The sequence below is a fragment of the Gracilinanus agilis genome, chromosome 1, assembly GCF_016433145.1.
Source record: "Gracilinanus agilis isolate LMUSP501 chromosome 1, AgileGrace, whole genome shotgun sequence".
In the NCBI taxonomy this organism is placed as follows: Eukaryota; Metazoa; Chordata; class Mammalia; order Didelphimorphia; family Didelphidae; genus Gracilinanus; species Gracilinanus agilis.
In genome coordinates this window covers 224,259,044-224,331,132 of record NC_058130.1, presented here as the reverse complement: position 1 = coordinate 224,331,132, position 72,089 = coordinate 224,259,044, and the positions used below count along the sequence as shown (strand labels likewise).

The 72,089-nt window shown below is 39.5% G+C and overlaps 2 protein-coding genes across 2 annotated transcripts in view; both read right to left on the bottom strand.

The window, feature by feature from the left end:
• Positions 1-19,581: 19,581 nt before the first annotated feature.
• CLEC19A (C-type lectin domain containing 19A) lies at positions 19,582-45,870 on the bottom strand. The gene is made up of 7 exons (XM_044679077.1): positions 45,736-45,870; positions 45,537-45,589; positions 39,869-39,933; positions 34,990-35,155; positions 25,170-25,263; positions 23,109-23,241; positions 19,582-19,661 (listed from the first exon to the last, which is right to left on the bottom strand). Exons 1-7 carry the CDS (start codon positions 45,868-45,870, stop codon positions 19,582-19,584), a joined length of 726 nt encoding a protein of 241 aa, XP_044535012.1.
• Positions 45,871-59,020: 13,150 nt separating this feature from the next.
• SYT17 (synaptotagmin 17) overlaps positions 59,021-72,089 on the bottom strand; it is an 88,696-nt gene continuing 75,627 nt past the window's right edge. The window contains exon 9 of the mRNA XM_044679071.1: positions 59,021-60,345. Coding sequence (XP_044535006.1) covers positions 60,149-60,345 — 197 coding nt within the window. The 3' untranslated portion in view covers positions 59,021-60,148. The remainder of the gene's footprint in view (positions 60,346-72,089) is intronic.

The window sequence follows — 72,089 nt, the reverse complement described above, 5'->3', positions numbered from 1 at the left end:
AACCGGGTTGAAGGTAGTCAACAAGTCTCAAAGCCATTGGTGAGTTAGTGGGGTATCTACTCCAAGCATATCAAGAGTTTCCCCCGCGGAATGAGTGGATGAGAACAATTTGTTCCAATGACCATGAATCGGGCTGAAGCAGGCACTGAAGAGCACTTAGAGCTTGGTGACACATTAAAGATGTCAAGGTCACCCACTGCATCCTGGGCCATCACCATTTCCCCTGAATTTTGTCTTCCCACTGGGCTTCAATGTCTCTGGAAGAGAAAGTGAAGACATCATTATTAAGATGTCATTAGTCCTTTTTGAAAAATGAAATCAAAACAACTTTGAGATATTATCTCACACCTATCAGACTGGCTAAAATGATAAAAAGGGCAAAATGACAAATGTTGGAGGGAGTGTGGAAAAATAGGGATATGAATACATTATTGGTGGAAATGTGAACTGATCTAACTCTTTTGGAGAGGAATCTGGAATGATATTCATGGAGTTACAAAACTGTATACACTTTTTGACCAAGTAATATTGCTCTTAGGTTTATTTCCTAAGATGATCAAGGAAAAAGGAAAAGAAACCATGTGTTCTAAAATATTTAAAATAGTTTTTTTGTTGTTTTTGTTTGTTTGTTTTGTGTTGGCAAAGACCTGGAAACTGAAGGGATGTCTATCTATTGGGGGAATGTCCAAACAAGTTGTGGTGTATGAATGTAATGAAATACTAAATGACAAACAAGTTGATCATGAAAAACCCTCGAAAGATGTATGAAGTGATGCAAAGTGAAGTGAGCAAAACCAGGAGAATGTTGACAACAACAACAACAATGACAATGACAACGACAACAACACATGAAGATTAGCTGTGAATGACTTAACTATTATCAGCAAGGCAAGCATCCAGGACATCTACAAAGGGACTCATGATGAAAAAGGTTATCTACCTCCACAGAAGGAACAGAAAGAGTTTGAATGAAGATGAAGCATAGCATTCTTCACTTTATTTCCTCCATGAATTTTTCTCTGTTATAAACAATATTTGTCTTATGCATGTTGCACAGGGAAATATGTATTATGTGATAATAATAATATTATAAAATTTAAAATAGGGAAGAAGGAAGGTAAGTTGCAAAAAGATACAGGGTGCAAAGAAAATGGATCTTGAATGAAATGCAAAGAAGAGGGTTCTAAAAGAATGTGAGAAAAGAATAAAGAGAAGATTGAAGCCTGAAGCAGGAAGCTGGCTCCTATTTCCTTCGGAACTTAGAGGGTTAACTGCTTGGGAAGTTAACTGACCTAACCAGAGAGGAGCAGTTGAGATGGGACCAGCTTTCCAGCTTCTGGTCTTATTTCTCCCTCTGTTCCTGCCTTTTGTTCCTGATCTTATTTATAAACTACCTTTGAGTTCCTGAGAAGAAAGCCAGCCTGAACATAGACGTTCATCTGTCTGTATTCCAAGAAACCTACAAGAGGTTGCCTTTGGCCCTGGTGACTCGCTCATCTGGTCACCACCCTTATCCAGCAAACCTGAACTGTTTAGCCTTTCGCAAATACTGTTTTGGAGTGGCCTTAATCAAGGAAGCTAGATATTAGGAATTTGGGGGTATAGTTCAGAGAGGTTAGGGTGACAGCAGCAAGTCAAAGAAGGCAGGTCCATGCAGACCTTGTAGATTGGTGGGAGGAGAATCAGAGCTTTTAGTGCTAGGGAAATTCCTCAGCCCTCCTTCCCATTCCTTTCCTTTGTTTATTATATTAAACCTTTTGTCAACTTAATATAGAAGTCAGATTGCATTCTTAAGATATCCAGATCTGAAGCCAGCCATCTTGACCTATCAGCCTGGGACAGACAGAGACACTGGACTTTAAAACTTACCAACTGTTTAAGTCAGTGATTCCCAAAGTGGGCGCTGCAGCGATCCAGGGAGGTGGTGATGGCCACACTTTTTTTTTATTACATTCTATTCTGAGTTCGATAAATAGTTTCATAATTTCCAGGGGGCGCTAAGTAATATTTTTTTCTGGAAAGGGGGCAGTAGGCCAAAAAAGTTTGTGAACCACTGGTTTAAGTGATAAAACCCACATCTCTCAATATGTACAACGTATATCACATTACCTGCCTTCTTGGGGAGGGAAGAAGGAGGGGAGGAAGGTGGGGGGAAAGGAGACATAGATTTGGACATAGCTAATGGGAGAATTTGTTTCTCTTGGATAAGTATATTTATTATAATTTGTTACATATTTGTAACAAATCAAATTATATTATTGTTATATTACATGTTATGCTATGTTATATATTTTAAAATGGTAACAAAAAAATGAAGGATGACCTGGGGAAATGTTTATAGTTTCCTGTTATTCAGTCTCAACCAACTGTTTATGACCCCATGGACCATAGCATCCGAGGCCCTTCTGTCCTCCACTCTCCTGGATCATGTTCCTTGCTTCCATGAAACCTTCTACTTCATCCTCTGATGTCTCCTTTTCCTCTTGCCTTCAATCTTTCCCCAAATCAATTTCTTTTCTGAAAAGTCCTATCTTCTTATTATGTGGCCAAAGTATCTAAGCAGGAGACAGATGGCAAGGTGAGAAGTAGGGGAAGAAGTAAAGGGGCAAAATATGGGGGAAGGACACTTGGGAGTATATGGATGGAAGACCTACTAGGTGTTGCAGGCTTTTCCTTTGAGGTACAACCAGGCATAGTGGACAGAGTCCTGGATGTAGTCAGAAAACCTGGGTTCAGATTCTGCCTTGTGATATGGAATCAGACTGAGACTTCCAGATTCCTGGCAAGCAATCTTGTAGTAGTTTATAGTTATTAACAAGAATGCTTTATATACTTTTTGGATTATGAATTAATTTAAAGTTCCCTTGAAAAACATTTTTTAGAAAATCCCTTACCTTCCATCTTAGAATCAATATTGGTTCTAAGGTAGAAGAGTGGTAAGGGCTAGGCAATGGGGTTAAGTGACTTGCCCAAGGTCACACAGCTAGTGTGTCACGCAGGTAGTGTCTAAGGCCAGATCTGAAACCAGGATCTCCCATCTCTGGGTCTGGTTTGTTAATGCACTGAGCCACCTAGCTGTCCCTTGCACTGAAAATTAAAAACAAAACTAAAACAACCAAACCTTAGCTGAGAAATGAAGGTGTTATAATGGAAGGCCTTTGATGTCTCAGCTCTTCTAGCTCTCTATCTATGATCCTATAAATTACAGACTGACTGAACAGGAAAATATGCCAGGAGTCTCTGAAGGGGGAATAGTTTACAGCCTTAGGAGGCACTTTATCAGCTTCTTGGGTTGGAACAAGGGATTAATGATGCTAGGCTAGCAGATTCAATCCCTGGATAAATCATGGCTTCGCCTAAGGAAAATGCTATCCTTGGCCAGAAGTCAAATCAGGATGCTTCGTCATCTATCTTACCAAAGCATGCCTTTCTCTCAAAGGAGAATGGGCAATGAAATATAGGCAGCCTGGCACAAAATAATCTTCTTAAATTCCCTACATACCCTCTAGCTCCAGCTACCACTTAAAACTCTCATTGATAGTAATACCTAATTCTTTAAGAGCTTATGGAAAAATCTGCAACTTTGGCAAGGCCTTGGGAATCCCCTTCATGGTTCAAGGAGCATAGAGAGCTTACTTGACTTCAGAGAGTGAATCATGTGGAAGGTCAAGTGATTTCAAACTTTTGGAATGTTATTTTTGCATTGGAATTGTCTGAGGAATTAATGATGTTGAGTGGTCAATGGACTGTTAACTGGAGGCTAGAAGGAGAAAAGATTTTCAAGGCTAAGGTCACATTTCCTCCAACCAGTTAACATCACATACAGAAAAATTCAGTTTCGTGTCTTAATACCACCCCATTAGCCCAGGCCAGCTGGTTGCTTTACCCTCTTCACCCTCAAGCCTGAATGATAGAGAGACCATTGCCTTCATTCCTATTTACAAATGGCAAGATGGTGCTGAAGGAAATCATTAAACTGGACTGATTGGATCTTCTACAAATTCATGCTCTTTGACTAGAACTGGATTCTTAGTATTGCACTGGGATCCTTTTGTATTCAGTGTGGGTGTATCTTCCTGAACCGTGACACCTTGAATAAATAGGAGAAATAAAAAATGTCCACCTGAAGGCATTTATACTCACAAACGACTGGGCTGGTTGATGATAGAGACACGCTAGAGTAGGAGTGTTGGCCAATGATGGGGAAAGGAAGAGGACTCTGGATATTTCTGCATTTATCTTACTGGGGGCAGAGCACCAATAGCCTGGGGAATATTTCAGACTCATTCTTAGTTTCCCTAAGAAACTAATGGACTGGGTGCATGAATATTGGAGTATGTGTAATCGAAATTTTGAGGTCTCTGATCTAAACTTCCTGTGGATATTTAGGGGTCTTTCAAACTACATTTCCCATGATTCCTGGATTACTTGATGATGTGGGCAGTTACATAATGATGTGGTCCAGAGGTTAAAAATGAGTGGCTGGACTTGCACTGTCTTTTCTGGCTGAAGCAGCATGGTGGCAGAGGTAATGGTGGCTCTTTCAAACTGACTCTTAACATGGCACGTGGCTTCATTTTTCTAATGGCTACCAATAAATCTTTTAAGACCCTAATATTTTTAAATCTATCTATCCTTTTATATCCATTTTATTTCTTACCAGTACCAGGCAGAACAGTAGAAAGAGAGAATGTCTCATCTATCCTTCTGGATTGGCAAGAAACAATGGACCGAGACATGCCTGGGGCCTGGGACAGTTTCTTTCTACAACTTTCCCCTGGTGGAATGGGCAGATGAATACAATTTATTTCAATGGCCATGAAGGCTACTGAAGCAGGCTCTGTAGAATGCTTGGAGCTTGGTTAGATGTGGAAGATGGCATGCCACGCATCCATTGCATCCCAGGCCATTGTCAGTTGTCCTGACTTTTGACTTGCTACTAGACTTCCACAACTCTGAAGAGAGAATGAGGCCGATGACTTTGCACAACACTGCCCCATTTAAATCTGAATGACTCAGGTCAAGACATTACCCCTTCAAGTCATAGGTTTTCTTCAAAAAGGAAGGATGAATAACAATTTATTTGGGAACTGGAACAGGAATTTCACAAGCATTGGTGGGAGTAATAGTCCTACTCATTTGAGAATCTTTGTTTTGTTTCTTCCTTTTAATAAAGCTTTCTTTGGCATCAGAGTATAGAGAATTGTCTTCAAATCTAGAAGGATTCAGGTTTTGGTCTGGCCCTTGTCAAGTACTGATTGTTTGACCTACAAGTCACTTAAACTTTCACTGCTCTAGATAACTCTCTAAGGCAGTGATTCCCAAAGTGGGCCCTACTGCCCCCTGGTGGGTGCTGCAGTGATCCAGAAGTGCGGTGATGGCCACATGTGCATTTATCTTTCCTATTCAGTGCTATTAAAATTTTTAAAAAAATTAATTTCCAGGGGGCTAAGTAATATTTTTTCCAGAAGGGGGGGCGGTAGGCCAAAAAAGTTTGGGAACCACTGCCTAAGACAATATATTGGGAAAAGGTGATAACTTATCTTAATGGAAAGACTTTCCTCACCTGGGAGTTTCCTGTACCAGTGAAACCACAGGTTGAATATCTATTCTTATTCTATCCTTATTAGCAGATTACTGAACAGTTGGGGAAGGGAGAAACTATATTGACTTTTCCTATGTTTTATAAGGTCATAGATTTAGAGCTCTAAAGGCTTCAGTGATATTTGTCTTTTATTCTCCAGTCTCTCTCCACAACAAGTATTTAGTAATAAGTATGATGATTAAGTTAATATATTATTCCTCTCTACTTCTTTTACTCATCAGCATATAATATACCATTGTGCTTATTGTTAGGAAAAAGCATCCATCTCTATAGAACAAAATACCACATTCCAGGCTCTTCCTCCTCAACAAGTTGTCTTCCATCTATCTCTATCATTTGGGATTCTATGGAAGAAGTAACATGAGAAATCACCCCCTTGACTGTTCACTGACCTTCTATGATAAATATCAGGCAAAACATAAAACAAGGAGATGTATATTCATCAAAGTATTCATCATGGTGACATTATATTCTCTACATCTTTTAGGCAATTGTAAAATGCTAAAAATGTTGTTTGTTGTTGAACAGAATTTGTGAAAGCCTATTTGTTCTTTACAAATATTCTCCTCACAGCTTCCTTCAATTTTTAGCCCTAATAAAGATTTTGTATAAATTAGAGAACAGTCACAGGTGATGATAATAATTATTATTGTTTACTTATTTCAGACTCTTATTGGTCCCATTTGTGATTTTCTTGGCAAAGATACTGGAGTGGTTTGTCATTTCCTTCTCCAGCTCATTTTACAGGTGAGGAAACTGAGGCAAACAGGGTGAAATGACTTGCCCAGGGTTACACAGCTATTAAGTATCTGAGGTTGGATTTGAACTCAGGTCTTCCTGATTCCAGGCCTGCCACTCTTATCCACTGCACCACCTAGCTGCCCTGATGATAATAATAGCTAGTGTTTATATAGCACTTTCAGTTTTGCAGAACACTTTACAAATATCATCTCATTATGTCCTTTCAACATCCCTAGGAGATAGATACTATTATTATCCCCATTTTACAGAATTGAGGCAGAAAGTGGTTATATGACTTGTCTGGGGTCACATAGTAAGTGCCTCAATTGGGGTTTGAACTCGACTCTTCCTAACTCCAAGACTAGCACCATTTCCACTGGGTCACGTAGTTAGATGATTGGTGATGTTTTCTCAGTCATCCTTTTTTTTTTTTTTGATAGAAGTAAGATTAGAGATTTTCCCATGCCTTCAGTATCTTCCTTTCCTTTAAATAACTTGCATATTGGTCCCTCAATGACTGCATAATTACATAATCTCTAATACAGCTTCTTTCTCTCTTTCTCCTCTTTCTCTCTCCTCCTCTCTGTGTGTCTTTGTCTGTCTCTGTCTTTGTCTGTCTCTGTCTCTATGTCTCTTCCTCTCTCTCTCTAGATATAGATAAAGATATAGATAGATAAATAGATAATCCAAACTGGCTGTTATCCCTTCTTTTTTTCTTTACTCTGCCGTGGGATGGTCCACGTGGGTTAGTCTTATCATCCTTGATGGCAAAAAATAGTTTCTTATAATAGTTTTTTTGCAAACCTTTCCATTTTTCTTTTGTTTATAGTCTTTCTATTTTTGTTCCCGAAGTGAGTTTGTTTAGCAATATCTCGTCAAGCTTACTTAGACTTAATTCACCACTTCTCTCTACAAGAAGATACTGCTCATAATCACCCACTATCTTTCTTTGCACAGCTAAGTTTCTATGCTGATGCAATGTTATTTTCAAAAATCATCTCTCTCTGTTTGGCAAGTAAGTCAAATGTTTGCTGACCAAGGTACTATTTCTAACAATTAATCCTCAAGCTACCAAAACTGGTGCACAAGCTGTGATTATTTTCCAAGTGGTCTTTTTGCAAATATTTATCATTAGTATTACAATACATGGTGTTCAAATACCCCATGATAGATAGGAATTTGGGAAGAAGATGATGAACCAGAGTGGAGATACAGAAGTTGATGGAATGGAGGAAACCAGGAAGTACAGGGGAAGATCTCAGAATCCTGGGTTAGGATTCTGGAGTGGGTAACGGTCATCGGGGAGAGGGTTTTGTACACTGGAGAAGTAAACAGCTCTAAAACTAGGCTCTCTCCTACTATTGATCTTCATCCTGCTCCTGTGAGAAACCTGCCAGTTCTAGATATACACTCTTGATCCCAGACTCTGAAATAATATCTATTGATGTTGCAAGAGGAAATCACCAGCGACAGTGACTTGAACTGCTCAGTTACCTTGGTGGGCTTTGCCTATACCTAGGTGATGCCAGTTCTTGACTCAATAATGATCTGAGGCTTTCACTAAAGACTATAATCTATGTGGGCTTAGTTTAGGATAGCCAGACAGAACTGGGGATTGAGACAGAGAGGAAGTGAGAATAGCCTCCACTTTGTTGAGGACCAAAGTGACCCTTTGCGGGGTCAGTGGGGGGGGAAAGGTAGTAATTGTTATTGATAGGGAATCCCTAGCCCACATACCTTACCTCATCCAAATAAATACTTTATAATAAGCCTGTTACTGTTTTAATTAGAGTCAGAGTGTGTGTTTACTGGCCTTGGACAGAGAGTAGCCATCTTGCTCTGTGGACCTGGAAGAGTCATCACCACCCTAGACAGGGTTCAGTCAAACCCCAGTCACCTGTTTAATTACCCTTTTACATTCATGAAATATTTCTTATAGATTTGGGACATAGGGTAAAGCCCACTCTGCACATTCTTTTCTTTGCCTCTCTGAGGAATACCCAAGTCACCCTTCCTCGAAGCTGCCTCCATAAAAGTTCTAGTCTGATGTCTCATCATGGCATAGATAGGACCCTGGGCTCTTGAAGGCTAACCCAGCCAAGCACTAGTTCTAAGAAATTCTGTCATGCTGGAAGAGCTTCAAATATATGGTTGGGGGATTGATTGAGTCAGTTTTCAGAGAACTAGTTAATCACAACAAGCCTGCTACTTAGTAATAGAAATTTTTTGACCATAGAAAGAAGTGGGGGTGGGGGGGAGAGCTACATTTATGAGAGCCTACCTTGTGCCAAGCACTGTGTGAAGCACTTAATGTAAATATTGTCTCATTTGATCCTCTCAATAACCCTGGAATATAATAGGTGCCATTATAATCCCCATTTTAGAGTTGATGAGATTGAAGCAAATGGAGGTAAAATGACTTGTCTAGGATCACACAGCTGGTGTTTAAGACCAGATCTGAATTCAGGTTTTCCTGACTCCAGGGACCTTATTCTATTCATTTTACCCCCTAATTGTTTCTAATCAACCCATGAAACAAAGAAAAATTTAAAAAATTGCCCTTAATTTTATAAGGCTTCTTGCTGTTTCTTCTTTGACAGTGGTCAAATTACAGAAGGGCAAATGTGACCCAACATTTTCCAAAAAGGGAAGGAAATGGAATCAGCAAAGTCCAGGAAAGAGGACAGAAGGTCAATGAATCACACAGCTTTTAGACCTTCAGTAAACTTAAATTGGACTATTGGTCCTCTAAATGTGGAATCCTTGTCCACTGACAAATGTGTAGACATATTGCTGGAGGAACTGAATCATATTAACCTTGACATTCTTTATGAGATACATAAATATATTATTCATGAAACTGAATAATGATTCTGTTCCTTCTTTATCACAGAGTGTCAGAGTGGAAAGGGCCTCAGGCTATTTAATTTAACCCTCTAAGAAAAAAGAATCTACTCTTAAAGATTCCCAAGAAAGTATACAACCTTTGTGAAAAGACTGCCAATGAGGACAGCTGGGTGGCTCGGTGGATAGAGTGTCAGGCCTGGGTTGGAAGGACCTGGGCTCAAATCTGGCCTCAGACACTTCCTATTTGTCTGATCCTGGGCAAGCCACTTAACTCCATTTGCCTAGCCCTTTCCCTTCTGTTTTAGAGTTATTATTAGGTTAGAAAGTAAGAGTTAAAAATAAATAAATAAATAAAAAGAAAAGACCTCCATTGGAAGGGAACTTCCTACCTCCTAAGGCAAAATATTTCACCTTGATTAATCATTAGGAATTTTTTTCATACATAAGAACTAAATTTTCTTTTCCATGACTACCACACATTTACTACTTGTTTCCTCTGGGACCAATCATAAAAAAAAATTAACTCTTCTTCCATGATGATAGCCCTTCAAATATTTGACAATGACCATCATCTCTCCCCCAAATCTTCTCTTCTCCAGTTTGAAAATTCTTAATTTCTTCAATTGGTATTCATACGGCATGAACTTAAGGCTCTTCCCCATCAGTGGCCTCACTCCTCTCAAGGCTGCTGTCTGGAATTGCTCTCCCAGCCCCTTAGTGTTCCTCTCCGCCATCTCGCCAAAACACACAAAATAGTCAATCTCGTTTTATGTGCTGACTTTAGATGTTAGAATGTAAGCTCATTGAGGTCAAGGACTATCTTTCTTTCTGTTTGTATTTTTTTCCCAGAGCTTGGTAGAGTACCTAAAGTACCTAATAAGTGATAAATGAATGCTTTTTTCACAATTCAAAGATATTTTATTTTCCCAATTACATATAGTAACAATTTTCAACATCCATTTTCCAAAATTATAAGATCCAAATTGTCTCTCTCTCCCCCTCTTCCCTCCCCAATTTTGGAGATGGTAAACAATTTGATCTGAATTATACATGTAAAATGCATACAAAACATACTTCCATATTAATCATTGTTGTAAGAGAAAACTCATATAAAACCTAAATCCCAAAATAAAACCACAAATTAATGTGAAAAATGGTAGGCTTTGATCCGCATCAGACTCCAACAGCAATATGTGTCATATTTCACAACAAGCCAAACAGGGATATATATATCATATGGTTACATATGTACAACCTATATCATATTACTTACTTCTTAGGGATGGGGGAGGGGGAAAAGGACAAAATAAGAAATAGATTTTTGGACATCGCTAACATGAGAATTTGTTTTTCTTGGATAAATATATTTATTATAATTTATTACATATTTGCTATAAACCATATGCTTATATCATTATTCTGCTACATATTACATCATGGTGTACATAAATAGATACAGTCATCCCTCATTATATCACATGACTGTATCAGGGTTTTTAAAATATAAATATCTAATTCTGTATGTGGAGTTACACTTATGATGGGCACACTATTGAATGAAAGGCAACCAACCACAGTGCTGTGTTCTATATCCTGGATGCTGATCGGCTCAGTGACTGTAGATTAATAAGAGTGTGGAAAAGGTTTATAGGAGAGTGGGAAGGGTTTATAAAGCCTTAAAATATATAAATAATAAAATAAATATAATACTGCGACTTCGCAGATTTTCATCTATTGTGGGGGACTCTGGAACATAACTCCTGCGATAGATGTGGGATCACTGTATATATAAATAAAGGATAACTCACGTGGAAATTTAATATTAATCTGCATCTCCCTTTTGTCACCCAAAGTTTTATTATTTAATAAGTAAATATAGAATTTTAATTTAACAAAGAAATTAAATCAATATGTATTCTGAGAAAAAATTAAAAATGAAAAAAAAAAAGAACTGTTGCATAGCTGTGTCTTCCTCATCTTTTCCTTAGTATTTTTAGAACCTAAGTGTAAGATCTTACATTTATCTCTACCCAAGTTAATGTTTCTGGATTGTGTCCAATATTCTCTGAATCCTGACTTTGCGGTTGTTTACCTATCCTGCCAATTGCCCCCGCTTGGTATTATCTTCAGATCTGATGAGCATGACTTTCATACCTTTTTCCAAATCATTGATGAAAATATTAAATAGCACAGGGCCAAGCACTGACCTCTAGAGTGGGGACCTCCATTAGCCACTTCCTTCCCAGTTGATGCTGACCCATTAATAACTACTATTAGAATCCAGCCATTCAGTCAGTTTTGAATGTGTCTAATTGTCCTATTTTTCTAGCCCACAAGTCACCATCTTTTCCATAAGATTAATATGAGAGATTACAAAATGCTTTGCTAAAATCTGGTCAAATGACATATGTTATATTCTTCTGATATATATATATATATAAGGCTAGTAAAAGTGTCGATCATGCCAACAAAATTAGTCTGGTATGAGCTATTTTTTTTTAATGAACTCTTACCTTCCATTCTAAGATGAACCATTTTATATATATATATTGAATGAATGAACCATTATTTGTTCTAAGGCAGAAGAGTGGTAAGGGTTAGGCAATGGGGGCTCCTGCTTATATTGAGTATCAATTTTTTCTGAGACACTTTTACTCTGTCCTTTCCAGGCCAGAGGTCATTATCTTTGACTGAGAGAAATAAAAATGGAAAAGCTTCTCTCCATCAGTCAGTCAATAAGCACTTATTAGATTAGCCCACTGTGTGCCGAGCATTGCGCTCAGTGCTGATAGCACAAAGAAAAGAAAAAGACAGTCTCTGTTCTTGAGAAGTCCACAGTCTAAAGAAGACTGCAAGTTCAATAAGAGTTGTCTGGTCCCTCCTGAGCTTTGGCCCTCACCTATCTTTGGATCTTCTATCTTCTTCAATTACAGTTTTTAAAACTTAAAAAAAAAAAAAGTTGGTTTAATCTTTCCTGTCCAGTCTCATCTGCTTCTCAGCTTTTATATTCTTGATGCTGTTCTTAGAGTACTCACTCACTTTTTATTGATCTATTTAAAAATCACTGATGTTTTTGAGCTTTTTCTGGTAGAAGGGGTGGGTTTCGTTGAGCCATTCATACTCTATTTTAAGTTCCTTTTGTCACCAACCAGGGGTAATGGTTGGGCAGATAACTGACCGTGCTTAGAGGTGCAAATTATGGTCGTGGAATTTAGCAAAGGTCATCATTGGTCCAAATGGCAACTGACCTCGTAACCTTGGCCTCATAAGCAGATCGCACTAACCATTTGAGGGACTCTGTCCTAGTGCCCTCTTCTTCCCATGTGGGACCTGCATTAAGGGCTTGGTGTTTGCCTTCCAAACCACAGAGAAGGTGTCAGCCTTCATTGGTAGGAGCCTTCCTTCATTTGGGAGTGTCTTATTCCAAGGGATGACTCCCATCTCAGTAGGATTATAGACAGAGGGCTGGAAAGTCTTTAAGAGTTCTTGAGGGTTAGGCTAAAGGTCATTCTTTCTCATTTTGTAAGTGAGAAAAGAGAACTAGAGGGAGAAGAGATCTGCCTAAAACGACACAGAGGAAGAACAGGTATAATTTTTATTTCTACAGCCTTTAAGGTTTTCCCATCAGGGCAATACTGTAAATTTGGTGGTCTATGTAGGTCCCTGGGAAAGTAGGGATAGCCACAGTGGGAAGTTTTTCTTAACTATTGATGGGCTCAGGAGCGAATTCATATTTTTTTTGTTGTATTAAATCAAGTGTGTCTTATATCTGATGTTATGCTAGCCTGAGTGCTTGCACGGGAGCCAAGGGTCCCTTTCCTTTTGTGGTGGAGACGAATGTAACCAAAGTGAAATTCCGATGTTCCCAAGTGAAAGCTCAGATGGGAACAGAAGCCAAAGGGTATAATTATAGAGGAGACCCCAAGTGTGAACTCAGATGACCCAAACACATGGTGTTAGGTCTTGTATTAATACAGTAGTAGAAAGGAAATGTATAAATGGAGATTTTGAACCTTGGACTGCATTCCCCATGAGTCCTTAGTATTTCCCAGAATTCCCTTTAATCACTCCTGCGTCTCTACATTTGCGTGGTCACTTTATTGTTTTATAGTTGGCTGTAACTCCTCCCTCTTGCTCTTTGGTTCCTGGGAGCGAGCTGGTTAATACCTTTTAGTTAGTCTCTTTTGATAGTTTATTTTTAATAAAATATTTATAAATAAAATATTTGGTATTTTGCATATTAATTTTAATCTCCACAGAAGGTATCCAGCACCTAGGGAACATGAACCAAATATTCAGAGCCAATAGGCTCATCATTCATTCTCAGATCCCTTCTGTCTGCTCCCTATTTTTGGTGTCTCTGAGGTATTGTCCAAATTCCTCTCTTGCCCTTTGCCCTCTTCTTACCATGTGGGACATGTGTTAAGGGCTTGCTGTTTGTCTTCCAGACTGCCCACCTTATTGACCCAGTCCTGGAAAAATGACCAAGGAGACCAGACCCAGAACAGAAGGTATTTCCATTAGCACAGGGGAAATAGAATGATATCCCTGATAGGTGAAGAGGTTGTCTCCATAGCTCCCGAAGTACTAAGAAATCACCAACCCAGACACACATATTTTTGAGGCTTTCTGGAAGTCCACTGTCATCTATAATTATTAATAATGATGTTGATGATAATAATTGTTGGAATTTATATAGTGCTTTAAGGTTTGCAAAGTGCTTTACAAGTTATGTATTTAATTCTCACCACAATCCTGAGAGGTAGACTCTATTATTATTTTCATTTTACAGATGAGAAAACTGAGACTAGGGGAAGTTAAATGACTTGCCCAAAGTCACAAGAAGGAAGTCCAAAAAGTCTCTTCTTACATCCCTTGGGGAAAAGGAAGACTCACACCTTTCTTGGGGAGTCACTTGAGGGATGCCTCTGTGCTTGACAAGCCAGAACAAGTGCTCAATATTCCCTGGGTTATGGATTTGGAACTGGAAAGGACTTAAGAGATTCCTAGTCCTTCAAGCATCTGAACTTCCTGCCCTCTCTTCCTTCCTATTGTTATGAGTAAGTATTTCCTAATCAATACCTAATCAATACCTAATCTAATCTTACTCATAACACTATAGACCTCTACTCCTGTCTGGAATATACTTTCTCCCTCCATATAGTCTCTGTGACCTAAGGAAAATTACTTTGCCTTTCTGGGCTTCAGCTTCCTCCTCTGTAAAATAAAGGGATTGGACTAGGTTGCCTTCAAGATCTCTTCTAGCTCTAGACCTCGGCTTTTTCAGCAAATATTTATTACTTGCCTATCAAATGCATAATTGTCATTTAGTCATTTTCAGTTGTGTCCAACTCTTCATGGCCCCATTTGGGGTTTTCTTAGCAAAGATACTAGGATGGTTTACCATTTCCCTCTCCATTGAATAGATGAGGAAACAAAGGCAAACAGGATTAAGTGACTTGTTCAGGGACACATAGCTAGTAAGTATCTAAGGCTAGATTTGAACTTAAAAAGATGGGTTTTCCTGACTCCAGGCCCAGCACTCTAACCATTGTACCACCTAGTTACCCCTATCTATCATATATATAGTATGCTACATATATATGTATATATATATATTTTTTTTTTCCTTTTACTTCAATGTCCATTCTAGGTTCCAACTTTTCTGCTTGATTTCTTTGCTTCTTCTAAGGTGAAATTGATTTCTCCCTTCTTGTATTCTTTTTTAAACCCTCACCTTCCATCTTAGAATCAATTCTAGGTATTGGTTCTAAAGCAGTGATTCCCAAAGTGGGCGCTATCGCCCCCTGGTGGGTTGCTGCAGCGATCCAGGGTGGTGGTGATGGCCACAAGTGCATTTATCTTTCCTATTAATTGCAATTAAAATTTTTAAAAAATTAATTTCCAGGGGCTAAGTAATATTTTTCTGGAAAGGGGGCAATAGGCCAAAAAAAATTTGGGAGCCACCGATCTAAGGTAAAAGAACGGTAAGAGCTAGGCAATGGGGTTAAGTGATTTGCTCAGGATCACAGTTAGGAAATGTCTTGAGGCCCAGATTTGAACCCTTTCTTGTACTTCAAATAGCCCTTTGTCTAGACCCCTTATTTGCCTTTTTAGTTCCCCTTCATAGCATATATTTCTTCTATAATACTGAAAGCTCTTTGAAGTGTGGGCCTGGGTTGTCTTCTGTCTTTGTGTCTAAAACAGTACCTAATCAATGTTCATTTCTTTATTATTTAATTTCATTTTTAGATGCTGAACTTCTGTCTTAAAATCAATGCTAAGTATTGGTTCCAAAACAGAGGATTGGTAAGGACTAGGCAGAAGGGATTAAGGGACTTACTCAGGGTTACACAGTGAGGAAGTATCTAAGAGCAGATTCGTATTCAGGATTGAGCCAATTAACTGCCCCATTTAATCAATGCTTGTTGAACTAAACTGAACTTATTTCAAGTTCTAGAGTGTTATATATTAACCCACACTGTTATATATTCTAGCTTTCATCTTTGCTGAGAATATAGTGGTCAGTTCATATATAGTTGTATTATTATTCACCATACTTGAGAATTAATTATCTACAGAGTTTTATATTGCCTGGAAATCAGTCAAGATTAGCAATAATCATGCTCAGGAAGACCTAATTTAGAATATTTTTCCATAGTTACATGAATCATGTTCTTTCCTTCCCCTCCTCCCACCCCCCCCTCCTGTAGCCAATGAGCAATTCCACTGGATTTTACATGTGTCGTTGATCAAGACCTATTTCCATATTATTGATATTTGCAATAGAGTAATGTTCTCCTGGTTCTGCTCCTTTCACTCTGCATCAATTCTTGGAGGTCTTTCCAGTTCACATGGAATTCCTCCAGTTCATTATTCCTTTTAGCACAATAGTATTCTATCACCAAGAGATACCACAATTTGTTCAGCCATTTCCCAATCAAAAGTCATCCCCTCATTTTCCAATTTTTTGCCACCATAAAAAGCATAGCTATAAATATTTTTGTACAAGTCTTTTTCCTTATTATCTTTTTGGGGTATAAACCCAGCAGTGGTATGACTGAATCAAAAGGCAGGCAGTCTTTTAACACCCTTTGGGTATAGTTCCCAATTGCTTTCCAGAATGGTTGGATCAATTCACAACTCTACCAGCAATGCATTAGTTTCTTAATTTTGCCACATCCCCATCAACATTTATTACTTTCCTTTGCTGTCATATTAGTCAATCTGCTAGGTGTGAGGTGGTACCTCAGAGTTGTTTTGATTTGCATTTCTCTGATTATAAGAGATTTAGAACACTTTTTCATGTGTTTATTGATAGTTTTGATTTCTTCATCTGAAAATTGTCTATTCATGTCCCTTGCCCTTTTATCAATTGGGGAATGGCTTGATTTTTTTGTGCAATTGATTTATCTTCTTATAAATTTGAGTAATTAGACATTAGTGTCCCAATTTTGTCATATCCCCTCCAAAATTTATCATTTTTCTTTACTGTCATATTGGTCAATCTGATAGGTATGAAGTGGTATCTCACAGTTGTTTTAATTTGTATTTCTTTAATCAAGAGGAATTTAGAACATTTTTTTCATATAACTATTGATAGCTTTGATTTCTTCATCTGAAAACTGCTTATTTGTATCCTTTGACCATTCATCAATTGGGGGAATAACTTGTGTTCCTATAAATTTGATTTAGTTCTTTATGTATTTGAGAAATGAGATCTTTTATCAGAGAAATTTATTATACATTTTTCTCAGTTGTTTCCCTTCTAATCTTGGTTACATTGTTTTGTTTATATAAAATACAGAATAATAAATGAATAATGAAATTATTCATTTTACATCTTGTAATGTTCTCTATCTCTTGTTTGGTCATAAATTCTTCCCTTCTCCATAGATCTGACAGGTAAACTTTTATATGTTCCCCTAATTTACTTATAATATCACTCTTTATGTCTAAATCATATACCCATTTTGATCTTATTTTGGTATAGGATTTAGATATTGGTCTATTCCTAATTTTTGCCATACGGTTTCCCAATTTTCCCAGCAGTTTTTGCCAAATAGTAAGTTCTTATCCCAAAAGCTGGGATCTTTGAGTTTATCAAACACTAGATTGGTGAAGTCATTTACCCATAATCTATTCCATTGATCCACCCTTCTATTTCTCACATAGTAAGTGTTTAAAGAAATACTTAATCCCTTCCCTTCTTCCCCTTCCCAGTTGTAACTTTAAATTGTTGTGTGGCTTTAGTGAAGTCACAACTTTTTGATGCTCCAGTTCATTCAGCTATAAAAAGAGAATTCCTTCCCAGTCTATCCCAATCTTACAAAAAATTATGAAACTTAAAGCACAAAAATGTGCAGAGCTTGCTGGCACACAGCTGGGATGCCCGCTTCTAGAATTCACATTAGTGGGTTTCTTGAGTTCTGAAGTTTCTGAGCTGTAGTGGGGCAAATAATCAGGTTTCTGAACTAAGTCTGCCATCAATGTGGTAAACCCTGAAGAGCATGGAGCCATCAGGAGAGAGCGAATAGGCTCACGTTGAAAACAGAAGTTCCAAGCTAGTAGGATTGGACCCGTGAGAAGCCACTAAATTTCCAGTTTAGGCAACATGGGAAAGCCAGAGGAGTAGGAGGAGACAGAGAGATAGACAGAAACAGACTGAGCAGGGGAAGGAGGGAAGGAGGAAGAGAGAAAGAAACAGAGAGAAAGAGGTAGAGGCAGAAGGAGAAGGGAAGGAGAGAAAGAGGAAAAGGAAGGGAGGGAAAGAAGAAGGGGGAAATGGAGAGGTTGGAAGGATGTGAAATAGCTTTGATAAGCTAAAAAGTATTATACAAATGGAAGAGATAATTATTAATACTAATAACAGTGTTTTGTGGCAGAAAGAAGCAGCAGTGACTTCAGTTGCCTTTGGATGTGGTCTGGGATTTGGACACTCCAGTTTCATGCTAGAGGAGAAATTGGCAACAATTTTCAAAAGAAATTTAGACCCCCAACCTCAGTAATCTCAGAGAGTACCATAGGTGGCAGCTACTTTGGCTAATACTTCCCTCTTCTCCTTCCTTCAGTGCTCCACAACCCTCACCAAATTACCTAATAGTATTTCCATCAGGGTCGATCCATCTTGTTGAAGGACAACAAAATCATCAGGGAATCACATCACATAGAGCCTTGCTGGACAAAGTAAATGGACCCATGAACCCAAGAGAGTGCATGTTCATTTTATTTATGGGGAGATCATTTAAGCAAGTGTAGGCATTTTATCTGACTTCTCAGAACACTGAAAAGCAAACTCCTAAACCCACCCAGCAGGACCATAAGTGATTTGCAGGCAGCGTTTGTTTCTTCAGAAATGAAGGGTACCTCAGGAATGAAACTAAACTAGAAGTCAAAAGCATTGGGCTGCTATGTCACATTGGGAACATTCCTTTGTAGCTCCCTGCCTCGGTTTCTTCCTCTGTAAAATGAGAAGTTTGGGCTGGATGAGCTTTAAAATCTTTTCCAACCCCGGTGGTATGGTTCTGTTTTCAGCTTTTTTTGAATCTCTCCCTCATGTTCCCAGCCTCTTCCTAACATTAGACACTTTCTCTCCAACCTTCTGCAATTTAGCTTTCTCATTCTCATGGGAAACAAAGCTATGTTCTCTCCACCACATATGCAAATAAGTCTCAGAGTACTGAAACTTGAGCAGTAAACACAACCTTGTTCACTTGAGAAATCACTACCACCTGACACCTCTCTCTGCCAGAAGAAGGTGTTTCAGACTGTCAGTCTTAAACCTTTTGGGCTGTTCCTTTAATTGGACTAAAAGGTTAATGAGTCCCCCTTTTCAACTTTACAAACTCCAGATGGAGACATGGAGTTGTTTTTAGCTAAAGTTCTCCTCTCCCAATTCCTTCCACACTCTTGAACTTTGGCTTAGCTTTCCAGTCAGTATTTGCCACCAGGAGCAACCAATAGCTTGGGAGAAGAGAAATTTGAAGCAAGTTTTTGATGAACAAAGAAAGAGCAAAACAGAAAATTTCAGAGCTGGAAGGTACCTTATCTGGTCCAACCTACACATTTTGCAAAGTAAGGAACTGAAACCCATAGAAAGAAAGTGACTTGCCCAGGGTCCCACACCTAGTTGATCATGGAGGTAAGACTAGACTCCTAGGTCAGGAGTGTGTGTGTGCGTGTGTGTGTGTGTGTGTGTGTGTGTGTGTGTGTGTGTGTGTGTGTTTGCTTGAGGCTGAGGTTTGTTTTTTGTTGTTGGGTTTTGTTTTTTTCCTCCTGTGGTTATTGCCTTTCGCTGTGATCTAACTTGGATGGAGCATCAATTTTTCACCAGCCACTGCTACAAGAAGGGACTAGAGTCTGAGATCATTTTCGAAGGGGAGGATTGGTTAGTTAATTGTTCTCGATGGGATCTTGCACACAAATGGGAATTTCTGGCTGCAGGAATTGTCATTCCATGATCTTAGTGCTGTGGAAAAGGGACAGAACAAGAGAACTGGGTTAAAGTTTGCCCTTTGGAATTAAAGCCCTCCCAACCAAAAGTGAGATAAGAATTGACTTAGGTCTCATGGTTCCACTCTTGACTCTCCAGACTTTTCCATGTTCTCCCCAGTTGCCTTTTCACCCTGGAAATGCCTCTGCCTTTGTGCTCAGCTCCCTCCCAGTCATGAGCTCTGGTTCAGAACCTCCATTTTAGGAAGTGCCCAAATACAAATTATTTCTTGCCTCCACTCCTGGGTCTCTGAATTTTTCCTCTTTGCCCCTTTCTTCCATTAGAATGTAAGTCTCCCAAGGACAAAGACTGAATACTTAATACAGTGCCTGGCACATAAAAAGTCTCTCTCAATCTCTCTCTCTGTCTCTCTCTCTCTCCCTCCCATTCTCTCCCTTCCCCCTCCCTTCTCTCTCACTCTCTTTCTCCCTTTCTTTTTTTTAAATTTAATTTATTAATTTATAACATTTCTCCATGGTTATTAGGATTCATGTTCTATCCCCCCCCCTCCTTCCACCTCGTCCCATAGCCCACACACATCTCTCTCCCTCTTCCTCTCTCTCTCTCTTTCTGTTTCTCTCTCTCTCTCTGTTTCTCTCTCTCTCTCTCACTGTTTGTTATTTTCTTTTTGCCACAGAGGAGGGAACACATTTTAATTGTTAATAATGATATCTTGTATATGTACAATGCTTTTATGACTTTCCAAAGTTCTATTATATCTCTCGTTTGATTCATACAACAACACTGCTGTAGGGTTCAGATGCATGGGTTAAAGATCAGAGTCAAGAAATTAAATGACTTGACCAAAGTCATGAATCAGTTTAGTATATGAATTGGAACTAGCCCAATCCTGTGCTCTTTCCGTTATATCACTTTGCTTTGCCCATCAATGACTTGGCAAAGATTCTCAGCCCATCCTGATTGTTTGGGAACATATTAATTTTCCATTGATTGGTAGATGAGATGACTTTCATACATCCCTAAATCAATGCTATGTGACCTTATACATGTCACTTAACATCTTTGTATCAATGTTTTTAGGGGTCAGTGCAGTCTTGCTCCTCTTTCCCACAATCCTCAACTACTACAACCACCAGTATTGTTTCTTTCCTGTGTGTCCCAATCCAAATCTTCTCCATCATTCATCATGCAGCTAAAGTCCTACCTTCTCCACAAATCCTCCACTGACTTCCCACTTCAAAACTCCACTTCCACTAAACACCCTTTTGTCTAAATTCCAATTTGCATTTATAATCTATGCTACATCTCTTAGGGTTTGTGTGTGTGTGTGTGTGTGTGTGTGTGTGTGTGTGTGTGTGTGTTTTATGCTCTTTTCTGGCTTATTCTTTAGCTTTTTTATGTGTATGTGCATCTCTTTAGTCTTCACGTGGGTTATAAAGTCCTTGAGGATGGGGATCATATATTATTATACTTTAATTTTCCATAGACTTTAGTACATGAGTTCTTAATCGAAGGCCCACATCCAGAGATAGATTTCAGTGGTCTGTGAACTTGGATGCAGGAAGAAAACTGCATCTTTATTTTCATTCCCCTCTAAGGAAAATCTTAGCATTTTCATCAGTTGTGAATGTAGGCAACAGACATTCTTCTGAGAAGGGGTCCATAGGCTTCACTAGGCTTCCAAAGGGATCCACAACCTCCAAAATGGTTAAGACTCCCTGCCCCAGAAGATGTTTAGTAAACGCTGAATGATTAATTAGGGAAAGCTGATACTGCTAATGGCCGTAAAACTGTCTGTAATCAATTTAACCCAAAGGAAATAAATGAGCAGGCTGTTGGGGCATGCCTGCATCAAACGCTAATTTACTGAGACATAACATTTTATTTGCATAGTGTATATCCAGAAGAGGATTACCATATTTTCTTGAACTTTTGAAGATTCTTAGTGCTCACAGATTTTAATTTCTCTGGAACAAGACCTAAATTTCTTTCCCTTGAATTCTCCTTCCTAGTTTCTTTCTCCTTCTCCTACTTCCAATTGCAGTCTATCTCAAAACTCTTTTACTGACATCTTGTCTTCTTTCCATTTTATAAATTATTATTATTATTACTATTATTTAGGTTTTCTACATTATTGACTCACATTTGGTCAGAACCACCAATCTTTCTTTGTTTCTAAAGGGTCAACTCATCCTCTAATTGCTTCTCCACACACACACTTTGTCCCTGTTGGTGACAAGTTTCCTCTCATCCTTGAGGTCTTTATGTGAAAATCCACCAATATGGAGTGAGTGGGAGGGCATCATTGACTCAGAGTATTTCTCCTCACTACTATGTACATAATGAGCATTTTCAACACCAGATAGGGCATCTACAGCCAAAGGAAGGGCTTGGTTATGAATATCCCAGAGCAAAGATTGTCCATCAATCTCTTGTGTCATAGGAAGATGAAAATGGTGTTGATGGACTGTCAGGGTCCTAAGAAATCTGACTGGAAGGGTCATCTGACCTCTGCCATAGGCACACCTGAGAGAATAGGGAAAGATTTAGAAAGGGCTCTCAGAAATGCAACTATTGCTGACCATTTGTCTGGAATGCATTCATCTCTGCCAAACACTTCAATATTCCCTGCTCTGAAGACTTCAGGGAGCTTCCTCACAGCCCAGTCTAGCACTCAACTCATGGACAACACACAGGGACATCTATCTAGGGCAGTGATGGTGAACCTTTTAGAGACCGATTGCCCAAACTACAACCCTCATGCCTCATGTGAGCTCCATACCTTACCCCAGACAGGGGAGGGAGGAAGTGCTCCCATTGGGCTTCTAGGCAGAGGGGTGGGTAATGGGACAAATGTCCTCAGATGCACAGGGAGAGGGGGAAGGGAGCAGCCCCCTCTGGCATTCTTGCCATAGGTTTGCCAACACAGATCTAGGGTATGGCCAGAAACCACAATCTCTTACCCAGTTTACTCTCTCTTATTCCTTCCAAGGCAAACAGCCCTGCAATCACAGGAACCATCCTTATTAACAATAACCCAGACACTGAGCTTCTTCCCACTTTTATCTACTGCCTGAAGGCTTCCCTAATTTGGGAATGCTAGTGTGGCCCTCAGGGTTAGTGGCAGCAATAACTACCTTTCTGGCCTCTCAGTTCAACTCTCTTGGTTTCATTAGAGTAATAATATATTTCAGATCTTGATGAGTAAATATTCTGCTACCATTATGTTCGCATCTACCCACAGACCCTTTTCTAGTTCTTCCTCAGAAAGTGTTTAGTTTTGTTGGGAAGAGAAAGTGACTCTTCCCTCCAATCCCATTTATCTAGTGCTGAGTCTTCTAATCCCTTCAATGCTTCATCCCCAGGCAATGCTAAATCCAGGGCAGCTAATCCCCTTCTCTCACCCAGGTATAACCCTATTCATCATCCAAAGTGACCTAGTGTCTTAGGTTGAGTACCTACCACTATTGTGACGGTACCAGATCTGTACACAGTCCTCTTCCTCAAGGGCAGAGTGGATGCCATCATCTGGCTGGTTTCCATCCCAGAAGTTATAGTCATAGGATGTGCCATCTGTCCATTCAAACTGACCTTCCTGTTGTATACCCCCATTTAGAGGCAAAAGGAAAAAATGGAAAGCAAGAAGAACAACAATTTATTTATGACTCATGGCACAGATCTGAGCATTATTCACATCTCTTCCTACATTTTACTTTTTACTTTTTTAAACCCTTACCATCCATCTTAGAATCAATATTAAGTATTGGTTCCAAGGCAGAAGAGTGGTAAGGACTAGGCAGTTGGGATTAAGTGACTTGCCCAGGGTCACACAGCTTTGAAATCTCTGAAGTCACATTTGAACCCAGGACCTCCTTTCTCCAGGTCTGGCTCTATCCACTAAGCCATTTAGCTGCCATGTGCTTAAATTTTAGCAGGCAAAGGTGATGGTTAAGCAAGGCAGGAGACATATTTAGAATATGGAATTGTGAATGAGGGTTACTGAATTTAACTTGGCTGACTTCAGAAAGTACCAAGAGTTAAAATGAAGCAAATTTCAGTCCATTATTAGGAAGATAAAAACCAATTAGGACTACAAAGAGGGACCAAAAGAAAGGCTACATTGGAGAAAGCTATGATCACAAAATAATATGGACTGGTCATGTAGAGAAAGTGGAATAACCACTGGACAGTCCATGCACTCTGCTGATATCCTAAGATTGTCAAGAGAAATTGAGGAAGATACTCAGCACTTTGGTGGCTCCACTAAAATGGTCAACTTAAGGGTTTCTACCTCTACCTTTGATGGGAACACACAATTAGAAAGCTGGATGGAAAGAGTTCTGGATCTGGGATCAGGAAGATCTGAATTTAAATCATGCTTCCAATACTTGTCAGATGTTTGACCCTTGCTAAGTTACCTTATGTTTGCCTCAGTTTCCTTATCAGTAATGGGGATAATAATAGTGTCTACCCCTCCAGGGTTGTTTTGTTTTTTTTTTAATTAAAAAAATTTAAAAAACCCTTACCTTCTATCTTGGAATCAATATTGTGTATTGGTTCCAAGGCAGAAGAGTGGTAAGGGCAAGGCAGTGGGGGTTAAGTGACTTGCCCAGGGTCACATAGCTAGGAAGCCAAATTTAAACCTAGGATCTTCCGTCTCTAGGCCTGGCTCTCAAGTCACTGAGCCACCCAGCTGCCCCCATCCTCCAGGGTTGTTTTAATGATTTAAATGAGATATTTGTAAAACCCTTTGTAAGCCTTAAATTCTATATAAATGTTAGCTATTATTATAATAATATCATTATAGTAATGAGATATGATAAGATTCATTTGGATTGAGAGTAAGAAAGACAATTTCATGCAGTTAGAGTAGTCTGAAAATGGAATAGGTTGCTTTGGGAAGTCATGCACTCCTTGTCACTGAAAGTCTTTAAGCAGAAAGTGGATGGGAACTTTTCCGGGATACTATACAAGAATTTCAAGGTTTGAGTAGGGGTTGGGCTAAATGATCTCTAAAGATCTCTTTAAAGATCTCTGAGAGTCCCTAAGGATGCTCCCAACCTTAAAGTTTGACATTTCTATGGTTAGAGAAAGGTTTTAAGTCTATGCACTTCAACATAGTGCAACCCCAATCAAAGCGTATTGATATGGGACTCTCTCCTCATTGATGGAACTCTTTCCTCAATGATCTATGTTTGCATGAGGGGCAAAGTGGATTTGGTAGAGCAGCTTCATGAAGTCACAGGGCATTGATCTCTACCAATGAGGAAGGGTCCCATACCAATGGGCTTTGGGACTAGGGTTCCATTAGTAAATCCAAGATTAAGATTTTTCTTAAAAAGAACCATACCATTCCATCCATCCATCCATTCATTCACATCATCATATATATGTATATATACACATATGCATGTATCAATCTCTCTCTCTCTCTCTCTCTCTCTCTATATATATATATATATATACAAAATCAGACTTTCAATGAATATGTAGTTTCAGAAGATGAACTGCAACCCTTCTCACCTGTCTCCGGTCATGAAGTCCCATCCAGATGTCTGTTGGTATTCCTGGCACACAGCTGTTTACGAGATCATGCACAAAAACATTCTCCTCCCAGCTGAAGGAAAGGATAACAGAATTATACTATCGTTTTTCAGTTGATTGATCCATTGATTAACTTTTATTAAGTGCTTACTATGGACCAGGCACTCTGTGAAAGGACTCAAAGAAAAAGTAAAAACAGGTCCTGTCCTCAAGGAGCTTATATTCTAAAAAGAAGAGCAACCTATACAGAAATGGATACATATAGGATAAATACAGAGTAGATGGAATGTGGCCATAGAGGGAAGGCACTAGAAGTAGGGGTGGGGGGTGGGGGAAGAACTTTAGGAAGAGATGATTCTTGACTTAAGTCTTAAAGGAAGCCAGAATTTCTAGGGAATTTGCAACCTTTGAAATACTATATAAATTTGCCAGTTATTAATATTATTGTTATGATGATTATTAATGGTGTCCGTGGATAAGACAGCCTCCTTCCTTCTTCCTCTTATGAAAATAAGTATGCATTTTGTCTTTTCCTTCTATCTCTCACTTGAAAACCTGGCAAAGATCATATTCATTGCACCTTTTGCATAGCTATGATGGAAATAGCGCAGATCTGATTCTGTTGGTGAGATGGAGCTGTCTACTTATCCATAAGGATAAAATGGAAGTCCAAAGGACCAACATGCTTTTAAATAAATGAATAGGATGTGGTTCCTTCTTTGGCAGGGGGATGGTGTTTCAGTTTCACTTCAGAATTTTCCTGGTGCTGATAATATAAAAGGGCAATTGATCTCTAGGTACTGATTGTCATTCCCTGTGACTTGTAGTCTAAGAATGCTTAAGTGGGGGTTTTGGGGAGGGAAGGCACAGGATGTGTCGGGACCTTCATCTTAGGAAGCTCTCAGTGCCCTAAGGTGTAAATGATGAGAACCACTCCACTCCTCCAAGATTAGAGGCAGCTACAGAATTCTGTGTGACAGGAATGAAACCCCTTCACAACAGAGAAATCTGTATCCATTTATCCTAATTCATCAGAAGGAATAAATGTATGATCTTATACTTGGGCTAAAAAAGAAAGTTAAGATACAAGGATGGTTGGGGGGAGGCCTGGTAGAACACACTTTGTTAGAAGCAAAGGTTAGAAGTTGGGTAGTACAATGGATAGAGTACTGGACCCACAATCAGGACAGATCTGAGTTCAAATTTGGCTCAGAGATTTATTAGCTGTGATGTTGGGCATGTGACTTAACCTCTATCTTCCTCAGTTTCCTCAACTGTAAAATGAAGATGATAATAGCACTTGCCTCTCAGGGTTCAGCAAGGCAGGAATGGGATTCTAGAGTAGTGAATAGTATAGAGTTCAATTGATTCATTGAGAAGTCTGGATAGGGAGGGGAGGAGAATGTAACCAATGCAGAAGTGATGGCCTAGGAAAGAACTTGGGGTTGAAGAGAATGTAATTCATAGTGAGGATAAAAAAAATGAGTTGGGATTATAAGGCATAAGGAAACAGAATGATAAAATATTACAATAAAATAAATATATTTGAAGTTGGAATAAGTATAATGGAGTTGGAACATGTGTGTAATAATAAGACTGAGTTTATGATCATCTCTTATGTGACTGAGATGGAATGGAGGAGTATTGTCATAGTAACTGAGTAGATTGAGGAACTGGGAAGTTAAGGTATTTGACTAGCATACATACATACATACATACATATATATATGCATATATATATAGAGAGAGAGCACCTATATATATTTTTATTTACATATATAATATAAATATATAAAGTCTCCTAGCATGGCACTAGGAGTTGCAGTGGAAAGACTATTATTCAAGCACTGAATTTATTGAGGAAGAAAAGACTATATCCTAGGCACCAATAAATAATGGTCATCAGGATCTGGATTGGATGATAAATTTGTAGAGTATGAACCTCAGAAGAGGAGACATCAGTTAATGATGATGGTGAAGGAGAGTCTAGAAGTAGCAATAAAAGAAGCAAGAAATATTCTAACTCAATCACTCTTGATCAGTGACTCAGGGGATATGAAAAGTGTATCCAGCACTGGAAAGGCTATTAAAGAAAGTAGTGTTATTTGGAGGGAGCCAGGACTCAGAGAATGCCAGAAGACGGAAGGAACGAGAGAAGAAGAGGTTTGAAGTGAGAAGAAAGTTAATTTAAATTGTGGGATTTTAAATAAAATTGTAAATTATGGAACAGGCATTCCCTAGGACATAGTAGAAGAGTTGAGTAGATCTGGATTGAGACTTTAGAAAGACTTGAATGAGGGGAGGAGTAAAGGAATAGGTAATAAGGAATGGGAAATGGAGGGGTAGCATTGGCAGTCAAATGTTCAAAATCACTGGAATGGGGCAAATATAAGGGGTTGGTGCTAGTAATCAATGACACCATTGAGGAATGAGTCCATACAGAGCTACAGCCATTGGAGAGATCTATTGAGAAAGCCATGTGATCAGAATGCTTGAACCTTCCCTCAGGATCCAACCTCCGAGTGGGTGATGAGATGTCTTGTAAGATCGAGGAGTCTACTTCTCAACAGTTAAGAACAGGAGAATGTGTAGTCAAGAGGCTGCCATGGTGGCCAGGGATGGGGAGTCCTCATCTGACGAATACCCTGAGGTCTGGGGCGGGGGAAAGTTCTTGTTGTAAGATCAGCCAATCAACCTAGAAGGCTCTCTACTACCTGGATTTAGTGTTGGAGAAGAGCCTGGAAAGGACCAATGGAAGCTGGGTGGTAGTTTCATGTCCCAGGACAACTCCAAGTTGGAGAAAACCCTAAGGAAGGACTAACGGAAACCACAAGGCAGGTGGCAGCATCTTGTCTGTATGACCAGAAAAAAAGAGGTAGGCTACTAATATACAAGAGGAAAGGGTAACAGATAGAAAAAGCAAGTATTGCACCAGTTTTTAAATCAGAATATGTACACCATAAGATTTATTTTTTTTAACTTGGAAAGAACTGTAGAAGATAATCAAGGGTGAAATGAATAGAACCTAGAGAACATTACATACAGCTACAGCTTTAACATTTGAAGAACCTCCAAAGAATGACCTGAAAAGTGGAAACACAAAAGACATAATCTGTTTATTCAAATCTGTTAGCTGGATGATGCCTTCTATGGGGAGGAGAAAGGGGCTAATATACGTGGAAATAAATTTTTTTAATACATTTTCAAAAAAAAATTTTAAAGCCCTAATATCTTTTATATATATCCTTCTATATTAATTTTTATTTTTTACAGGGCTAGGCAATGGGGGTTAAGTGACTTGCCCAGGGTCACACAGCTAGGAAGTGTCCAAGGCCAGATTTGAACCTAGGACCTCCCATCTCTAGGTCTGGCTCTCAATCCACTGAGCCATTCAGCTGCCCCCTTCTTAATACATTTTTTAAAAAAAATCAGAGTATGTTGCATGATCTCCTATAGGGCATTTGGAGAGATATGGGCAAAGAATCCACAGACTTGACAAATAAAAAATTTGGATGGAACTACTAGTATTAATGAGATTAGAAGATCCGTTAAAGCATTAATACAATCCCTTCAAAGAAATCTAAATAATCTAACAAAAGTCATTGCTCTATGGTGGGGGTGTCTTGCATATGTGTGTGACTATACTCCAACTGTTACACTGACCCAGGTGGAACACACCTGTGCTAGGGACATCCCCAGTGCTCAGGCTTTTCAAGGGAATTAGAGAAGGAAAAATAGCTCACACCACCCCCTTATGCCATCTGCCATTGAAGGAACTGCTCCAGCAGTTAAGAGAATCTCCTTCTGTGAGGAAATCCAACATTATTTGTTTTGGAATAAATGGACCGAGCTAGAAGAAGACGTGGGGCAGTTAGGTGGCACAGCAGATAAAACACTCATCTTCCTGAGTTCAAATCGAGGATGAGACACTTACTGATTGTATGACCCCGGGCAAGTCACTTAACCCCGTTTGTCTCCATTTTTTCATTTGTAAAATGAGCCACAGAAGGAAATGGCAAACCACTCCAGTGACTTTGCCAAGAAAACCCCAAATGGGGCCATGAAGAGTCAAACACAACTCAAAAGGACTGAACAACAACAAAAGGAGAAGACCAACTCAAGACCAACTCAAGACCAACTCAAGATGAGGTAGTTGTGGTCTGATTACTGCCAGGGCATCCTGCAGTATTCTGTATCCTGTTCCTCTATGTAGCTGCAACCAGGATAAATACCTTAAGTTTCAGTAGTGTTTTAGTTCATCTTTGGTTTTACTAGAAGTTCTGATAGCTACAAAGAGAGGGTGAGCCCTACAGTTCTGTAACTCAGGGCTTGGCAAAGTAAGTAACTTCCAGGTCTGGAAACATCAACCTAAAATAGATCCGTGGCATTGGGTATGGCCTAGACCAAAGGTCTAATGGAATAGACCAGTGATGGGCAAACTTTTTAAAGGGGGGCCAAAGGAAAGGAAATGCTCATCTGATAATCTGTTTCTAAGGCAACTCTTTTGAAGTTTCATTTTATTGTATCCTACTCGTTGTATTCATCAGATGAAGAATAATGTTGCCTGGCAGGATAGAACATTTCAGGGGGCTGCATCTGGCCCATGGGCAGTAGTTTGCCCATCACTGGAATAGACCATATTCTATATTATATACGAGTGACACTTCTGATTTGATTACCTTTTATTCAGTTTGATTAAATGCATTATAAATTAATGCTCATGTGAGAGGTGAATCAATGAGGCACACCACCAAGGATGTAAGGATTAGGAATGGCTAAATAGGTGGGGATAAAGAACTGATCAATTAGATTGGAAGAAAAACAAATCCACACTCCCAGGTACTTTTCCACATGCCTTGCCAAACAACCCATGCAAGGGCAGAAATAAGGGCTGCCTGGTATCAGTCACTTTGACATACTGAAAGAGTGATGTTTAACGGTCCACATTTCACATCTCTAATGACCCAGTTGAAGTCTCAGTTCCACTTTATTGCCTTCTCTGATCAGTCTAGCACACACTGATTACTTCCTCTTTCAGATCGCCCAAACCACTTGTTATATACCTAGCATTTCATTATTCCATTTCTGTTTTGTGGTGTTTATTGTTTTATTTTTCTCCCCAACTAGACAGTAAACTCCTTGAGGGAGGAGAATGTGACTTTCCTGGATTATTTTCTGTCCATTCTGTAACACCTAGAAAAATGCTAGGCACAAATAAATACTTATTGAAAATAGACAAATAAATAAATAGATAGTTGAATTAATAAGCAAATGTATGAATGAATGAATAAATACATGGAGAGCTAAATAAATAAGTACTTATTGATTTCAACTGAATGTCTTTTTGCTTCTAATCTGACCTTTTCTATATACAGGTATACTCTTTCAATGATCTCATCAACTCCCTTATCATCTTTATGCAAAAGACTACCAGATGATATATATCTATATAAATTGTGTATGTATACACACACATATATATACATATATGTTTACATACATACATACATACATATATATATATATATATATATATATATATATATATAGAGAGAGAGAGAGAGAGAGAGAGAGAGAGAGAGAGAGAGCAACAGTGACTAGAGAGAGATCTATTGAGAGAGCCACATGATTAGACTGCTTAGGATTCTCCATGAGGACCCAATCTCCTGGTAGTTGATGATTTGTCCTGTGAAGGCTAAGAAGCCCACCTCTCAACAGGCAGAAGTAGGAGAAGGATGTGTGTACATATAGAGAAAATGTATAATATACATCATATGTGTATAGTCCTTTACCTGCATTGGTAAACCTATAGCATGCATGCTGGAGGAGGCCCCCTTTCACCTTTCCACGAGCCTGAGGACATTTCTCACCTCTGCCCATTTGCCCAACGGGAGCACTTTCTCTTCTCTGTCTGGGGTAAGGTGAGGGGCTCACATGCAGTGTGAGGGTTGCAGTTTGGGCACTTGGTCTCTTAAAGGTTCACCATCACTGCCCTAGACTCTCTCCATCTCCAATCCTACATTACCAAATTTATATGCTAAATAATCTACCTAGATATCCTAGAGGTAGGGAATGTCATTCAAATGAGAAAATGGCTGTAAAGCAATTTACAAACCTCAAGGTGATTTATAAATTCCAGTTATCGACAACATCATCACCATTAGTAGTATTATTCATTATCCTCTAGTCGCCAGGCTTCTCATCCAGAATGATGTCCCTTCTCTGAACCTTTAAGCACAATCCTGCTGAGTTCACTCAATGTTTATAGAACAACACAGGAGCATTTTGGCAAATGTTTAATGACTGGACTCTTCTAGGGGAAAAATGTATTCCCATATACTTTTTTTTATCTTAAAATTTTTTTTTTCAATTACATGTAGAAACAATTTTTGACAACTGTTTTCTGGCATTTCACAATTCAGTCTTCCCCCTCCACAACTTCTCAAGGCAATGAATAGTCCAATATAGGTTTTTACCAGTACTTTCAGGCAACATACTGCATGTATACTTTTAAAAAAACTTTTACCTTCCATCTTGGAGTTAATGCTGTGTATTGATTCCAGGGCAGAAGAGTAGTAAGGGCTAAGCAATGGGGTCAGGTGATTTGCTCAGGGTCACACATCTAGAAAGTGTCTGAGGCCAAATTCGAACCCAGGATCTTCTGTCTCTAGGCCTGGCTCTCTATCCACTGAGCCATCTACCTGGCTCCACATAAATACTTTTAAATTTAGTTTGCATTGTTAACACTATCTTAAGTCTGGTGGTGATGATGGTTGTTCATTTGTTTTCAGTCATACCTGACTCTTCATGACCCTTTTTGGGGTTTTCTTGGCAAAGATTCTGGAGTCGTTCGCCATTTCCTTCTCTAGCTCATTTAATAGATGAGGAAACTGAGGCAAAGAGGATTAAGTGTCTTGCTCAAGAGTCACACAGCTAGTAAGTGTGAAAATGAAATTAATAATGACTACACTAACCATTTGGACTTGCTTGAGCTTCTGTTTTTCCCCAGGAGTCTCTGATCCTATGGAACCCTGACACAACAACACTGTTTTGTGACAGTAATAAAGTGGCAACTGCCAACTGAACCAGGCAGCTGCCTTAGAAACTGCCACATAAAGCTATCTTTATCTCCACCAGGAGCAGCCTCAGGGGATTGCCAGATAAAGCAACCATTATGGTAAATAACCATTCCTATCTGCTCTGGAGAAGCCCCTGAGCCCTATTCCAAGAACTGACTGTTACACCCCTTCCCCTGATTTTGCAAGCCCCTGCAGCTGATGGGCTTCTGTCTCAGAAAGGAAGTGCTGCCATTTTGTTGAGAAGAATAAAGAGCCTGTGCTTCACTCTCTTGTTCCTGGTGTCTCTCTCACTCAGACTCCAATCCATTGGATCTGAAGTAGGAGCTGACATAAGTTTCAGAGGCCTAATTTGAATTTAGGAAGAATCTTCCTCATTCCAGGTCTAGTACTCTCTCTATCCACTGTGCCATCTAGCTGTCCCAGGTTAGAACAACTGACAAGTAATCTCACTCTAGTCTCACCCTTTCTTGAAGACCAGAAATCAAGTAAGCTGATTGTGTTCCAAAGGCAAGAAGCTGTGCCTTTGGATTTGTTCATTTATATCTTCAGTTATGAAGTTGATTTGAAATCCAGAATAGTCAGACAATTGATGAGCATTTATTTAACACCTACAACATGCTAAAATACAATCCCTGCCCTTGATAAGCTCACAATCTAGTGAGGCTTTGAGTTCCCTTTTCTGTGGGAAGCCAATAAGAGAACAGATAAAAATCTGAGACTCCTCTTTTGGCCCCTTTTGTGATCCTTATGATTTCTTGTTGAAAAGTATTGTGGCCTTATTGAAGAGCTTTAGGTTCCTAGCAGGCCGGAATTTAAAAGGTTAACACTCTCTCCCTTTGTATAGGAATGCAGCTGCCTGGTACAGCCAAGGCCAAAACCTTAGCAGGGGCAATTCAACCCTGAGAAAAATATTCCCTGACTTGGCTTTCTGATAAGAACCCAATGAAAATTCAGCGTTGGCCTTGTTCTATTCTGAAGTCAATGAGACCTTTTGTGTTTTTTATATGACATAATTTGTAACTTCTGCGCATCTGCAAAGTTTTGGGGGGGTTCTTTTGTGTAAAATGAGTCTTGAAATATAAATAATAAACTCCATGCTCCTGAAGACAGAGCTGGAAGCATGAGCTAAAAGACAACTCCCCATGTCCCTTTATTTCCTTATCAACTAAGCTGTCCTTATCAGATTATCAGAGATGATAAAAAGATCTCAAGACTTTTCTATACTCAACAAGACTTCTTTAATCCAGACATGGGTTGGGGGTGGGTGGGAATAGGAGACTAGGTGACTGGGTGGCTCAGTGGATTGAGAGACAGGCCTAGCTTGGGTTCAAATCTTGCCTCAGACACTTCCTGGCTGTGTCATCCTGGGCAAGTCACTTAACCCCTACTGTTTAGCCCTTGCCACTCTTCTGCCTTGGAACTAATACACAATATTGATTCTAAGACAAATGATAAGGATTATTTTTTAATCCAGATATGTTAAATAACCCTCTTCAGCTATCTCTGTTGGCATATCCCAAGACCTCCTTCTTCTTTAATGAAGATCCTTGAAATCTTCTGAATAATCTCTGGAAAGAAGATACTTTGATATCTATTGCAATGAGACCTTTACAGGAAAAATATCCATTGATGAAAGGAAGCTTCAGGCAATGTTTTGTTAAGAATGCTATTAATAAGGATCATTATTAGTGATACTTAGTAAAATCTTGTTTTATGGGCACTCAGCACATGTGAATTCAGGTAGATGCGACTGATAATGGGAAAAAAAAAGGTAGAATAATACGCACAATAAAAAATTGTAATTATACACTAAATCCATGCCATTTTCCAAGCTTTGCTATGGTTTCCCAGCAGTTCATCCAATCATGCTCATTCTCACTCTGAGAAGCGTTCCTGTGAGCCATTGCATTGTTTTGTATCTGATGGAGTTATCCCTTACAACAGTTGTGTCCCGTCAGAGCAATGCTTCTCTTTCTTTCACAGGGAACCAATGCTGTTTATTCTATATTATTCAAGTGTTTATTTGTCTTATTTTTTTAAGTATGATAGCTTTGTTCTTACAAAAAATACTCACCAAATAATGGGGTTCTCTATTATGTGTGATTTTCACCCGATGTGTGTCTCATAAATCAATATCCTACTGTAGTGCTTTTAGGTTTATAAAACACCTTATAAATGCTACCTGGTTTTTTAAAGCCCTTGCCTTTTGTCTTAGAGTCAATAATTAATATGGGTTCCAAGGCAGAAGAGCAGTAAGGGCTAAGAAAATGGGGGTTAAATGACTTGTTCAGGGTCACCCAGGTAGGAAATATTTGAGACCAGATTTGAACCCCCAAGTCCCCCTATCTCCAGTCCTGGCTCTCTCTCCATTGAGCCACCCAGCTGCCCCATTATCTCATTTGATCCACACAACAAGTAGTTGTCTACAGGAAGTAGAAGTTATTATTATCCCCGTCTTACCGATAAAGAAATAAGCTTAGGAAGCTTAAAGGACTTTAAACCAGGCTGACGTGTCTAGATGATCTAAATATCTGTCTTATGATGGCAAGAATGAATTTATTATTGAATTGCACTGGGTGTGATCTATTTTCCCTTTCAAAAGAGAAACCCACTTGGAAAACGTATCCCCTACTCATCCTCTCCAGACTATCACCCCTTCTAAAGTAGAAAAGGAGAATGCTATGGGCATGAGAGGTAGCACAAATTTCTGATAAGCTTACCTGTGAATGGAAGCCAATTTGGCTGACTTTGTTCCTATGGAGAACTCTGCACAGTAAAGGTCAGCCTCAGCCCATGTCTTATTAAGAGGGAAAAATCTGTAGCAGTAACCTTCATACTCCATCCAGAACAGGGGGCATGGATAGGGTTGAATCATCTCTGGCATGGCTTGAAGAAAAAGAAAATCAGAAGAAATTTGGAAATGTGAGAGCTATTTCTTTTCCTCTGCAATGAAAAAATTAAAGAAATTAGACGTTGCTGAAGATATTATGTATGTATCTGTTTACATAATAATAGGTAACAGTGCCTACTATATGCCAGGCATTGTGCTAAGCACTTTACAAGTATCTGTTTTGATCCTTGTAACAACTCTGGGACGTAGGTGCTTTATTATATCCATTTTACACAAAAGGAAACTGAGGCATATTAAGGTTAAGTGACTTGCCCATGGTCACACAGCTAGTAAGTATATATCTGAGGGTACATTTGATCTCAGGTCATCCTGACTCTGGACCTAGAATTCAATCCATTGAACCACCTAGCTGCCTCCTATCACAAAGTTAATATACTCAAACTTGATGAACTGAGACCAATAAATGCTTTTTCCACTACATCCCTAGAGAGATTATTCAATGAGAGGACTTCTGAGAAGGAACTGTCCTGTTCCTGTGGAGAGTAAGGACTGTCCTAACTTCTTGGAGCCAGGAGAACTTTTCTTTCTTTTTTAAAAATACATTTTTAAAAAATTATTTTTCCAATTGGAAAATGAGGGGATGCCCTTCAATAGGAGAAGGGCTAAACAAATTGTGGTATCTGCTGGTGATGGAATACTATTGTGCTAAAAGGAATAATGAACTGGAGGAATTCCATGTGAACTGGAAAGACCTCCAGGAACTGATGCAGAGTGAACGGAGCAGAGTCAGAAGAACATTGTACACAGAGACTGATACACTGTGGTACAATCAAATGTAATGGACTTCTGTACTAGCAGCAATGCAATGATCCAGGACAATTCTGAGGGACTTATGGGAAAGAATGCTATCCACATCCAAAGAAAGAACTGTGGGAGTAGAAACACAGAAGAAAAGCAACTGCCTGATCACATGAGTTGATGGGGATATTATTGGGAATGCAGACTATAAACCAGTGATTCTCAAAGTGGGCGCTACTGTCCCCTGGTGGATGCTGCAGCAATCCAGGAGAGCAGTGATGGCCACAGGTGCATTTATCTTTTCTATTAATTGCTATTAAAATTTTTAAAAATTAATTTCCAGGGGGCTAAGTAATATTTTTTTCTGGAAAGGGGGTGGTAGGCCAAAAAAGTTTGGGAACCACTGCAACAATCACCTCAGTGTAAATATCAATAATATGGAAAAAGGTCTTGATCAATGACACATGTAAAACCTAGTGGAATTGTGCATTGGCTATGGGAGGGGGCTGGGAGAAGGAGAGGGAAAGAACATGAATTGTGTAACCATGGAAAAGTTTTATTAATTGATCAATAAAAAAGATTTAAAAAATATTTTTCCATGCTTACATTCATTTTCTTTCCCTCCCCTCTCTCCTCCCCTCCTCCCAGAGCCAACAAGCAATGCCACTGGGTTGTACAAATATTGTCATTTGATACCCATTTCCATATTATTCATTTTTGCTATAAAGCAATCTTTTAAAGCCTAAACCCCAAATCAATACCCATATATACATGTGATAAGTGATGTCATATATTTTTCTTTTGCATTTCTGTTCCCGTAATTCTTTCTCTCAATGTGGTTAGCATTCTTTCCCATAAGTCCTTCAGGAGTGCAGAAGAACTATCCAATATGAAATGTGGAAAATAAGACATCTGAGATGTGATCTCCCTTCTTACTTTCTTTGGGCACCTTTCCTAACTTCCTTTCATTAATTTGATTTGCTTCATGGAGCAAGGGATGCCTGTGAATATCTATGGTTAAATATGCCAGAAAAGTAAGGCCATAACAGGTCAGCACTCAATTATTCGTTTTTCCTCATCCAGAGTAGTCAAGACTCTTTAATTGAGAGAGCACAGAGTTGCAAAAGAGCCACTTGAGCCCCTAGCAATGATAAATTAGTTCCAATTTGGCAATTATTTATCCTTCTCTTTATCTTTCTGATATTTTTAGTACTAGATCCTAGACTGATTTTAGCCTAGTGCATTCTTTTCATCTATAGCCAATCCCATGAGGTTCACTATGAAAGAGATTCCATAATCTCTGATCATGTCATTCTTCTACCCCCAAAATTTCAGTCATTCTCCATTGCCTACTAAATGAGGTATAAATTCCTAATCCTGATATTCAAGACCCATCATAGTATTTTTTTTCTCCAAACTACCCTTCCAGCCTAGTTTTCTATTGCTTACTCTTCACATCATTTATGTTCCTGCCAAACAGGACTACTCTCAGGCCTTAGTTCTTGTTCTATCCCTTCCCACCTCCATGCCTTTGTTCATGCTGTCCCCATGCTTCAGTGAAGCCTCTGAAGCTCCTGTCTCCATCTGCTGAATTCAGTTCCTTACTTCTTTCACAACCTGATTCATGTGCCATTGCCTCCTTGGGCCTTGAGCCATCCTATTTCTCAAGATGAAAAGAATTCCTTCTTACCATGGATGATCGGAATTTTGGCCTCTTTCAAATCACCTTCTTCTCCCTGTATTTTATAGCTATTTGAGTGTATAAAATATAACTTCCTTGAGGCTATAGTCTGTATCCTATTCATGTTTGTGTCTAGCATAGTATTTGGCACATAGCAGTAATTTTATAAGTGTATGTAGGCTGGAATTTGTTATTGATTCTCAGATTGGTAGCTACCTAGCTATTTTTAATATACATTTATTTTATTTTTTAAAACTCATTTTGATAGGATGGCACAAGGGATCACACCTTTGCCATGGCTTCTAGGAGGGGTGATTCTACAGAACAGAGGGAATCACTGAAACAGAAAAACTGCTGGAATGAGCACACACACACAGACAAATAATCTTCTCCTGTTACAAGTGGTTAGTAAAATACCCAAGGAATATCCTGCTTTCTTGGGCAAGGGAAAGGGACAATATGAGAAAGGAAGAGAGCACCAGAGAAAATGGAAGAGGGGAATGTAGGGAGAACTGATGCTGTCCCTTCAACACCTTTATAAAGAGAACTCCTACATTCAGAAACAATATCAAAGTATAAATAAGGCAAACATTAACAAAAGACATATGCTTATATATATGTATGTATAGATAGATAGATAGATGAATGGAAAGATAGATAGAAGAATGGATAGACATACATACATACATACTGACAGACAGATAGATAGATAGAAGAATGGACAGACAGATAGATACAGACAGATACATAGATGGATGGATGGAAGAATTGTTGGATAGCTAGGCGGACAGGTAGATAGACAGAAAAATAGACAGACAGACAGATACATAGATAGATGGACTGGATGGATTGTTGTTCAATCATTTCAGGCATGTCCAATTCTTCCTGACCCTATATGAAGTTTTCTTGGTAAAGATACTAGAGTGGTTTGCCATTTCCTTCTCCAATCCATTTTATGGATAAGGACTCTGAGGCAAATTGGATTAAGTAACTTGCCCAGGGTCAGACAGCTAATAAGTATCTGAGGTCAGATTTTTTTTTTTAATTTTAAACCCTTAACTTCTGTGTATTGACTTATAGGTGGAAGATTGGTAAGGGTAGGCAATGGGGGTCAAGTGACTTGCCCAGGGTCACACAGCTGGGAAGTGTCTGAGGCCGGATTTGAACCTAGGACCTCCCGTCTCTAGGCCTGGCTCTCAGTCCACTGAGCTACCCAGCTGCCCCCCTGAGGTCAGATTTTAACTCAGGAAAATGAGTCTTCTTGCCTTCAGGTGTGGCACCATCTAGCTGCCTTCCAGAAACATCAAAAAGATAATTATTGCCCTCAAACATAGATCTCAATTGGAGAAGACAAGGAAGGATGGTGTAACCACTTGGCATAGTATGGAAATGACTAAAAGTGGTTAGAGTGCCTGGGCTCTTCTGTTGACTCAAAATAAATAAAAAACTCAAAGAGTCAAAGGACTCAAGGATAAAGTCCAGGGTTGTTTGTTTGGGGGAAGAAGGCAGAGGTTGATTATAATAAAAGGAAATACCCTTCCATAGGCTTTATTGCTTTATTACAATAATCCCTTCCTCTTTGGGAATGAACTTAAGGAAAGCAGAGTACATTTTATAGGAAATAGAAATATTCATCTATTTTTCTAATTCTAGTATCAGAAGAAAAATATTCCCATTCCTCTTTCTCAAGATATGTTTTGGGGGCCATAGTGGAAAGAGCAATGAACTTGAGCTAGACTAAATCTCTAAAATCTCTTCTAATTCTTAACATTTTGGGAGTCAGAAGATATGGGTTTTCAATGACCTAGGGCCAGTTCTTAGTCTCTCTTTTGTTTAGGCTGTACATATTTTATCACATAACACATATTTCCACTTGGGTCTTGTTGTGAAATAAGGCATTCCTTACATTGGAGAAAAAATTCATGAAGTAAATAAAGTGAAGAATGATATGTTTCAATTCACATTTGGACTCCATCTGTTCCTTCTAAGATGGTGGATATACTCAGTCTTTTTAAGTCTAGGTCTCATATGATCATAGATTTAAAACTTAAAAGGAGGGGGCAGCTGGGTAGCTCAGTGGATTGAGAGCCAGGCCTAGAGACGGGAGGTCCTAGGTTCAAATCCGGCCTCAGCCACTTCCCAGCTGTGTGACCCTGGGCAAGTCACTTGACCCCCATTGCCCACCCTTACCACTCTTCCACCTATGAGACAATACACCGAAGTACAAGGGTTTAAAAAAAAAAACCTAAAAGGAGGTTAAGTGGCTTGCCAGGATTTACATTTAGATCTCCTTGACTCCAACTCCAGGGCTCTTCCCTTTGCACTGCCTTTTGGCTTCAGAAGTCAAAGTGAGAGGTGATGAGAGTTTGCACGAAGGCAGTGGCTATGTGAGTGGAAAGAAGGATGTGGATATGAGAGATGGAGAAGTAGAAATAACACATTAGACTAGCAGATGCCCCAGATTCCCAATTCTTATTTTCAGTGGCTTGAACCAAACATCTCCTAAGGCTCTCTCTCAGTCTGAAAGAGACCTTTGGGCCCATCTAATCCAACCTCTGCATTTTACAGACAGGGAAACTGAGGTCCAAAACAATGAAATTATTTGCCCAGTGTCACATTGATTAGAACTAGGTCATGCAGATTTGAAACTAGGTCCTCTGACTCCAAAATTATTCATTCTTTCTGCTTAACTAGAACAACTGTGAACTTCTCCAAAAGACTATTAGCTCTTTGAAAGCAGGAACTGTCTTTTACTTTCTTTGTACTACATGTACTTAGCACAGTGCCTGGCACATAGTAGGTGCTTAATAAATGCTTATTAAGTGACATCTGAATTAAAGGGGGTAACTATACTGATGGGGAAGCTAGGTGGTACAATGGATAGAGTGTGGAAGACTCATCTTCATGAGTTCAAGCTTGATCTCAGACACATACTAGCTGTGTGATCTTGGGCAAGTCACTTAACCTGGTTTGTCTCAGTTTCCACATCTATAATATGAACTGGAGGAGGAAATGGCAAACCACCCCAGTACCTTTGGCAAGAAAACCCAAAATGGGGTGAAAAAAAGTGGGACATGACTGAAAAACAACTAAACAAAACCATATTGACCTCACTGGCAGGCTCTGGGCAGAGGTTGAATTTGAATTGTCCCCTAAGTCTCAGTAGCAGTGGCTGGGAAGGAATCTCTTTCTTCTGGACAGGGGTTTAAGGGAGATTGCTGGCTGTAAGTGGAGTTGCCTTCTCTTAAATCCAGATCATTGGGAGAATCAAATGAGCCCTTTGGAAATCATGAAGCAATACTTAGAGGCAAATACATTATTAAGCGATGGCTGGTTTTCCTGCCATGTTTATAAAAGGGGAGCCATACTCTGTGGCCTTTGGCCAGATGTCCTGCATTGAGTCACCCACAGATTTCACCTGTTGCATTTGAATTCAATGTTTGGAAAGCTTTGGACTTCTTCTGATCAGGGTGGGGAGTGAGGTGGTCATCCAGAGTGGGGAGAAGAAAGAAAAGGTGAGAGTCTGTTGTTCAGTTTGTTTTTGTTTTTAAGAAAAGAATGTCAGCTTCCCACTCTGTCTAGCTGCTTGCTACAGAAGGCCAAATACTGCCTCAGGAACTTTGAGCTGCTGCATCCCACTGAGATCAGTCACAGGAATAAAAGGGAAAAGAAGGTGGCAGGAGCAGATTCAATTTCAATAGTTGTTCCTGCCCTGCTGGGACTCCTTTCTCCAGCGGGCTGTGGATGGATGTTATAGCTGAGTCATAAGACCCCGGTCACTCAGAAGCACTAAATGGGAAAGAGTCTCTTTGTCTCCTGGGCAGGGGGATGGGGAGGCTGGTGGCCTCTAGGCGGACCTGAATTCCCCCCAATACTACTCTGTTCCCTTATTTTCTTATACACGGATGGTGGCTAGAGAGTCAGCCTTGAAATGAGGAACACTTGGATTCTAGTCTGGCTTCTGACACATATTGGCTCCATGCCCCTGGCCGTGTCAAAACCTCTTAGGAGTATAGGCAACTCTTAAAAGTAGAAATTGCAGAGATGTTGACTTGTATTTGTAAAAGGAGTTTCTTCACTCTGGAGTTCTCTATATCATTTAAATCACAGGTCCAGTTCCTAATCCCATCCATATATTTCCCAGGGAAAGAAAGAAGGAAGGAAGGAAGGAAAGAGGGAGGGAGGGAGGAAGGGAGGAAGGGAGGAAGGGAGGAAAGGGAGAAAGGGAGGAAGGAAGGAAGTGAAGAAGGGAAGGAAGGAAGGAAAGAAGGAAGGAGGGAAGGGAAGAAAGAAGGAGGGAGGGAAGGGAGAAATGGAGGGAGGAGGGAAGGAAGGAAGGAGGGAGGGAGGGAAAGAAGAAAGGGAGGGAGAAAGGAAAGAAGGAAGGAGGGAAGGGAAGAAAGAAGGAGGGAGGGAAGGGAGAAATGGAGGGAGGAGGGAAGGAAGGAAGGAGGGAGGGAGGGAAAGAAGAAAGGGAGGGAGAAAGGAAAGAAGGAAGGAGGGAAGGGAAGAAAGAAGGAGGGAGGGAAGGGAGAAATGGAGGGAGGAGGGAAGGAAGGAAGGAGGGAGGGAGGGAAAGAAGAAAGGGAGGGAGAAAGGAAAGAAGGAAGGAGGGAAGGGAAGAAAGAAGGAGGGAGGGAAGGGAGAAATGGAGGGAGGAGGGAAGGAAGGAAGGAGGGAGGGAGGGAAAGAAGAAAGGGAGGGAGAAAGGAAAGAAGGAAGGAGGGAAGGGAAGAAAGAAGGAGGGAGGGANGGAAGGGAGGGAGGGAGGGAGGAAGGAGGGAAGGGAAAAAAGAAGGAAGGAGGGAAGGGAGAAATGGAGGGAGGAGGGAAGGAAGGAAGGAAGGAAAAGAAAGAAAAAGAGAATGGAAGGAAGGAAGAAGAAAGAGAAACAAGCATTTTTAAAGTGATTATTCTGTGCCAGGCACTGTGCTAAGTGTTTTACAAATAGTATCTCATTTGATCCTTCTCACAATCTTGTAAGATAGGTGCTATTACCATCTTCATTTTACAGCTGAGGAAACTAAGGTAAATTAGAAGTAACTTTCCTAAAATCACATAGCTAATAAGTGTCTGAGACAGAATTTAAACTCAGGTCTTCTGGGCCCACTGCTTTATTTATAGTATCACTTGGCTGCTTTCATCTCAGAGGGCATAAATACTTAAACTTTGGGCATTCTAAGGACTACTTCCTGCCCCTAGCTGTAGACAAGAAGAGAAAACCAGGGTCAGTCTTCTCCCAGAGATAAAGAATATTTGGTGGCTCCATCTGTCTCTGCTGCCGTGGAGATTCCCCAAAGACACTGGGATAAGAGAGTGATGGAATTCAGCTTTAAAAGAGTCCCTGAACAGCAGCCTGTTGCCCTTCCTTTGTTGAATTTTTTCCTCTAGGGAATCTGCACAGCCAGGAATCTTCTGGGCTTTCTAAGACTGGGCAGATCTGAAATACTGTCAAACTTATCATGTTCTTTTTTGTTCTTCTTGGTTCTCACAACAAATTCTCCAAACTCTCATTCATTCAACCATCAAACGTTTGTTAAATACGTACTAGACATTGTGCATTGTAATAGATTTTGTTTAGTCATTTCAGTTGTGTCCAACTTTTCATGACTCCATTTGGGGTTTCCTTAGCAAAGATACTGGAATGGTTTGCCCTTTGCTTCTTCAGCTTATTTGACAGATGAAGAAACTGAAGCAAATGGGGTTAACTGACTTGCCCAGAGTCCAACAACTAGTAAAATATCTGAAGCCAGATTTTAACTCAAGTCTTTCTGACTACAGGTCGCACTGCTTTCTACTAGGGGAGATCATCCTTCTAGGAATTAGATGGTCTCCAAGAGTTGTTGTGGTTGAAGAGTTCATTATCTTATAGTTAACCCAAGTGAAAAATTTCTTGGAACTTAGCCAGGCTATTCTTCAGATCAGATATACCCTTACTTTAAACCTGTCTGCCTACCTGGGCCAACTAGGTGATACAATGGATAGAGTATTAGGTATAAAGTGATGGAATCCATGAATTTGAAAATTGATTAATCTCAGTTTCTTCAACTGTAAAGTGAGGAAAAGAACTGCACTTACCTCACAGGATTGTTGTGAGCTGTGTGACCCTGGAAGAGTCATTTTGCCTCAGTTTCCACAACTGCAAAAATAGGGGTAATAATATCACCTACCTTACAATAAATATTTTTTAACCCTTGCTTTCTGTCTTAGAAACAATTCTAATACAGAAGGGAAAGAGATAGGCTATTGGGGCTGTGTAATTAGAATTTTGCACCCCAGGACTCCATTTCCCAGAACCCCACTTTCATCCTTACTACATCCTTATGTTTTGGAGATAAAGTTTCTATAACTCCACCCTCTCATTCTCTCTTTTTTCCAGAACATGGTCGGGAAAAACTGCTCTTTACTCAGGCTTTACTTTTCCTCTATTTCAAGTGATTATTAATAAATCTTATAAAATTTGATACTTGGAGTTATTGGATATTAATTTTAATCTTACAGGGCTAAGTGACTTGCCCAGGGTCACACAGTTGGGCAGTGGTAATAATATTTATAGAAAAACATATAGTAGGTACTATATAAATGCTTGTTCCTCTCCTTTTTCCAGCTTGTTATTACCTGGCCCTCTGCACCATAGACTTTAGGAACCCAGATTTATTATGTATCAAAAAAATATAAAAGAATATTTAAATATTATGTTATATATAATATAGAAATATGTAATTATCCATAATTAAATATATTACATATATGAAAATATATAAGATAATATGTAGATATATAAATATTTAATTATATATAAAATAATAGTTTGATGAGGCATAATTTTTTTGTTTGATTTTAATAATATCTGCCATGAATCCTTTTCCAAAGAATGGATGGTAAGACCAACAAACAGATGCTTTTAAAAGATCTATAATTTTATCTGTGGAGTGAATGGCTAACAAGGAAACTCTATTAATGCAGAAATTTATCATCTGAGAGTTAAGGACACTGAGAAGTTCAGTGATATACCCAGGGTCACACAGCTAATATGAATCAGAAGTAGGTCTTGAGTTCACATCTGTTTGAGGGCATCTCAATATGCCATATTGCCTTGCTAAACCATAAGAAATAATAAGAAATGTCATATTTGTGGGCAAGTAGGGGGTGCAGTGGATAGAGTACTGGACTTGGAGTCAGGAAGACTCATCTTGAATTCAAATCTAGCCGTAGACACTCTCTAGTTATGTGACCCTGGGCAAGTCACTTAACCCTGTTTGTTTTAGAACTTGTATATAGACAAATGTTTTACTTTAAAGGGAATAAAAGTCATACCTATATATATTTCTAAAAATCCTTACTTTCCACCTTAGAATCAGTACTATGTATTGGTTCTAGGGCAGAAGGATTGTAAGGGTAGGCAATGGGGGTTAAGTGATCTGCCTAAAGTCACACATCTGGGAAGTGTCAAATTTGAACTCAGAACCTCCCATCTCCAGGCCTGACTCTCAATCCACTGAGCCACCTAGTTGTCCCCTCTATGTAGTGTTTTAAGGTGTGCAAAATACTTTCTTTTTCTACAACAATCCTAATAAGGTAGCTAATACAAGTTTTATCATCCTCATTTTGCAGATAAGGGCAATGAAGTTTGGAACCCATCTTTCCTGATGCAAGTCTAGTATTCTTTCCACGAACCCACATTATTTTTTCATTTGAAATGTCTTGCTACTCCAAACTGTGAAGTAAGAGTTAAATAAACCTGCCACGGAGCATCAGCTTGCTCGAAAACTCTCTCCTCAGGAAGCCCGGCAACCCTCAATACCCGGGAACATCTGGCAATGCTCCCTCAGTCCTCGAGATCTTCCCGCCCTGCCATCACCCTACAAAATCAAAAGTGGCACCCTCCCGACACCTCCTGGGTTTAGATGTCTCAGTCCTTCATTCATTCAGTTTACACCTCGGCCGCTGGCATCTGGAACATGCCACCCCGCTCCAGGACCGGGCTGACCTGTGGCCAGAATAATCCCTAGGAAAGGGGGCTGTCACAGGGCTGAGCAAGTCCAGCCCCGACTCCAGCTTGAAGAGTCACGGAGAGTGAAGCGGAGCGCTCTCTGAAGCCAGAGCTCAGCCTGATCTCATTTCCATCCATCTGACCTTTGCAAAATGTCCTGAAAGGAAGAGTCCCTGTTCACACTCACCTGGGCTGATTTTAATATCAGTCTGTGGAAACGCTCGGATAGAGAGGAAAAGCAAGGACACGGCGGTGGCCCACAGCTCCCACCTCGCCATCTTTCCTGACCCTGGAGAAAGGAGTGTTGCCAGATTGGAAGAGAGGCCAGTTTAGTAGCAGACCCTTCTTAAAGGACCCCTGCTCGGACCTCAGGCTGAGCCCGCTGGCCGGACAACAGCCCCTCTCCCTCCCTCCCTCCCTCCCTCCCTCTCTCCCTCTCTCCCCTCCCTTCTTTGAAACTGCAACCTGTCAGAGTGACAAGTTGGGGAGACTGGGGGAAGGGAAGAGAGAGGGAGAGATGGGGAACAAATGGTGCAGTGTGTGAGTGTGTATCTGCCCCGGCCCTACAACACGTTAGTTTCGACTTGAACAGTGAGACACCTTGGTTTACCCCGCAGCAGCAGCCAGTGGCCCCCATTTTTTTTCTCTGAAGTTGGAAGCATCATTGCTATATATAAATATAAAAAAATATATACACATGTAGGTAGGTAGAAAATGAAATATTATTTGTAAAGCACTTTGCAAGCCTTAAAGTGCTATATAAATTATTAATATTATTAACAAAAATAATAAACATTAATATACAAGGTGTCCCCCAAAATTTACTGCACTTTTAAGCTACTCAAGGGTCTAAAGCTTAAAATGGCACTAAAATTTTTTGGGATACCCTATATAAGCAGTGTGTGGTCGTAAAATGGAGAGAATACTGGACTTGAGGTTTGAAAGACTGAGGTTCAAATCCTCTCCCAGGAACTTACTAGCTGTGTGATCATAGGCAAGGCTCTGAGGCTCAGTTTCCCTATTTGTAATAACAGGGCCTACTTCACAGAATTGTTGACTGATTTCTGACCTCATGGAAGTTGGCTCAAGGAGCACCTTGCCCTTGTTGTCTTCCAATCAGGTTTCATTTTTCAATATCACATTGGGTTGGGGTAAATCTGTTGCCCTCTCCCGGTCTCTGTGCTTTCTTCCTTCATCAGCACCTCCTATAGAAGAGCCCCTAGCTTGTACTCTCAAGGGTACCTTAGACCCCTTGGGCTTCTTTGGGGCCATCTGGGTGGTGTTATTAAAATTACCTGGAGCTCCTCTCCTTGACACCCAATGTAGTCAGTCAACAAACTTTTTAAAAAAAACTATTGGGGCAGGAGTAATCTGAAGTATTCTATCTGGCATTCTACCCACTGAGCTCTTGGCTGCCTTGTAACAAGCAGCTTTGAGGTATGTTTTTTCTTGCTGTCGTGCAGTGGTTTTTCAGTCATTTCTGACACTTCGTGATCACATTTGGGGCTTTCTTGGCAAAGATACAGAAGTGTTTGCCATTTCCTGTTCCAGTTCATTTTACAAATGAGGAAACTGAGACAAAGAGGCTTAACTGACTTGATCAGGGTCACCCAACTAGTAAGTGTCCGAGGTTGGATTTGAACTCAGGAAGATGAGCCTTCCTGACTCCATGCTTAGCATTCTATCCACTACTCCATCTACCTACCTTTTTTAGGTATGTTTAGGTGTGATTAAAGAAGAAAAGGAGGGGAACAGAAGAAGAAAAATAAGACCCTAGAATCTCTTGTCCTTATGTCAGCAGCTTCTACCATGCTAGTGTGGTATAGTAGAGGAGTCAGAAGTACTGAGTTAGAATCCCAGCTCTAGTCCTTTAAATACCTGGGTATAGGGGACAGGTAGGTGTTTCAGGGGATTGAGAGTCAGGTCCGGAGATGGGAGGTCCTGGGTTCAATTCTGGTCTCAGATATTTCTTGGCTGTGTGACCCTGGGCAAGTCGCTTAACCCCCATTGCCTAGCCCTTACTGCTCTTCTGCCTTGGAATCAATACACAGCATTGATTCTAAGATAGATAGAAGAGAAGAGTTTAAAAAACAAACAAAACAAATCCCATTTCAGATACTTACTAGCTGCATAGCCTAACTCCTTTTTTTCTCTTTGGGTAAGGGTTTAAAATAAATAGATGCTTGGATGGCTTTGGACAAATCATCTCACCTCATTTATAAAATGATAATTTTCTAAGGCCCCTTCCAGCTCTCCATCTCTGTCTCTAGCATCCTTACTCCTACCTCTCCCACTCCCTTCTCATAAGTCCACCCTAAGAATCTGTGCGGTCCCATTAACAGCCAAGCTCTCTGCCTGGCATTCATGACTTATAAATCTGGCATGAAAGTCGCTAACTCTGCCTGTGAAACATAAGCCACCTCATTTATGGAGCTCAGCCTACTCTTGCCCACACAGTGTGCTCTCTTTGCTGAGATGAGTGTTGAAAGGAAGCCAAGGACTGAGTCAGGCTGGGAACACTAGCTCCTGCCCCAATCTCAGACTAGGGGTATGCCTCACTTTACACAATGGACATGTTTCTGAAAAATCTATACACACAGGAAATTTCTGTAAATGAATTCTCATCATAAATCCTAGGGAAATAGGTGAGAAATGTTATTATATTGCTTAAAACTAACCCTGGTGGCTAAGAGACCAGATTGTTGCTTAGAGACTGGATTTATTTGATGCTGAATTTAAGACTGCATATTCTGCTGACCCCCAAAAAACCTTCCAGGGGATTCAAAGCCAATGACCAATGCGAGGAATGTCAGGAGTTTCCTTCCTCCCTTTATTCATCTCTAGTAACCTCCATGTCTCACATGGAAACTGCCTCCATGCTGGCCAATTAGCTATTGTTTCCTTGTTCCTTTGTTTGAATCCTACATAGTACTGTAACTTACAGAGACTGGGATGTGGGGAAGAGGAGAGGGAGATACCTATTTCATCACTTCTCTCTGCTAGATGTTTTTTTCCTTCCTCTCTTTACATAAGGCATTTCTGTAAGCACATACAAATATTGGGTAGCATTGCACACCACAATAAAGAGAAATTAATACAATAGTAATTATTAGGGGGCAACTAGGTGGTTCAATGGATTGAGATCCAGGTCTAGAGTCAGAAGGTTCTGGGTTCAAATATGACCTCAGACACTTCCTAGCTATGTGACCCTGAGAAAGTCATTTAACCCTCATTTCCTAGCCTTTATTGCTCTTCTGCCTTGGAACCAATACACAGTATTGATTCTAAGATGGAAGGTAAGGATTTTTAAAAATAGTAATTATTAGCATTATAAAACACAGAGTTTTGAAAACTTCCTTAATCTAGCCTGACTCTTGCAATCAATCCCAAATGTCCTAATCAGATAATCCTTCCATGTTTATTCTTCTAGATCTTTTTTGAACTCCCCAATGCAATTCAAGGGCTCAGTAATATTAAGGGTTAGCTCAAACATATATGTGCAGCATTTGGTTAATGTCCACTTAAACAGCAGACTTCTTATTGTGTAAATGATTTCTTTCTTTCTAATTTTTTCAGCTCGGACCTTCTTCTCTGTTGTCATCTGTAAAAGGAACAAGCCTTGAATGTAGGCAGCTAATGGTATGGTGAATAGAGTTTTGGACTTGAAGTTAAGAATAAATTGAACACAAATACTATCTTCAGGGCAACTAGATGGATGACTCAGTGGATTGAAGAGCCTGTATTAATTGGGAATTTTGTAGCTTTAAACTACATTCCCCAGAATTCCTTTCTGTATTACCCAGCATCCTTTTCCCTTATTTACCTGCATACTTATTTTGTGTGTTTATACGTTCTATAACTCCTCCCTCTTACTCTCTTCTCCCCTGACTGGGCTGAGTTTGCTAGCTTTTTTCCTTTAGTTATTATTAATGAACTTTATAAAATATAATACTTAGCTAATTGTATATTAATTTTAATTTTCACAAGCCATGGGAAGTCCTGAGTTCAAATCTTCAGACACTTCCCAGCTATATGACCCTGGGCAAGTCACATAACTCCCATTGCCTAGCCCTTACTGCTCTTCTGCCTTGGAATCAATACACAGTATTGAGTCTAAGATAGATAGAAGAGAGAGTTTAAAAAACAAACAAACAAATCCTATTTCAGATACTTACTAGCTGCATAGCCTAACTCCTTTTTTTCTCTTTGGGACAGATTGGATGAAAGAGTGAGGAGGAGTAAGTAGGGGATGATTTTTCCAGGTGGTGGTTCTCTTTTGCCACTAAAAACAAGATCACAGGCAATGCAAGTTGGTATTGAAATCATTCTTGCCATTGTAAGACAAATAGCGAAGGGGGCTAGCTGTGATAGTGGACAAGCCATTTAAATTCTCCAAGCCTCAACTGTAAAATAAGGATAATAATAATATCTACCTCCTAGGATTATTGTGGGGAGTCTAATAAAGTCATATATGCAAAGTGCCAACTTTAAAGGTTTATAAATGTGTTCAGTTGTTTTCAGTGGTGGCAGATTCTTTGTGACTCCATTCAGGGTTTTCTTGGCAAAGATACTGGGATGGTTCACCATTTCCTTCTCCAGTTCATTTTATAGATGAGAAAACTGAGGCCAACAGAGTTAAGTGACTTGTCAAGGGTCACACAGCTGGTAAGTGTCTGAGGCCAGATTTGAACCCATGAAGATGAATCTTCTGGACTCCAGGCCTGGTGCTCTATTCACTTCAGCACCTAGCTGCCCAGAATTCTATTAAACTTAACTTTAATTCTTTGCAAATTTGCTTCCATCCGTTGCTCCTGGCTCTACCATCCCGACCAAACAGAACAAATTTAATCCCGGTGACACTCTAACCGCTTCACCAGTTAGCTACCCCATATAAATGTGAGCTACGTTTACTTCTGGATATTCATTTTTTGTAAATCAAAGAATACTTGTCCCCCAGCCTTGACAAATGTGGAAAAGGAGCACATTCGTCAATTCTGGCCCATCTTAAAGTGAAAAGATTCATCCACTTTCTTCTTGCATTCATGCTCAAGTTCCAGACCCAAAATAGTTCCTTCCAAAGGCCTGGGAACCATCAGCAAAAGATCACTTCAGGGGACCCCCGATAATCTAAACTGAGGCAGCGTCAAAGCTGGCAAGGGGTGCTGGCCAGCTTTTCTCTGGAGCTCAGACAGAGCACAGGGAGGGTAGAAGGCCAGGGATGAATCGTCTGTGTGGGGCCTCTGCTGCGAGTCGGAACTAGGAAGGAGTTCATTGGACCATTTGGGTCCTCAGCGTTGCCGTATGGGATTCCACGTCAGGTACATGCTGGCAGGCACTCGGAGTCTCTGAACCCATTTAGCGTTTCTTAAATAGAACCGAGGAAGGTAGGGGTGGGAGTGGAAATGGAAAGAGTGTTCTTTGAACATTGAGGGAGTTAACGGAAGCTCAAGTACCTCTTCAACCGCTAAAACTGTGGGAAATACAGAAACTGCTTCAAGAATCTCCACCCCTCCCTCTTTGCACGGAGCTCCTCCTGACACCGCACTTTAGTCATCCTACTTTTCACCTGGTCTCCCGCATCTCCTCTCCCAAGGAGCGTTGCAGAGGTACTTGGATTTTGCTAATTAAAAAGTGGCGGAGGGGGCAGCTGGGTAGCTCAGTGAATTGAGAGTCAGGCCTAGAGACAGGAGGTCCTAGGTTCAAATCTGGCCTCAGACACTTCCCAGCTGTGTGACCCTGAGCAAGTCGCTTGACCCCCATTGCCTAACCCTTATCACTCTTCTGCAGACAGAAGGTAAGGGTTTTAAAGAAAAAGGAAAAAAAAAGCGGCGGAACCACAAGATTGGGCCCCTTAGGCCACAGTTTCCATGGAAACCAATTAGCTTTCTCTGCACCTTGCCAGTGTCACTCTCATCTCTGAAGGGTTCTCTCTTCCAGAGTGCATTATTGATTGGTATATGTGTAATTAGTCATTCCGATCTACCATAGGAGCACTTAAGAGATCTGTAACACAAAGGATGAGAGACTTAGACCTGGAAGCAAACTGAAAGTCACCTAGTCCAGATTCCTCATTTTACAGATGAAGAAACTGAGGTCCCGGAGACTTGTCCAAAGTCACACGTGGGAAGGGGAAGAATGACCGAAGAAGGTTTCCTGTTTAAGCAGAGCTCCCTTCTTTCACCCTAGAATAGCAAACAATGTGACAAATAACATAAAAGTCCAGCAAGAAACATCAAGGAAGGAAGTGAGCTCATCAGGAGGAAAACCTCCAAGTAGCAGAGCCTGGAAAAAATGAGTAAAAAATCAAAAAGAGGCTTCAATACAACGAATAAATATTCTTTTTGTTTAACCCTTACCTCCTGTCTTAGAATCAGTACTGTGTTTCTAAGGCAGAGGGGTAAGGGCTAGGCAATGGGGTTAGGTGACTTGCCCAGGGCCACACAGCTAGGAAGTGTCTAAGGATAGATTTGAACCCAGGACCTCCCATCTCTAGGCATGGCTCTCAATCCATTGAGCCACTCAGCTGCCCCCTTTAAATATTCTAAAGTAAAATAAATAATGCAACAATCCTAGATCAGAGGGAATAATAATAACAATAGTTAACATCTATTAAGCACTTACTATATGCTGGGCCTGAAGTCAGGAAAGCACATCTTCCTGAGTTTAAATCTGATCTCAGACACTTATTAGCTGTGAGAGCCTGGATACGTCATTTATACCTATTTGCCTCCATTTCTTCATCTGTAAAATGAGCTGGAAAAGGAAACAACAATCCACTTTGCCAAGAAAACTCCCAATGGGGCCACCAAAAATTGGACATGACTGAAACGACTCAATAACAAATATGCCAAGCACTGTGCTAAGCATTTTACAATTATTATCTCATTTGATCCTTACAACAACCCTGGGAAGTAGGTGCTAGTATTACCCCTATTTTACAATAGAGGAAACTGAGATAAAAAGAGGTTAAATGACCTGCCCAGGATCACACAGCTAGTAAGTGGTTAAGACTGGATTGAACTCAGATCTTTCTGACTCTAGGTCCCACGCACTAACCACTATACCATCTAGCTAAATGCTGAAGCAGATACTCTCTCCATCCATTGAGTCCTTAGTGTGGCAAGTCACAATGTAAAGAAAGACGGCCAAGTTTATGAGCCATGCCATTCCCAACCAGTCCCACAAATGATGCCAAAGTGGCATCTAAATACCCAGATGACCAAGATATGAGTCTCTGAAAGGACCCGACTCCGTGCTTCTGAGAATCACATGATTTAATAAGAAGGAACTAAAGAAGATGCAGGATAACACTACCAAAACAAGTAGCATCTGGGGAGAGGCTATCAAGGCTGCCAGCACCTAGGACCCCAAGGCTTTGATTTATAGAGCAACAGAGGAAGAAGAATGAGGAAGTGGATAGAGGGTTGAGCTCACACTCAGGAAGCCTTCAACTCCTGTGTCCCACAAATACCATTTTTTGACTCTGGGTAAGCCACTTGACTTTTTAGTGCTCTAGGCAATTCTCTAAAACTGTAAGGTAGAGGGGAACTATCAAGCTGAATCAACAGAGGGAGTTTCTTCACCTCGGAATTCTCCATACCATCGAAATCAAAAGTCCCAGCCTGATTCCTATTTAGATGATGTTTTGAAGCTTACAAATCACTTTATATACAGCAATTCATTTGATCCTCACAACTACTTTATGACACATGTGATACTGTTGCAATCCAGAACTGTGGACCAAGGTTAGCCCAGAGGTAACCTGGTCTCTGAAGAAAGGGGTTAGGGTTGGTCTCCTTGTCCCCCTTTCTCTGGCTCTATATACTTTGCTCTTGGAGCCTCAAGAAAAAACACTTAAGCCTTAAATTTGCCTGGTGTCTAAGGTGCACTCAAAAGGGAGTAGAAAGATGTTTCATGTACACTATAGATCAGGTATAGGACAGCTATTTATGTACTCCATACAAAAGAACTAAAAAACTTGCAAGCATTCAATGACAGATTTTAACATGAAGCAATGACCTGTAACTACTCTTATATTGTTGAAGGAGACATCAAATGTTTAGTGGGATTGCTGATTCAGCATTTCAGCTTTCTCCCTCTCCCACTCTCTCCCCCAGCTCAGCACTGGCCAAACAGCTCCCCCAAGGTAGATGCCTTCTAGCAAACCACGCCAAGGGGTTGGGCTCCTTCTCTCAGTGGTCATCTTCTCTTGGAAATGCTGTAGGAGATACAGTGGGATACAGCCAGAGTAGAGCTGGCACCACCTAAGGAACCCAGGAATTTCTAACCATCTTAGATAGCCATTCCTGAAAAGTTCATCATCTGGATTGCCCTTTAGGCACCTATTCTTACGGAAGTAAACATAAAACAGAAGAAACTTATCCTTAAAGGCTCAATATCTCACTATTTCTGAGACACAGGCAGTCAGACAAAGAGACAGACACAGAAACACAGAGAAACAGATAGACACAGAGATAGACAGACACAGAGATATCCAAAGAAGGAGAGACAGACAGAGACAGAGACAGACAGACATAGAGAGATATCTGAAGAGAGAGAAGGAAGAGAAGAGAGACAGAGACAGGAGAGACAGAGACAGAGAAGCAGAAAGATCAGAGACATACAGATATTTATGTGCTGTATTATGGAGGGAAGAGGACCAAAGTCTTCTTAGTCATCCCATAGCACTAAGTACTTTAGTGTTGAGTCAAAACATTGGAACTGGCCCAACATCCACCAGATGGGATGCGGTATGTATGTGTGTGTGTATATGGGGTGGGAGGAGGGAAGGTGTTCTTCTGTTTGCCTCCTTACATTATCATCCTCATTTTATAGATGAGGAAGCTTAAGCTCAGAGATTTGCTGAAAAGTATCTACCTGGTAAGGCTCTGAGGTTGGATTTGAACCCAGATCTTCTTGATCTCAAGGCTAATACCATGAAAGTCCTTAGCCCCAAAATCACTAAACCCAGGTGCCACTTAGGGGTCCACCAAATATACTGGCTCTTAAAGTCACCACCAAACATACAGTTGCCAAGACTACCAAAACCACCGACCCCAAGATGGACAGAACCTCTGGCCATATGCTTACCAAGCCCACCAACTCTAAAGCAGTGAACCCAAGATTACCAGTGCTTAGTGTCTCTTGGGGGGGGGGGAGGGGGAAGGTAGCCTATTTGAAGTCTACAAAATACAGTTTTGTTCTTCAGGGCAAAATCCCTTGTTCAAATCTGAAATTGTGACTTTTGGGAGGGGGCAGGGGTAGGACATTATCCTTTACTGTTTTGTTTAAATAAAATGATAGAGCATGAAGGAAAGCAAAGAGTAATCAGACTTCCCTCCTAGCCCCTTACACAAATGATAATTTGTAATTACCAGTTTAGAAAATCGGAGAAATAAAGTAAAGAATAAGGATGAAAATTAGAGATCTCAAACATGAATTTTTTAAATAAAAACTGTTTCCCGTTTCTACAAAAACAGGAAAATAGATCACAGAATATGAGATGGAAAATTTCTCTGAAACATCGGCCTCTTCAAAGTCTTATAGGTATGAACCCCAAACCTTCTGACTCTAGCTCCAGTGTTTGGTCACACTGCCTCATGATGCCTCTTCTGATCTGACTTGATTGTTGATGAGCTCTCCAGGAATCATCCCTGCTCCCTTGCCTCCTTCCCCACAGGAGCCTGCCTTTACCTCCAAGTTATCTCATTAGCCAAGCCTTCTTCCCTCTTCTTGAATCAGAAGTTGAAAACATGTGTTTACAAACACAGAGATGGAGGGGACCGGTACCACCCTTCAGAGAAAAGAGCAGCCTCTGAGAGGCAGGGAAGATGCTCCCCACAACATTAAAGGATGTGGCCAGCAGAGGGCAACAGGACTATCTCTGCTCGGGCTCCTCCAAGCTGTTCCATCCTTGAACACTTGGAAGGGACAGGTTAATTTCTTCCAGTGTTTGTTTAGATTTGGACATATTGGACATTAGATTTGAAACAACTTCCAGTGACCTCAGTTTCTACATCTGTAAAATGGAGATAATAATAATACCTTGAAGGATTGTTGTGAGGATCAAAGGAGATAATAATTGTTAAGCATTTAGCACAGTGGCCAGCACATAGTTAGAGCAATAGAAATGTTAGCTATTATTATTTTTATAATTGTTGTAATTATTAGAGATCGTCTCACCCAGTCTATTCAATTCAGCAAGCATTTAAAATGTTTATTTTTATTGATATCTTTTGTTTTGACATCATATCCTTCTTCTTCCTTCTTCCCTTTGCAAGCAATCCCTTGTAATCGAAAAGTTAAAAAAAAAAAAAGGAATCAACCTCACATTATGTAGTTTCTACCTCCATCCTTCGTATAAACTATAGTATAGTAATCCTGACACCATTTTTATTTTACAGAGCAGTGGAATGGGCTGGATCATTCAGGGTCCTAAGGACTACTACCCTTATGCATCTAAAAGCTTTTCATTTCCTGATCCATCCTTCCTGTGTGTGCTGCTAAAACAATGTTTAGATATTCTCATCTAAATGTGACACCTAGTTCAAAAGAGAAGCCAGCAGTTTACCACTCCTGAGGAGAAGAAAATTGAATTGGCTTCCACTTATTGCTCCCATCATGCCCTATGTGATGCCTTACATGAAGCAAAGCAGCCAAGATTAGACTGTCTCAGACCAGGGGGCAATAGTGCTACATGTTACTTGCATAAGAAGAGGCTGAGGATGTCACCAAGGAATCAGTCTAAGGCCTTAGAAAATCTAGGCATAGAATCATAGGATTTGGGAACTGAAAAGGATTTTAGAGATAATTTAGACACTGCCCTGGGGCCTTGGAGCTTCTATATCTCCCAGTTTTCCTGTCTTCCAAATACTGTTAAGTCCTAATCTCACAGGAGGGATCGCTTCTTTTTTTCCTTTTCTTTCTTTCTTTTTTAAACCCTTACCTTCTGTCTTAGTATCAGTTCTAAGACAGAAGAGTGAGAATGGCTAGACAATTGGGTTGCCTAAGGTTACACAGCTAAGGGGTGTCTGAGACCAGATTTGAACCCAGGTCCCCCTGACTCCAGGCCTGGTGCTCTATCTACTGTACTACCTAGCTATCTCATCCCTTCTTATTTCATTGATGACTCTTTTGGCAAAAGATGCTCTTCTGAAGAAGCAGACCCAGGAAAACTGTAGGCATATAAGTGAAAATGACATTAAAAATCAGAAATTAGATGAACTACAAAGATCAATCTTGGTACCAAGGGACTATTGATGGAATATATTTCCCTCCTGCCCACAAAGTGATGGTGGACCACAGATACAGAATGGCATGAACATCTTTGGATTGTTGTGTTGATTGACACCACTTAACTTTTGGGAGTTTGTGAAAATTGATAATTCTGTGAGTGGGCTTTATTGAGAAATCATTGTGATATAAAAAACAAAATATATCAAAGAAAGATTTTTAAAGGTGCTATATATCTTTCAGAGAATTAATAGTCAGCACAAATAAACCACTGAGCCTCAATTTCCTTGTCTGTAAAATTAGTTCTGAGTTTTCTTCCTTAGGAATGAGGGACAGCTTGGTGTAATGGATAAAGATCTTTGACTCAAGAATAACTGGGTCAAAGTCCTACCTCTGATACTTTCCGCCTGGGTAAGTCAGGGTACCCTCACCTTGGGTAAGTCACTTAACCAGTGTCCTAGACAGTTCACTAATATTATAAGTTGAACAATGGTTACTATGGATGGAGATTGTTTTCTTACCATGAATCATAGATCCAGACCAAAACAAAACAAAAATGTTTCCTTTAGGCCTGAGAGTCCATATTTTCCAGTCATCTGCATTCTGAAAGAACTAGGAAGAAGGACAGCATATGAGAAAAGAAAATTGGACTATTCGAATCTTAAAAGATGGAAGGACCTTAGATGCCATGGAGCCAACCACTCACCCCCAGGTACCCTTTATAAACAAGGTAGGTGGTATACTTTCAAAGATGAATGGAAAACTCATTCTCTCATAAATCAGGTCATTCCCCTGGGGATAGATCTAATTATTAGAAAGTTTGTGTTTATACTGAGTCCAAAATCTGACTCTCTATAATCAATTTTATTGGTTCTAGTTTTGACTTTTGGAGTCACACTGAATAAATTTAATCCTCTTCCAGGTGACAGCCTTGTAAAAACATGAAGAGGACTACTGGGTCTATCTTTGGTCTACTCTTCTCTAGACTCAACATTTCCTTTTCCTCATCTGATAGAATTTCAGGACCCCTCCCCAATTCCAGTTATCTTACTTCAAACATAATCCAATTTTCCCACATCCATGGATGTTCTGGAGCCAGCTTAAACCAATTCATTAGAGATAATGGTTGTTTTCATCATGAGCATTACACCTAGGAAATGGATGAATGCTACCTGTCAGGGTAAGATTTATTATTCTGTTGACTGCCTACACTTAAGAAAATGGGAATAATGAAGATTAAACTTAAAAGTATGTTTTCAGGACAGAGAGATGGTTCAGAGGATAAGAGAGTCAGGCCTAGAGATAGGAGAACCTGGGTTCAAATCTGGCCTCAGACACTTCCTAGTTGTGTGATCCTGGGCAAGTCACTTAATCTCCATTGCCTAATCCTCACTGTCTTCTGCTTTGCAAACACTGTTTAGTGTCAATTCTAAGAAAGAAGGCAAAGATTAAAAATTGTTTTTGGTTATCTGGTTTTAAACATTTATCAGCACATCTCTGACTACATCTCTCTTAAAATATTGCATTAAGAACTGAACATGCTCCCAGTGTAGTCTTACCATTTCAGAATATGGTAAAAATGACTGCCTCCCTTTTTCTAGGCATTATACTTACATATTTTGTTATATTTTATTAACAGCTTAAAATCACATTTTATTGGTATGGGAACTCCCTTCCCTGAGGCCAATCATAGTCCACCTGTAATGAATAGTCTTAGGGATTAAGCTTTCTCCACCCCAAGCTGGATCACAGGTTGGGAGAATTGATCTGCCAGCATCATGGAGGACAAACTGGAAAAGGGATAGACTAGAGGCAGTCGGTCCAGTGAGGCAGTAATTCTAATAGTAAATACAAGTTGAGAGCCTGACCAAGAGGGGCTGCATTACAAGTGGAAGGGAAGGGGGACCTACCTTGATTTTTTTCAGGTTTCTTCTCATTTTTGTAAAATTGATTCCAAGGTACAATTTGCTGCAGGGATCCTCCCAGTAGTAGTTGTGTCCATTACTCTCACCTCCATTGTGATTACCTATGCACGTGCCTATGTATGTGCATGTCAGTCTTTTGTTTTTCCTTCCAATTTTTTTTGGAGGAAGAGAAATCACCCCAATACTCCCACATCACCTCAAGGGGAACAGGGGAGATCCGGTCACACCCTAAACCCCCAAAAAGGCAACGACTTTTGAGTGCATGGCACAAATAAATAAATCTTTAATTTCAATAAATATACAGTCTCCATCATACCAGACAATATGTTCTGAAAAATGTACAGATGCATTCGAAAGAGTAAACAGTTCTACTCTCTACTCTCTAACTAGGCTACCTCCTTAATTTAGGGGCTATGGGAGTGGGGAATGACTTTGATTCACACACAAACACAGAATGACCACAAGAGTCTGTTGGGGAAAGAGATTGAGCCCAGTGGAGGGTTTGGGAATATTTTGATCCATGGCATCAGTCCTGGGTGACTGTCTTCGATGGTTTTCTCTGGATCATTCTATGAGTCCACTCCAAAGGATTATTTTGCTATGTCATATTCCACATACTTTACATATAGATGTGTGAATATTAGATGGGAGGGGCTTGGTTGTTTGACAATTCAGTCATGGGGGAAGACCATGAGGTCTAGGTCCCAGCACACCATCTTCCACACAAGAGGACTCCGGTGCACACACACATTCACACACGTGTGCTTTGAGACAAGAACATAAGCGTACGTACCGACAAGAGTTGCAGGGTAATAAGCTAACACAAGGACAGATCTGTTAAGTCAGAAATTATTTTACCACATTATATATATTGGAAATTTTTTTTCCCCAAACAATCTAATCTACTCATCACATTCACCAAGAGAATACATAGATACTTATACCTCTGGGAAAGAGAAATTGAGTGTGCACATGCTGTCAAGCCTACAGTGACCCTTTGGAAAGGTTCCCAGGAATCTCCCCACGCTCTGACCCAACACCAAGCAAACCAGTCAGGTGGAGGCTGGGCAGCCTTTCTTCTTGCTAATGCAAAAGTGCCCTTGGCATTGAAGTGGTGGGGCAAAGGGCAGAGGGGTGGCAACGTTAGTGAGTCCCAGAGAAGAAACGACGAGCGCCGTTCACATCGTCTGGAAATGGGACACAGGAATGTCTTGTCAGGCTCCTTATCAAAGGCGGTTGTTTTTGTTTCCGTAGTCATTGTGTCCGTGACTCTCAACTCCATGGTGATTATGTATGCGTGTGTATACTCAAATGTATAGTATGTGTGTGTGTATATGTCAGCCTTTTATTTTTCCTCTAAATTTTTTTTTGGAGGGGAAAATAAATCACCCAGGAACTCTCACGTCACCTCGAGAGAGGCAGGGGAGACCCGGTCACACTCAGCTCGGGACCGGAGGCTATGCCACTGCTCCACGGCTGTCCGGTGGGTGTTCAGCATCCGCCGCCAGTGGTTGGATTCGGAGGATCCAGTGGAGTACTGGCCAATGACAATCCGCCCGATGAAGTCATTGCTGCTCTTCATGTTATGGCCATACACTGGGGAGAAAGAATGGGAGAAGGGAGGGATATGAAGGTTGTGAGGAAGAGGGAGAAGAAGAGAGTGGTGGGGAGGAAGGGAAAAGTTTGGTAGGATAAGAATAAGATATCAGTGAGAAGACTATAATTCCCTTAAGTTAGGAACTATCTCCTCCTTCCTTAATTAAATTTTTTAAAAAGTTTTTATTTTGAATATTTTCCCTTAGTTACATATTTCATGTTCTTTCCCTCTCCCCACATCCTCCTAACCCCCCTTAGCCGACACACAATTCCACTGGGTTTTACATGTATCATTGATCAAGACCTAATTCCATATTATTGATAATTAGACTAGAGTTAGCATTTAGTGTATACATCCCCAATAATATCCCCATCAGCCCATGTGTTCAAGCAGTTGTTTTTCTTCTGTATTCTTAATTAAATTTTTAAGATGATAATTTGGTGGGTGGTTTGGGAGCCAGACTAGGAGAAAACAGTTCCTAGGCTCAAATCTAGCTTCAGATGCTTCCTAGCTGTGTGACCCTAGGCAAGTCACTTAACCTCCATTGCCTAGCCATCACCTTTCTTCTGCATTAGAACCAATATACAGAATTGATTCTAAGATGGAAGGTAAGGACTTTTAAAAAATGATAATTGGATATCAATTCTACATTTTAAAAATAAAATCTACAGAGGCTGATACACTGTGGTACAATCGAACATAACGGACTTCTCTACTAGCAGCAATGCAATGATCCAGAGCAAGGCTGAGGGACTTATGAGAAAGAAAACTAACCACATTCAGAGGAACAACTGAGGGAGGAGAAACATGGAAGGAAAACAACAACTTGAACACATGGGCTGATGGGAATATTATTGGGGATGTATTCACTAAACAATAACTCTAGTCCAACTATCAATAATATGGAATTAGGTCTTGATCAATGAAACATGTAAAACCCAGTGGAATTGTGCATCAGCTAAGGGGGGTTAGGGGGTTGTGGGGAGAGGGAAAGAACATGAAACGTGTAACTAAGGGAAAATATTCAAAATAAAAATAAATAAAATAAAATCTGAGGGTTCTTAGCCTGGGGTCAGCTAATTAAAAAAACATTTTTGATAACCATATTTCAATATAATTGGAAGTTACAACCTTATGTGTTGTGTTTTATGCATTTTAAGATATTATTCTGAGAAGGGGTCCACCAAACTATCAAAGGGGTCTATAATACAAAAATGTTTCTCCAACCTAATCTATATCATTGATGGTCTATAAAGGTTTCTGTTGTTCCACATCATTTATTTAGTTGGACGCTGAGCTTCTTGAAGGTAAGGTCCCTGATCTCTTTAACTCAAGCTGACAATGTGTGAGGTGCGGCAATTGCCTAATAATTCATTTTTGACCATGATAAATCACAAAATCATAGAATTTCAGACCTTGGAGGAAACTGCTTGGTGCAGGGGAATGAGAATTGGCTTTGGAGTCAAAACTCAGTTCAAAATCAAGGTCAGACACTTAGGTGACCTTGGACAATGCTCTTACTCTCTCTGGGTCCCCATTGCTTCATCTATACAATTAGAGGGTCAGACAGGATGACTTCCAAGATCTCCTTCAGCTTTCACCCTATGAGCTTATAACTTCAGTGACCAGAGAGTTCAACTCATACCCAATGAGTCATACCTGAGAAGCAGTCATCCAACATGTGTGCAAAGACTTCCGATGAGGATTAATACACCGCCTCTCGAGGCAATCCCTCCTCTTTTGGATAGTTCTAATTTTGAGCAAGTTTTCCATTGGAGCACAGATTTAGAAATGGAAGGAACTTTTTTTTTAGAGATTATCAATTCTCATCCCCCCCATTTGACAGATGAGGAAACTGAGGCACAAAGGTATTAAGTGATCTGCCCAGAGTTAAGTAAATATCTGAAGTAAGATTTAAACTGACTCCAAGCTCAGTAACTCTTCTTGTTGCTCAGTTGTTTCAGTCACATCTGACTCTTTGTGAACCCCATTTGGGGTTTTCTTGGCAGAGATACTGGAGTGATTTGCCATTTCCTTTTCCAGTGCATTTTACGGGTGAGGAATCTGAGGCAAACAGGGTGAAATGACTTGGCCAGGGTCATATAGCTAGTAAGAGTCACATTTGAACTCATGAAGATGAATCTTCTGGCACTCTATCCATTTTGTCACTTACCTGCCCAGTACTCCATTAAGCCTAAATCTGCTTTTTTGCAAATTTGCTTCCACCCACTGCTCTTGTCTCTAACATCTGGGTCCAAACAGAACAAGTTTATGCCCAAAGATGGCAATAATAATAGTAATTGCTAACATTTCTATAGCACTGATTTTTGTTTTACAATTATTATTTGACCTTCACAATAACCCTGGGAGGAACTTGCTATTATTAGTCCCATTTTACAGATGATGAAACTGAGGCAAACAGGTTAAAATGACTTGTTCAAGGTCATACAGCTAGTATGTGTGAGTTGAGTGTCTGAAGCTGAATTCGAACTCAGGTCTCTCTGACTCCAGGGCCAATGTTCTAACCACCATGCCACTTACTGCCCCAATGATAAGAATTTTTCACATGTGTGTATTTCAGCATTGTACCTATCCTTCAATAAGCCAATCAATAAGCATTTCTTAAGCCCTTATTAAATGCCAGGCACTCGCACTCTTTGTGGTGGCAAAAAATTGGAAAATGAGAGAATGTCCCTCGATTGGGGAATGGCTGAACAAATTGTGGTATCTGTTGGTGATGGAATACTACTGCGCTCAAAGGAATAAAGAACTGGAGGAATTCCATGTGAACTGGGATGACCTCCAGGAATTGATGCAGAGTGAAAGGAGCAGAGCCAGGAGTACATTGTACCCAGAGACAGATACCCTGTGGCACAATCCAGCATAATGGACTTCTCTACTAGCAACAATGCAAGGCTGAGGGACTTATGAGAAAGAAAACTAGCCACATTCAGAGGAAGAACTGTGGGAGGAGAAACACAGAAGAAAAACAACTGCCTGAACACATGGGCTGATGGGGATATTATTGGGAATGTAGACACTAAATGATAACTCTAGTCCAACTATCAATAATATAGAATTAGATCTTGATCAATGATACATGTAAAACCCAGTGGAATTATGTGTCAACTAAAAGGGGTTAGGGGGTGTGGGGAGAGGGAAAGAACATGAAATATGTAACTATGGGAAAATATTCAAAATTTTAAAAAAACTGCAAAACACTACCAAAAAAATTAAATGCCAGGCACTGATAAAAGAAAGAAAGGCAAAAACAGACTTTGCCCTCTATTCTGAGGGAATATTTAATTTTAAATCATATTTATAAATAATTAATTATATCTATTTATACAATAAATTTATAATATAGAAAATTAAAATTTTAATTTATTTTAAATTTATTATATAATACCATTATATTCAATAATTTAATAACTCAATTATTTGTTGTTATATAATTTAATGTTTAATAATTTTGATGATAACTTAATAAATAAACTATAATTAAAGCAAACATTTAAATAAATAAATCTATTCAAGATACACACAGAGTAGACAGAAGGTAATCTCAGAGGGGAAGACATCACCTGATTAATGGATCCAGACTGAACACAAGAACAGAGAAGCTTCTGTTCTGTTTTATCCACAGCTGACCCTCCCATTGGGAGGATGCTACTCTCTTTAACATATTGTGTAGGGGGATGGGGAGAGGGAGAGATGGAGAAGGAAGGACCATTAACATCTATTTAATAGAAGTAATGGGTTTCCTGTTAGGAGCTGCTACCATTTCTCCAACCCTTTGCAGGGGAGGCCAGCACAAAACATTTTCTCAGGAAGATTTTCACTGTTAATACCCACACACATTTAATTTTCGTCTTGAAAGCCTAATGAGATCATTAGCTTGATTTATCCTTGGAGTCAAGTTAGTCCATTCTCTATCTGTACTGTGGCATTCCTCATGATCTGCTACTCTCATGGGCGCCCAGACTGTCTGGGTTATTAATGAGGGGCCATTGAATGTGATGTATCACGGATTTACCCAGCATGAGCCAGGCAAGTGCCGGATTGATCCCGGGAGGAATTCTGATGATCAAATAAACCCGTCAAAATATGCAGAAGAAAAAAAAAACCCAACTCAGAGCTCAGACGGTAATGAAGCCCTGTCTTCCCCCACGAGATCTATATCAAGTCTATGAAATTATAAAAACGGGGAAATGAAAATAACTAAAATCCAAACCCACTTCCACCCCCACCAAGAGGTTTCTAAAATAATCAAAATAAACAAACAAAAATAAAGATCTGCAGCAAATCCCACAAAAATCATTAGCATGTTTTTGGTCTGATAATTGCTGTTAGAGCTGTGAGCTAAGATTATTGATAGATGTGACTGGCTTAGACTGCTAATCTCCTAGAGAACACAAGATCACAGGAGCCTGGATTTAGAGGTGGAAGGGACAGACCTTACGGGTCATCAAGTCCAATCTCCTTCATTTATAGATGAGGAAACTGAGACCCTGGCTGATAAATGCCATGCCCAAGGTCAAATAGCTAGTAAGTGGCTTGAGGTGATATTTGAACCCAGGTCTTCCTGAGTACAAGTCAAGGGTACTCACCATTAAATTACAATATGCTGATTTAAGGTCTTCAGAAAATGTGAGTAGGCTTTATTTTTTAAGAAAATCTACTGTACAAAAATCCAAATTTACCCAATAGATTTTTTTTTGGCAAGGAAGAAGGGATAGGGAAGAGGAAGAAGTTTAGAGGATGAGGGAAGAGATAGGATTTCATTAATATTAGGAATCCCCCCTCTCCTCCATATCAGAAATAGAAATTGAACAAGCCATCCATGAACTCCCCAAGAAAAAATTCCCATGGCCAGGTGGATTCACAAGTGAATTCTATCAAATATTTAAAGATCAAATAATCCCAATACTATACAAATTATTTGGCAAAATGAGCAAAGAAGGAATCTTACCAAATTCTTTTTATGACACAAATATGGTCCTGTTACCCAAGCCAGGAAGACCAAAAACAGAGAAAGAAAACTACAGACCAATCTCCTTAATGAACATAGATGCAAAAAAATCTTAACTAAAACACTAGCAAAGAGACTCCAGCAAGTGATCAAAAGGCTTATTCACTATGGCCAGGTGGGATTTATACCAGGAATGTAAAGATGGTTTAATATTAGGAAAACCATCCACATAATTTACCATATCAACAAGCAAATCACACGATTATCTCAATAGATGCAGAAAAAGCCTTTGACAAAAGACAACACCCATTCCTATTGAAAACATTAGAAAGTATAAGAATAGATGGGTCAGTCCTTAAAATAATAAACAGTATATATTTAAAAACATCAGCAAGTATCATTTGCAATGAAGATAAGTTAGATGCCTTCCCAATAAGATCAGGAGTGAAGCAAGGATGCCCATTATCACCTCTATTGTTTAGTATTGTATAGAAATGCTAGCTTTAGCAATTAGAGAAGAAAAAGAAATTTAAGGAATTAAAGTAGGCAATGAGGAAACTAAACCATCACTCTTTGTGGATGATATGATGGTGTACTTAAAGAATCCTAGAAAATTAACTAAAAAGTTAGAAATAATTAAAACTTTAGTAAAGTTGCAGGATACAAAATAAACCCACATAAATCATCAGTATTTCTATATATTTCCAACAAAACTGAGCACCAAAAGTTAGAAAGAGAAACTCCATTTAAAATCACTCTAGCTGAGGGCAGCTGGGTGGCTGAGTGGCTTGAGAGCCAGGCCTAGAGATGGGAGGTCCTGGATTCAAATCTGGCCTCAGACACTTCCTGGCAGTGTGATCCTGGGCAAGTCACTTGACCCCCATTGCCTAGCCCTTATCATTCTTCTGCCTTGGAACTAATACACAGTATTGATTCCAAGATGGAAGGTAAGGGTTTTAAAAAAAAAAAAATCACTCTAATCAATACAAAATACTTGGGAATCTATTAGCCAAGGAAATATAAGAATAATAAGAACACAATTACCAAACACTTTTCACACAAATAAAATTAGATCTAAATAATTGGAAAAAAACAGTAATTGCTCATAGGTAGGCTGAGCTAATATAATAAAAATGGCAATCTTACCTAAATTAATTTACTTATTCAGTACCATACCTATCCAACTACCAAAAAAAAAACTATTTTATAGAACTAGAAAAAATAATAACAAAATTTTATCTGGAAGAACAAAAGGTCAAGAATCAAGGGAACAAAGGAAGAAAAATGTGAAGGATGATGGCCTAGCAGTACCAGATCTTAAAATGTACTATGAAGCAGTAGTCATCAAAACAATATGGTACTGGCAAAGAGGCAGAAGGGTGGATGAATGGAATAGACTTGGGCTAAATGACCTCAACAAGATAGTGTTTGATAAACCCAAAGATCCCAGCTTTTGGGACAAGGACTCACTGGGAAAAACTGCTGGGAAAATTAGAAAACAGCATGGCAAAAATTAGGCATAGATCAATATCTCACATCCTATATTGAGAGGAGGTGAAAATGGATATATAATTTAAACATAAAGAGTGGTATTATAAGTAAATTAGGGGAACATGGAAAAGTTTACCTGTCAGATCTATGGAGAAGGGAAGAACTTATGACCAAAGAGATAGAGAGCATTACACAATGTAAAATAAGTGCTTTTGATTATATTAAATTTAAAAAGGTTTTGTACAAACAAAACTAATGCAACCAAGACTAGAAGGGAAACAACAAACTGGGGGGGGGGAAGGGAGGAGGGGATTTAAAACAAATTTTTCTGATAAAGGTCTCATTCCTCAAATATATAAAGAACTAAGTAAAATTTATAAGAATCCAAGTCATTCATTCCCCAACTGGTAAATGGTCAGATTTTCAGATAAAGGCATTTTCCAGGCAATTTTCAGATAAAGGAATTAAAGCTATGAAAAAAAATTCTAACTCCTTCTTGATTGGAGAAATGCAAATTAAAACAGCTCTGAGATGCCACCTCATACCTATCAGATCAGCCAATATGGCAGTAAAGGAAAATGATAAATGTTGGAGGGGATGTGGCAAAATTGGGACACTAATGCATTGCTGGTGGAGTTGTGAACTGATCCAACTATTCTGGAGGGCAATTTTGAATTATACCCAAAGGGCTATAAAACTGTGCATACCCTTTGATCTGGCAATGCCACTACTGGGTCTGTATCCAAAGAGATTTAAAAAGAGGAAAGGAGCTACTTGTACAAAAATATTTATAGCTCCTCTTTTTATGGTGGCAAAAAAATTGGAAAACAAGGAGGTGTCCATCAATTGGGAAATGGCTGAACAGATTGTGGTATCTGTTGGTGATGGAATACTATTGTGCTATAAGGAATAATGAACAGGATAATTTCTTTAAGAACTGAAAAGACTTATATGAACTGATGCAGAGTGAAATAAGCAAGACCAGGAGACCATTATACACAGTAACAGCAATATCGTGGAATGATCAAAAGTGATAGACTTTGGTACTAACAGCAATACAATGATCCAGGATAATTCTGAGGGACTTATGACAAAGAAGACTATCTACCTACAGAGAAAGAAATGTTGGAGTAGAAATGCAGGTGAAAACATATGATTTATCACTTGTTTATTTTGGGGTTTTGGTTCTATAAGATTATTCACTTACAAAAATGAATAATACAGAAATATGTTTTGCATGATAATACATGTATAACCAAGATTGAATTGCTGGTCAGCTCCAGGAAGGGGGAGGGAAAAACAGGAGACAATATGTATCATATAACTGTGGAAAACATATAAAACTTACTAAAATTAAATTTAAAAAATTTTTAGGAATTCCCAGTGAGGATATTCCCTCTACTAGTGCAGATGGGCACCAAGGCACTATAAGGGCACTTGACTTGGGCTATGTGTTAGTGGCAGAACTTGAAAACAAATCTTTCTGACTGTAGAATCAGCTCTCCAACCACAATCCTGGGAGATAATGAATGAGATATACTGAGAGAATAACTGAGATAACTCAACAAGGGAGATAATGTTTATTGCAAACAAAACCAATTCTGTTTTATTATTCAAGTTGTATAAATAAATGTCTCCTTTATTACATCTGTAAAAAAAAAAATAAGGGATTTGACTCGATGACCTCTAAAATCCTTCTTGGTTTTAGATCTATAATCCTCCAATAGAAAGTAATTTCATTTAAAAAAATTCTTTTTTTCATAGAAGTTTTTTGCTGACAAATCTATCACAAAGGAGCATCTAGGTAGCAGAGTGGATAGAATGCCAGCCCTGGAGTCAGAAAGACCAAGGTTCAAATCTGGTCTCAGACACTTTGTGACTTTGGGCAAGTCGTTTAACCCCATTTGCCTAGCCTTTACCCTTTTGTCTTAAGAGTTGTTACTAAAACAGAAGGCAAGGTTTTGTTTTTTGTTTTTGTTTGTTTTTTTTTAAATCAAGGGATTTGGCTCAGTTGCTTCAAAGGTTTTCCTGGTTCTAGATCTATAAACTTCCATTAGAAAATTATTCTATTCATAAAAATTGTACTTTCACAGAGTTTTGATTCCAAGACAGAAGGTAAAGGTTTAAAAAAAAAAAAGCAGGGGAAAAGTCTCTACCTGACAAAGAACCCATTACAGCCAGAGATATTATCTGTGCATATTATCTCCCTCCAAAGAAAGTATGCTCCTTGAGGGAAAGCAACTGTTTCATTTTTGTCTTAATGTCACATAAAAGGCACTGGATAAATGCTTAATATTACCTTCCATCTTAGAATTGATACTAAGTATCAGTCCCAAAACAGAAAAAGTGGTAAGGGCCAGGAAATTGGGTTAAATGACTTGCACAGGGACACTGATTAGGAAGTGTCTGAGGACAGTTTTGAACCCAAGACTTCCTGTCTCCAAGCTTGAATACCTACTGTGCTCTCTAGCTGTCCCATGCTGATTGGCTTTTTTTCAAAGGAAAGGAAGTTAGTAATATATTTTAGAAACATTTCCATAAAAATGTTAAGATTTTATGTTTTTATGCTTGAAGAGGATGACATCAGTTACATAGAAAGTTAAGATGAATGGAATAACCCATTAAAATAAAGTTTCTTGAACAAAAGGCCTATTTTAATTTCTATATCCTGTAGTACCATGGGTACTTGGTAGTTGCTCATTGAATCTAACTGAATTTCTATAACAGTCAGTTAAATGAGGAATAATTATTAAATATCTATGAAGTATGAATGAAAAATTGTTTTTTAATAGAAATATAAACAGAAATGATTTCATTTAGTCACCTCAGTGATTTCCCATCATCCTAAAGGCTACCTCCTCAGAGTGTAACATCCCTCATAGTCCACCTGGATGTGATTCCATGAGTCTTTCTCATTCCTTATTCTTGCTTTGGATAAAAGGACAAAAATGCTGATGGAAGTTGCACAAGTTGAGTTGGGATGGATGGGATGCAATCTGCATTGTTGGAGGGAATACAAACAGTGATGAGATTGATGGTCTTCTGATGCCGGTGATGTCTTTAGCAAATGTCATACAAACCACCAATAGTGTTTAAGAAAAAAAAAAAAAAGAATGATTTTTGGTCCTTAACCAAGTGGCCACTTAGGAATCATCTATCAGCTCGTATATCTGTTTCTATGGTGCTCATCACCATGGCATTTTAGAGCTCAGACAAACATTCTTGGCAAAACAAATGCAAACACACACACACAAAAATGTTTCACTGGATTCTTGGCCCTAGAAACCAACATTTGAGAGGATGGTGACATAATTTTTCTAATCACAGATTCCATATTCTATGTGCAAGAGTCAGAAGAAAGTTGAGGTTTTCACAGATTTGTGTGTGTTTTAAGCCTGTTCTTGAATGCAAGAACTGAATTGCTTTTGGTTGCTAATTGACAATTATGGAAGAGAACTTAGAAGACTTGGTATGTAGGAGTGATAAACTTTCCAAATAAGAATAAGGTCTTTGCAGACCTCAGCAGATTGTACTAGTTACATGTCTCTTATGTTTCATTCACTGTGTGATATTCTACCCTTGGATATGGTTTCAAATTTCCACTCACTAAATCAGCTCCTTTTCTAAACCTTATCCAGCAGTGGGAATAAGTTTTAAAGATACAATAGAGGATAACTGGCCATAATCTAACTATATACTCTCTCTTCTTCTTCTCTTAAAATAAAATTTTGTTATTTCTTCGTTTATATGAAAAAAATTTTAACTTTTGTTTATTTTTTAAGTATGAGTCAAATTCTCATTTTCCCTTCCTCCCCTCTCCTCTCCCTGAGATGGCAAGCAATCTGATATAAATTTGACATGTGTAATAATGTAAAACATCTTTCCATATTAGTCATTTTGTGAAAAAGAACTCAAACAAACAGAACTGAAGAAATAAAGTGAAATATAGTATATCTTGGTCTGCATTCAGACTCCATCAGTTCTTTCTCTGGAGATGGATGGTGTTTTTCATCATGAGAATCCTTCAGGATTGTCTTGGATCACTGTATTGCTAAGAATAGCTAAGTCATTCATAAATGTTTATCGTCTAATATTGCTATTGCAGTGTGGAACATTCTCCCAGTTCTGATCACGTCTCTTTGCATCAGTTCATGTAGGTCTCTCTAGGTTTTTCTTAAATCATCCTTTGTATCATTTCTTATAACACAGTGATTTCTCTTCTAAAATGCTATATTGGGCTAGCATTGATCTTCCTCTAGTTCAGACCAAATGTTACATAAGAGTAAATGCCGTATCAGAAATAAAATGAAAGCAAGAGTGTGTGTGCATGTACACTTTGCTTCCTTCAACTGGCAGTTAATGGTAATTTGCAGCAGAAATACAAGTCAGACTCAGCAGTATCACTACTAGGTCTATACCCCAAAGAAATCAAAGTAAAGAAAGAAGGGGATTATAGGTACAAAATCATTTATAGCGATTCTTTTTCTAGTGGCAAAGAATTGGAAACTGAGGGGATACTCATTGATTACAGAATGGCTGAACAAGTTATGTTATATGAATATGATGGAATACTATAATGCTGTAAGAAATGATGAATAGGATGGTTTCAGAAAAACTTGGGAAGACTTATGTGAACTGATGCAAATTGAAAAGAGCAGAACCAGAAGAATGATGTTTACAATAATTGCAATGTTGTAAAGATAATCAACTTTGAATAACAGTAATTCTGATCAAAACAATGACCAACCACAGTTCCAAAGGACTCATGATGAAAAATGTTTTTCACTTCCAAAAAGAGGGCTGATGGACTCCAAAGTGCAGATTGAAGCATGTTTTCTTTGCTTTCTTTTTTTGGGGGGGAGAGGAGGAATGTGATTGATGCAGAGTTTTATTTTGCATGACTATACATAATTGTAGTAAGTAGGGAAGGGGGAAAGGGAAGGAGAGAATTGGTAGCAGAAAATAAATAAAATTTAATTTAAAAAAGAAATACATGTCAAAATAGATGTGCTCACAGATGGCCCAAGAGATCATTTTAGGGAGCCTGAACCCCAACTTCCTACATAGAAGAGTGGACATTTTGAATATCTCAGGCAATGGGGTACTGGAATCAGTCTTTGAGCCAGAGAAGCTTTAGGAGTTGCTTCATTCGTAACTTCAAGTTCAAGAATTGCAGGATTAGAATTTCTATAGGAAGGGGGGTTGTCTGTGTGTGGACAGAGAGTGAGAGAGACACAAAGAAAGACAGAGATACAGAATCTTGATTCGTTGTGCTCACTG

Bases quoted from the DNA above. Each gene is read 5' to 3' on its own strand.
- CLEC19A (XM_044679077.1), bottom strand. From the start codon at position 45,870: ATGGCGAGGTGGGAGCTGTGGGCCACCGCCGTGTCCTTGCTTTTCCTC. The intron at 45,590-45,735 runs GTCAGATGGATG...TTCTGGCCACAG, and splicing joins TTTCAGGACATTTTGCAAAG to GTCAGCCCGGTCCTGGAGCG. The intron at 25,264-34,989 runs GTAAGCTTATCA...CCTTTCCTTCAG, and splicing joins AAATTGGCTTCCATTCACAG to CTGGGAGGAGAATGTTTTTG.